Below are 72,089 nucleotides of genomic sequence, written 5' to 3'. Positions count from 1 at the left end.
TGGCATAGTGGGGCCAAGGCAGAATGGTGCGGATGGCTTGGCATAGTGGGGCCAAGGGTTTGGAAGGCTTGGCATGGTAAGGCCAAGGGTTTGGCATGCCATTGGCGCATGGTGCGGCCAGCATGGCTAGGGCCAAGGGTTTGGCATGCCATTGGCACATGGTGCGGCCACCATGGCTGGCATGCCTTGGCGCGAAGATGTGGCTGGCATGGTTTGCCATTGGCACAGTGGTGCGGCTGGCATGGTTGGCATGCCTTGGCGCGAAGATGTGGCTGGCATGGTTTGCCATTGGCACAGTGGTGCGGCTGGCATGGTTGGCATGCCTTGGCACTGAGATGTGGCTGGCATGATTTGCTATTGGCACAGTGGTGCGGCTGGCATGGTTGGCATGCCTTGGCGCGGAGATGTAGATGGCATGGTTTGTCATTGGCACAGTGGTGCGGCTGGCATGGTTTGTCATTGGCACAGTGGTGCGGCTGGCATGGTTTGTCATTGGCACAGTGGTGCGGCTGGCATGGTTGGCATGCCTTGGGGCGGTAACATGAGAATTAGGGTTTGGCATGGATGATGTTAGTCAATATTAAGGGTTTTTCCGTGGAACATGACCCATGTAAAAAAAGGTACCCCGGTAATTCTTACGTAGGCATGCTGACTGATTCAATAAATGTGCTAATGGTCATAGTGACGTCATGTCAGATGTGCAGTTTTACGATTTTAACCCTAAGCTAAAACCACCATCAACATTAAGCCCCTGCTTAGCTCGGAACAAGAGCATTGTTGCGAGGTAAGCATAAGATGGTGACAGGAAAGGACAAAATCGAAATGACAAGTCGTGAAAAGATGGTCAAGAAGACCCGGCTAACCTTTTTCGAGAGGTAAGGAGAGTTCGTGATTCTCGTGTTGGCGACCTTGCATAGATTCTACTTGTGGTGTTGCTGGATAGACCGTGAAGTGGTGAGATGTAGATTGTTGGCTTGGAATGGGAGACGCAGGTGTTGGTCGACTGGGAATGGGAGTCGCAGGCGTTGGTCGGTTTGGAATGGAGGAAACTGGCTTCGGTCCGCGAAATAGTGGAAATTGTCTTCGGTCCGCAGAATGGTGTAAACTGGTTTCGGAACTTCGTCTACCAAACGATGGTGATGACGCTGGAACTTCGGTTACCAAATGGTAGTGCTGACGCCTGGTAACTTTGTTTAAATTAGGGTTCGGCATGCGAAAACCCTAATTAGCGCCCCGTACTAGAATCGTTGTAAAATTCTCGTAAGAACTCGGATTTTGACGGTCTTCCCTTCCACCTGACCAGAAACGAATTTCCTATCTCCCTATGCGGGAATATTTAGGTTTTGAACTCGCTTAGGAGGTGAAAACGGCCCGACAGTGAAACTCATGAAGAATTTAGGAGGGATGTTGCGGGACCGTGGAATGATGTCGATTGGCTTCAATTGGAAGGATGACGACTGGCTTCAGTTCCGTGGAAAGATGGGAACTGGTTTTGGAACTTCGGCTACCGAAATGTGGTAATGACGCCTGGCAACTTTGTCGAAATCAGGGTTTGGAATGCTGAAACCCTAATTAGCTCCCCTTACTAAAATCGTTGTAGAATTCTCGTACGAACTCGGATTTTGACGGTCCGCCCCTCCATCTGGCCGGAAAAGAATTTTCATATCTCCCAACGAAGGAATATTTAGGTTTTGAGCTCGTTCAGGAGGTGAAAACGGCCCGACAGTGAAACTCATGAAGAATTCATGAGGGATGTTGCGGGACCGAGGTGATATAGTCGCGCCCAGTCATCTGTTCCCGTTCATGGATCAAGAAGGAGTCTTCATTCTGTTCAAATTCTAGAAACTCCGTCCACATGAAAAGAGGTATCGACCCTCTTTTGTTGCTCTTCTGGATCCGTGCTTTCGTCTGCAGTGTCTCTCCAGTGGATTCCAAAATTTACCAAAACTCCATTGCATTGTTGGGATGAATGGATGAAATATATGCTCGTCAACGATCATGTCAGGGCTAATCCTGGATATTATTGTTGCGTTGTCGGACATCCTTGACTTCAGGTTGTTCAGTGTCTGGATCCTTTGATCGCGATGATGATATGTTGTGGATGATTGTATGTTAGAAATCTTTTGAAGACACAATTTTAAATAAATGAGTTGGGAGACATTCTGTCGTTGTTGTGCTGCTATCAAGTCTTCAAGGACTTTGTTCCAAGAGACATCCTTCAAACCAGCTTCTGAATCTTGGACTATCGTATGGAATGGGACGCGGTGAACAGTCCCCAGTTATACTTCCGTTTGATCCGATGGTCATGGCCGAATATGTGAATGTATCTCTGTGGCGTGCTTTTGGAGTCTACGGTGCATATGTACGGCTTCATGTTGAGAAATTCTTGCGTAAAACTTCGACAGTGATGATGTTGAAATTAGAAATAACCTGGTTGAGGGGAGTGAAAGCGTCCCATGTTGGTAGTCCCCATGTGTAGCGTACTTTCATTGCATCGCCTTGAATCCACGTCAACGGGATTTGATGCAAGCTTATTGTACTCTTTTGGATGTGATGTCGGGATGCTCAGAATATCACATGGATGCAATATTCAGGGTAGCGAAGAGGTAGAAAATGGCAGAGTTATGTTGTTTATCGTGGCTCCCTCTGTTTCTTCAGGAAACTGTTTCAGCCGCATCTCTGCAGTTATCTCACGAATATTTGATGGTCGTCGGGATGGACTGCGATGATCAGTGCCCAGACGCGCTTTTCTTTAGTTTCTGAAGTTGTTTACTCTGGGAAGGCTTGGGATACGCCGCGGCCTCGTAGAGTGTCGAAGGCGTCTTCTATATAGAGAGGTGATGATATTCTTGCGCTGCATCCTTGAAGAGTAGATAACTTTGTTGTGGCTATGGCCTTTTGGTTGACTGCGTCTTCTGAGCTTTGACAGTGAAGGGATTCCGTGTATATCCTCAGTCCTCAAGTATGGTTTACATGTTTCCATCTTTGTAGTGATTGTTGCTGTGGTGAAGCTCTGGCTGGTATCAACAAATGAGCGGTAACAGTTCTTGGTAGCAGATTTAATCACAAGAGACTGCATTGTCGTGGTAACAAGGTAGGTTGGCTTGAATTGTATGGGCCTCCATGGAAGTAAAAGGATTGGCTGGATGCGTTAGCAAGAAAACTGTCCATGATCACGAGTTTTGGCGGGGTGGATTAAAGGGAGGCCATGACTACGAATAATGGTTGGTTGTGATCATGATCCTTGACATGGGGAGCGTGGATATGACCCTTTGCAGGAAGAAGCGGCGTTGAAGCAGCTTCGGCCCTTGGAGAGGATGTTGAAACTTAAAAATCCAAATGTTGAAGCTTCGGCTTCGGATCTTGGAGCAGCTTATGGAGAAAACGCTGAAGCGGAGCGGCTGCTGGAGCGAGCGTTGAAGCGGAGCAGCTGTCGGAGTGAACGTTGAAGCGGAGCGACTGCGTTAATCAGTGTGTTGTCAAACTGGACACCCTTCAAGCGAACAATGGTTAAGAGTCCCCAGTTCCATTTATCAATCGTGCTTTTCAGGAGAGGTTGGGGTTTGGGAACGGCTTCTCTGGTTAGAAACAGCTGCTTCCCTGATGCAGTGCGGTTGAGGGATGCAAATATGTCTTGACGCCGCGCCTTGGGTAAATACAAAATCTCACATAAGTATTTCATCATAGACTGCACGATTTTGTGGGTGAAGTCCCCGGAAATCATGCAGCTCCTGACAGGAAGAGAGTCTTTGTGAACTCAGGGGGGTTGCTGATCTTCTTTGCCACGATTTTGGATAAGTCATTCCTGATCTTTACGTGTGATGAAATTGGATTGCTGATTCTCTTCTACTGGGAATTCAAGAGAAACGCTAGAAGGATGCAAGCTGTTGGCGCTCGGAAGATGCAAGCTGTTAGTGCTGGATCGGCTTGGAATGGCCGCTGGCTTGGCGTGGACGCTGGCTTGGAAAGGCGCTAGCTTGGTACGGCGCTGACTTGGCGTGGCGCGGTAGCAATAAAGTGGGCAAGCATATTCCAGTTATGTACTACAGCGTTTCTCTTTCAATTTGTTTTCTTGTTTTTCTTGTGTTGGTGCAAACCTAGCCATAGGTATGCCTTCCATAATTCTTTAGAACTATTGTTCTTCTGAACTGGTGTAAACCCTGGCCGTGGGTATACCTTTCATAAACTTGTAGAAATACTTCATCATAAACAATTCATTTTCGAATATCACCGCAGTAACGTCGGCTACCTCTCGAATAGTGACGGGTAATCATTATTATACAAAGTAGGCACGTACCGGTAGGTGACTGTTTTTTTTTACAGGAAAACAAAGCGCCTGGTTTATGGTTTGATTTGAAGTGATATATAATTGTTATCTATGAGGGTTTTGGATTATTCTTTTGGAATGATGTTGTCTTGGTTACGATCGCAAGTGACACAAATATCCCAGGAAAACCATGGAACCATGAGTGTTGCGTGTCGGTAGATGACATGGGGTGAAACATAACATGGCTATCTGTTTTATCATTCCCGTGAAAACTTGAAATAGTAAGCCATGTATTTTGTCCAGGCAAGACTTACTCGGTTTTTCAGATCTCCTGATGAAAAAGGAATCTTCCGGGTGTAAGACCGAGTTTTGTGGGAAGCACCGTCGTGATTGTGGAAAGTCCCCAGTCATCTCTGAGTCATCTGATAATCGACTCGTCGATCCCTGGTCAGATCGTTCGCTTTTAACCTCTAGGCAGTCCCCAGTCATCCCTTGTCGTGTCAAGACTGATAATCGGGTCGTCTGGTAACTGAGTCGTCGATCCCTGAGCGGATCGCCTGATTCTACCGTCTTGATGTCTGTGTTGAAGCGTGAGATTGATGGTCGAAAATTGACATTGTAACCGAAAGATCAATCTCCCACTGTGGTCGCCAATTGTTTAAGGGTGAAAACGGTTTTTGCTGATTTTGGTAATTTCGGGTGTGTGGGTGAGAAACGAATTTAAACCCTAAACAATATACTGCAAGGGAGTACTTTAGATTCGAGAGATCAATCTGTACAAATCTGGCTTAAACCCAGAAATGGCCGTTCCATACTCGTTTCGGTCACAAAGTGAAGGAGAAGGGTTGGTTTTGGGGAGGGAAGCGAAGAAAGTGTTGAGACCAGAATAGTTGATTCTGCAAGAGTAATTGTTTTCTACGACTTGTATCAGAAAGTGGGAAGCTAACAGATGGAAAGCTAGCCAATGTTTTGAGTGTTGTATGCTCCTGACCTGAACTTGTTGTTCGGTGGTAATAGATAATGCCTATTTATACAAGTCGAAGTGAAACGTACTCTGGTCTCATTAACAAATGGAAAACGGGTGAGTAAATGGGAGGAGGTGGTAATCGGTAACTCCTGGAATTGATGTTCCAAAAAATAAAGCGTTTCACCATTACTCCCTGTATTTACTAACCTCCTCATCCTAATGATACTTTCTTATAACGGGCGTAGTGTACGCCGCACGCTGTAAACCGCCAGACCAATACCCAATGAGCATCCCCCAGTTTGTGACATGCGTTGATGTCTCGAGTGTTTTCATGGAAAACATGTAGCATGTTTTTGTCGTCTGGAAAGTCGAGCTTGGGAGGCTTGCCGGCACGGTGACCTTCGACGGTCGAGATTTTTCATCTTAAGAGGAAAGATAGCCGTTGATTATTGCAACCTTTCGTTTGGTACCCAGTGGCATGAAAGAATGCTCGGTATGGCTTTAATATGGCCTGGTTTAGGCGCGGCCAAAAGTTAGGGTTTTGGATTTTTTTAGGCGCGACTAAACTAGGGACAAAAGTTGTCATGCGTTAGCTGGTAACCTTGGACGGCTAAGATCTGCATCTTAGATGAAAAGGTGGTCGTTGATCGTTGCAGGCCTTCGTTTTTTCATCCGCATAGGGAAGGCCGGTATGGCGTGGCGCGGCAAGGTAGTTGGCATGTCATTGGCACATGTGGCATGGCATGCCTTGGCACGATTTGGCGTGGCCAAAACTAGGGTTTGGGGTCAAAGGTTACTGTGCGTTGTTTGGCAACCTTGGACGGCTAGGGTTTGCATCTAGGATTGAAGGGTGGTCGTTGATCGTCGCATGCCTTCGTTTTGGTAGCCGCATAGGGAAGGTCGGCATGGTATGGTGCAGAAAGGTGGTTGGCATGCCATTGGCACATGTGGCATGGCATGCCTTGGCGCGGTTTGGCGTGGCCAAAACTAGGGTTTTGGGCCAAAGGTTATCATGCGTTGTCTGGTGACCTTGGACGGCTAGGATTGGCATCTAGGATTGAAGGGTGGTCGTTGATCGCCGGAAGCCTTCGTTTTGGTAGCCGCATAGGGAAGGCCGGCATGGTATGGCGCGGCAAGGTGGTTGGCATGCCATTGGCACATGTGGCATGGCATGCCTTGGCGCGGTTTGGCGTGGCCAAAACTAGGGTTTCGGGCCAAAGGTTACCATGCGTTGTCTGGCAACCTTGGACGGCTAGGATTTGCATCTAAGATTGAAGGGTTGTCGGTGATCGTCGCACGCCTTCGTTTTGGTAGCCGCATAGAGAAGGTCGGCATGGTAGGGCCATAGAAAATGGCGCGGACGGCTTGGCGTAGTGGGGCCAAGGGTTTGGACGGCTTGGAATGGTTGGGCCAAGGAAGAATGGTGCGAACAGCTTAGCATACTTGGGACAAGGCAGAATGGTGCGGACGGCTTGGCATAGTGGGGCCAAGGCAGAATGGTGCGGATGGCTTGGCATAGTGGGGCTAAGGGTTTGGAAGGCTTGGCATGGTAGGACCAAGGGTTTGGCATGCCATTAGCGCATGGTGCGGCCAGCATGGTTGGCATGCCTTGGCGCGGTAAACGTGGCTGGCATGGTTTTCCATTGGCACAATGGTGCGGCTGGCATGGTTGGCATGCCTTGGCGCGAAGATGTGGCTGGCATGGTTTGTCATTGGCACAGTGGTGCGGCTGGCATGGTTGGCATGCCTTGGCGCGAAGATGTGGCTGGCATGGTTTGGCATTGGCACAGTGGTGCAGCTGGCATGGTTGGCATGCCTTGGCGCGGAGATGTGGTTGGCATGGTTTTCCATTGGCACAGTGGTGCGGCTGGCATGGTTGGCATGCCTTGGCGCGGATATGTGGCTGGCATGGTTTTCCATTGGCACAGTGGTGCGGCTGGCATGGTTGGCATGCCTTGGCGCGGTAGCATGAGAATTAGGGTTTGGCATGGATGATGTTAGTCAATATTAAGGGTTTTGCCGTGGAACATAACCCATGTAAAAAAAAGGTACCCCTGTAATTCTTACGTAGGCATGCTGACTGATTCAATAAATGTGCTTATGGTCATAGTGACCTCATGTCAGATGTGCAGTTTTACGATTTTAACCCTAAGCTAAAAACCACCATCAACAGTAGCAATCTGATTCTGTGGACAAAGTAGTATCTCCTATCTACGCATAGTCTATGTCTTCGAATAGTTCTAAATATGTCAAATGTCTTGGTCCTTCCTCAAAGGATATCTCCTTAGTTGATTCTTCCGAATCCCGAGAAAGAATCGAGACAGTTGACAGAATGTCAGAAGTAGAAAGCAAGGTCACCTGAAATAAAAAAAAGAGAATTGAGATGATTGACTTTCACAATCATGCTCAACTCTTGGATGAATTTGAAAAGTCTCTTTGTCGAGAACGTGAACTCTACAAAATTATTGAGTCTTTCTCTAACAATATTAAAAACCTCACTCAGGAAAATATGTTTCAACAAGAGAAGATTAGTATCCTTGAGAATACTGTTAAAGAAGGGACAATTATAGAAAAACGTTTAATTGAGACACATTCATCAAATCTTAACAACCTTCGTGTTGAAACAGAGAATATTGTTTCATCTCTTCACCTTTCCCAACAACAGTCGATCTCCTTAACTAAGGAAAACACTATAGTGAGAAATTTTTCTATATCACGGGCTGGTTCTCAATATGAGTTGCCTGTCATAAAGAAAAACTCATCAAAGGAAGCTCTTGCAGAAAATAAATGGCAGGCTTCCAAACGGGACATGGGTTTGAAACAGATGCCTTTCAACAATTCTCTTCCACGAAATTGTTCCTTCTGTGGGAAAAGGAATCATAGTGTGAAACATTATTTTGATAGAAAGAAAAAGATCTCCGATCTTCGAAGTCTTCTTCTATTTACCCTCAATCGAGTTAATCATCTGACGGCATCAACAATGGATTTCACTCCCACAGAAAACCAGAACTCTCATAAAAAGATTTTTAAGATCACTCATTTCAGAATCTTTACAGGGATCGTGTTTATTCTCATGGTGCAAACTACACCACAAAAACACAGTTTCCCAGTGTCTATGAGAACATGACTGGTAGATCTAAGTCTGGAAGGTGAAGACCTATCTCAGTAAATCCTCTAGAACCAATCTCTAGAGGTCCTAGACTTAGTTATCAAAAAGCTCCATTTAATGGACTCTAAAAAAGGGTTGTAAAAACTTGCTATGGAGTTGAAAACAGACAAAAAGAGGTAAGAAATACAAAAGTCAGACTGTCAAGTGTTATTCCCAAATCGTCTCTCAACACTCATGGTGAGATTATATCTCATCCTACTACCTAACTTTAGGTATTGTCATCCTTGTGTCTAACTTGAGAATTGCAAGTATGTCTATTTATGAGATGATCAAGTCTTAGGTCGATTACCATCTGTTCTAAGTCTGATGTCTGTTTTACAGGTTGAGATTTCTGCTTATTATTCTCTCTGTATCGAATGTATCTTTTTGCTCTATCTATTCTGGTTAGATATTGAGCCCAGTTTGAAAGAGACATTGTGAAAAACATTATGTATTTACTCTTGGGTCCTACTTGACCTTATGGTATCCGTTTCGAGCTCACGAACGTCCAAGTCTTCTTTAGGAAACTCTAAGGTTTTCACCTAATGGTGGCTCTCTCTTGATTGATAACACATATATATACTTCTAGTATGTGTTTATCCCCTTCCCAGAAAATTATTTTTATGGGAACCTCTGTTGAGCCTCAAGAAGAAGTGAACTCTGTGATGGAAGAAGACTTCAAAGGATGTGATTCAGCTCAAGATCTGATCCTGAAAAAGATGCTTGAAAGAAAAGAGTATAACTCTTGGATAGGAAAATCTGTTAAGGATTTAATTCTCGTTCAGAATGAAGTAAAGAACGAGCTTCCTAACCTTCAATTGCAGATAAACCAGCTTATTGATGGACAAGCAAAGATTCTTGATAATAAAAACATCCTGATCAGGAACTAGGAGAAAGTCATCCTTGATTGCGTCAAAGCCAGGCACCTTGCCTGGATCGTTCACCGAAAACTAATGTTCAACTCATGAACATGGTGTTTCTACGGTCAAGAAAATCAAGGATATCAGTGATACTTTTTATGATGGACCATTTCAAAGGTATGAAATCATCAAAGAAAATTGATTTTCTTCTTTTCTAGGAAACTTCTTAAGAGAATTTTTTTTCTTATTTTTGTTTAAGAAGGATAACTAGGGTTTTGGAATAGCCACTATTGTGAGTACACATAGTTATGTCCAATGTTTTCATCTTGCAATGTTTTTAGATTTATTTATTTAAATTATAAAGTGATTTGGAAGATGATGTTTGCAGTATTAATCTTTATGGTTTTATATATTGCAATATGTTATGGGATATGTGTGTTTGCGTCCGTGAACTATTATTGTCCCATACGATGTCAAAAGTTATCTCTTTCATATGTAGATATGCATGTATTGATACAAGATCGATGAACTTTTGACAAACAAAAGTTAAGCCTATTATGTCAATTCTTTGATGGAAGATAGGTTCAAATCTTTTGTTTACAAAGATTATGTCTATTATATGTTGTTATGCAAATAGTGATGAAGATAGAATGAATCTTTGTATATTCCGCAGTATTGATCTTCCCTGATCCATATTTTATGTATATACTATGCGGCTCCATAAGTTTTCTTATGTGAGCATTTCCAACTAAACAAATCATAGATTCGTTTGTGATTAATTTGGTTGTGTATTCCGATTAAATTAATCATGGGTTCTCTTGTGATTAGTTTAATTGAGAATTTTTGGATACATAATCATTTCCTTATGGTTTTTGGTGTCCAAAGAAAGCCTTCTTTTCTTGTAAAAGTAAGGTCACTCTTGTTGTTCTTTCGGGAATGACATCAAATGGGGGAGAGTTCTTTTGAACTTGCGCTTAATTTCCATATCTTTGTGGGGAGTGCTGTTGTGGAATATTTTAGGGGTTATCTTGTATCTTTATAAAATCCTTGATGAATGCATTTAGCTTCGGCTTTATGACTGCATCTAAACAAGTTGATATGTACTTTTCTTTGGTCTTGAAGCATCTCCGTGGAAATTACATTAGGATCCCATTTTCGTACCTTTGACAATTGTATTGACAAAAAGGGTGAGAATTAATATGTAGTTCACACTATAAATACATATGGTTTACGTGCTTTACGGATCATTATGTATGGGGGAGTGGTTTTCATGTTGAGATGAATGTATTGACTAAGGGGGAGTGATACATATCACCATAGTATTGTTGTCGAAGTTGTGATATAAGAACTTTGATATTGTGTAATAATACTATGACACTGTATAACAATGATCGAGAGCTTTTGTTCTCATTGTTATGGCTACGGATCTTCAACAACTATGATGCTGAATTGAACATCTATGGAATCATGGAAGTATTTGGAAAAGACGAAGTTTTCGAGTAATGTTGAAGCACCAAGGAGATCAAGCATGTGGACGATAAGCTACAAAGTTTTATTTATTTTGTAATCCATATGTATTGATAGTTTTGCCACTAAAATTGACAAAGGGGGAGATTGTTAGAGCATTGCTCGGTCGAACTCGCATGCGTTGCTATCTCAAGTATGTTTGTCAAGTTTAGTTGTCAAAACTATATGTCTTGATTTCTAGACTACTTATAGCTAAGTCTCGGTTTAGGACAGTTTAGTGTAGTTGAGCTCCAAACTCCATGGTGATCATCTTACGAAGACGAAGAACTACTCAAGGAACCAGTGGAACTTCATCCGACCAAAAGATATGTGGAGACTTGAACTTATATATCACTCAAAAGTCTATCTACTCTATCTCCTACTCTTTAGAAAAAGTCGTATAAGTATGGTAGTTTTCATAGATACACATTTGCTATTTCGACCCGAGTTTACTCGCCTATCTTTTTCTCGAAATATGTGTTGATAAGCTTTCTATTTAACCACTTTTCATCTTAACCCGTGACGAAAGTCATGATGACATTTCAATCTTGAAAATAGCTTTGATGACGATAGTTGTGAATAACGACTGTTATAAGCATATATAGTGTGTTCGCACATTAGTGTATAAATCCATGTGCCGGAAACCAAGTGTGTGCATATGTGTGCATACGGTATTGGTGAAGGAGACGGGTTGGGTACGCGTACCAGCGGAAGTTTTCTAACCGAAAATTTCTGCTAAGTTTGTAAGTTTGCAAACTGTTAAACCAGTCACCTTAGGTACGCGTACCCACGGAAGTTTTCGAACCGAAAATTTTTGCTGAGTTTCTAAACTCAAATCCGGTAGCTATGGTACACGTACCCGTACGCGTACCCAAGCTGGTTATATTTCTCAAATCGGAAGTTCATGAACTTAAACAATAAATCATTAAGGAATGCAATCTTTGCAAACCGTGGATATATTGTTCATGAATTGATTCAAGTGAATCAAACCGATTTTGTTTTAGTTGTGTCTATTCATAAAGACCTAAGCAGTTGAAAAACTCTTCAACTAGTTATTATGAGTCATTTGAAATAGTTATGTGAAGAAGATGAATATGGTTAATATGGAAGTTCTCATATGGCTAACCATTGGTTAACTATTTGTGAACCAACTAAGTGTACACGTTTAGTTACGGTTTCTCAAACCTAAATGAAATACATTTCATTTGTGTGTGACAAGCTAAGTTTTGGTCTAACGGTTGAAAGATATTAGCTTGGTTAAATCAGGTTTTTCATCTAACGGTGAATATTGAATGCTTTGTTACCAAGGTAACTTGGATTGCAAACCCTGATTTGAAAACTATATAAAGGAGACGTCTAGAAACTGGAAAAACTAATCCCCACACCTCCTGTGTGATACTAGTTGGTTTTGCTAGAGTCGATTCTCCTTTAACCTTAGGTTTCTTCTCGATACCCTGTAGGTTAACGACTGAAAGACTTCATTGGGATTGTGAAGCCAGACGAAACTACTTCTCTTGTAGTTGAGCGATCTGATCTTGTTATTTTCTATCGTACGAGTTAAATTGAATAATTGACTTGATATTATATCTCCGATAGGGCAAGATAAAAAGAAATCACAAACATCTTCGTCTCATCATTTGTGATTCCGCAATATCTAGTTTCGCTACCATACGATTTAGATTATTGTGAGGTGATTGATAATTCTAGGTTGTTCTTCGGGAATATAAGTCTGGCTTATCAATTGGTTTCTGTTCACCTTGATTTTATCAATAGATGAAACAAAACTCTTAGGTTTATCTATGGGAGACAGATTTATCTATCATCGTAGACTTTTCTGTCTGATACAGATTTGTTTATTAAAGTCTTCGACTTTGGGTCGTAGCAATTCTTGGTTGTGGGTGAGATCAGCTAAGGGAATCAAGTGTGTAGTATCCTTCTGGGATCAGAGACGTAAGGAGCGCAACTATACCTTGAATCAGTGTGATATTGATTAGGGTTCAACTACAGTCCAGACCGAAGTTAGTTTGTAGTAGGCTAGTGTCTGTAGCGTCTTAATACAGTGTGGTGTTCAATCTGGACTAGGTCCCGGGGTTTTCTGCATTTGCGGTTTCCTCGTTAACAAAATTTCTGGTGTCTGTGTTATTTCTATTCCGCATTATATTTTGTTATATAATTGAAATATCACGGGTTGTGCGTTAAGATCAATCAATTAGAATATCCGACCTTTTGTTGTTGATTTAAATTGATTGACACTTGGATATTGGTCTTTGGTACCATCCAAGTTTATCTCTCTAGTATTTGATAAAGACTCGCAGATTTCCATTTTCTTGAGTATGAATCAAATCGAGAGATTGAGATATTAACTCTTTGATATACTTTTATCTAGATTGAGTCTGAATGTCTAGTTGATTCTCTAGAAAATATATTGGAGTTAGTCCATACAGATTGCTAATCGAAATATTTGGTGAGGTTGTTAGACCCCCGCTTTTTCAAATCTTGAAGTCTAATTGCGTCCACCTTCTCAGTAGAGAAGTTTTCGTAATATGGCTTCAATCTATGGCCGTTGACCTTGGATGTTATCCTGGTTTTACTACTAGTAATTTCAGCTGTACCATGAGGAAAAACATTAGTAACAACAAAAGTTCCAATCAATCGGGACCTTAGCTTACCAGGAAATAAACGGAGACAAGAATTAAATAAAAGAAAATTTGTCCCACAACAAAGATCTTTCGAGAAATCATCTTGTCATGGAAAAGCTTAGTCTTTTCTTTGTATATACGGGCATTCTCGTAAGCATCGTTACGTATCTTCTCTAGCTCATTAATTTGAAGTTGTCTCTGTTTTCCTGCTTTGTCATACTCCTTGTTGCACATCTTTACCGCCCGTAATGCCTTATGCTCAAGTTCAACTGGGAGATTACAAGCTTTAACATAAACCAACCGATATGGAGACATACCAATCGGTGTCTTGTATGCTGTTCTATACGCCCAAAGTGCATCGTTTAGTCTATAACTACGATCCTTCCATGTAGTGTTAACGGTTTTCTCAGGGATGAACTTAATCTCACAATTTAAAATTCAGCTTTCCCACAAGTTTGTGGGTGATACGGCGTACCAATCTTGTGTGTAATGTTGTACTTCTTGAGGAGAGCATGGAAGGATTTCTTGAAGTGCGAGCCTCCATCATTGATAACCATTCTTGGTGTACCATGTATAGAGAAAATGTATTCCTTCACAAACTCACAAACAACTTGAGAATCATTAGTAGGGGTGGCTTTATCTTCCACCCATTTAGAAACATAATCCACAGCAAGAAGTATATAAAATTTTCCATTCGAATTAACAAAAGGACCCATAAAATCAATGCCCCACACATCAAAAATCTCGACAGTGAGAATAGGATTGAGTGGCATTTGATTTCGAGCACCTAGATTGCCCGTTCGTTGACATCTATCACAAGATTTGCAAAAAGCATATGCATCCTCAAATAGGTAGGCCAATAAAATCCATTCTCAAGGACTTTGAGAGCGGTACATTTTGCACCAAAGTGACCACCACAAGCATAAAAATGACAAAAAGACAAAATCGATTGAAACTCAGAGTTTGGTACGTACCTGCGGATAATCTGATCATCACCATATTTCCACAAGTAGGGCTCATCCCACACATACTGCTTGTCTATTTTCTTAAGCTTTAGCTTTTGAAAAGTAGACATTGTACTAGGTACTTTCCTTATAACCAAATAGTTCACTACATCATCATACCAAGGTGTTGAATCTTCAATTGAGAAAGTTGTTTGTCTGGAAAACGATCATGTAAGGGAAATTCTTCTTCGGAGACAACAAGTCTACTAAGATGATCAGCAACTATATTCTCAACACCTTTCTTATCTCTGATTTTCATATTAAATTCTTGTAGAAAAAGAATCCAACTTATGTGTCTTGGCTTAGCCTCCTTCTTTTTCAATAGGTATTGTAGTGCTGCATGATCATAATATACAATTACATTGGCACCCACCAAATAAGCTCTAAAGTTTTCCAATGCAAATATTATAGCCAACAACTCATTTTCGGTGGTTGAATAGTTGACCTGCGCTTCATTAAGGGTTCTTGATGCATAATAAATCACATGTGACCTCTTGTCTACTTTCTGACCCAAAACAGATTTGACTGCATAATCACTTGCATCACACATTAACTCGAATGGAAAACTCCAGTCAGGTGACTTAATAATTGTTGCAGTAGTCAACAATTCCTTCAATTTATCAAAGGCATCCTTGCTCTCCTGGTCAAAGTTAAAGGAAACCTCCTTTTGCAACAATTTGCACATCGGCATTGAGATTATGGAGAAATCTTTGATAAACCGCCTATAAAAACCTGCATGACCAAGAAACGAACGAATTTCCCTCACCGAAGTGGGGTATTGTAAGGTCCTAATCATGTCTATATTTGCCTTGTCTACTTCGAGCCCTTGAGAGGACACGCGTGGCCAAGTACAATTCCATGGTTTACCATAAAGTGACATTTCTCCCAGTTTAAAACAAGATTAGTGTTTATGCATCTTTTAAGCACAATTTCAAGATTGTTTAAACAATTATCAAATGCATCACCATAAACACTAAAATCGTCCATAAATACGTCAATGATGTTTTCCACATAATTAGAAAACATACTGACCACACATCTCTGAAAAGTGGCAGGCGCATTGCAAAGACCAAACGACATTCTTCTATATGCAAATGTACCTAAAGGACAAGTAAAAGTAGTCTTCTCTTGATCCTCCGGTGCAATAAAAATTTGATTGTAACCAGAATAGCCATCCAAAAAGCAATAATGTGAATGTCCATCTAACCTCTCTAACATATGATCAATGAAAGGCAAAGGAAGGTGATCCTTGCGGGTAGCCGAATTGAGCTTTCCGTAGTCTATGCACACTCGCCATCCTGTTTGAACTCTTGTAGGAACGAATTCATCATCTTGATTTCTAACAATAGTGACGCCTGATTTCTTAGGCAGCACTTGCACCGGAATAACCCATTTGTTGTCAGAAATTGGGTAAATCACCCCCACACTTAGCAATTTGAAGATCTCTTTCTTCACGACCTCCATCATTGGGGGGGTTAAGCCTACTCTGAGCATCACATATTGGATTCATATCATCTTCCATAAGGATTCTATGCATGCACATGGATGGACTAATTCTTTTTATGTTAGCAATTGTCCAACCAATAGCCGTTTTGTGCTCTTTCAGAACCCTGCGTAGGCGTTCTTCCTGTATTGCTGTGAGATTCTTTGCAATAATGACTGGAATCTATTTCTCATCACCCAAGTAAGTGTATTTTAAGTGATTAGGTAGAGGTTTCAGTTCTAATTTAGGTGCATGCACAACAGAAGGTAAAGGAACTTCATCCGTTACAGGTAAAGAGATATATGAAATATTACCCGTTCTAAATTCTTGTGATGTCGTTAAAGAACCACATGTCTCAACAAACTCCTTGGGAATATCAATTTCCAAGTTAGGCATGCCAAGTATAGATTCAAGTTCATCTTCGTTTACCAAATCAAATATCTGTTGTGCCAATAAACCAATAACATCAACAGAAAATGCGGAATGGATATCACTTGGATAACGCATAGCTTCAAAAATATTGAAGCGTATAACCTCTTTTCCAAACTCCATAGTGAGTGTCCCAGTATCACAATCAATCTTCGTCTTAGCATTATTCATAAATGGTCTCCCAAGAAGTAATAAAGTAGACGAACAATTGTTCCCATTCTGCATATCCACAACAAAGAAATCAACTGGAAAGATTAGTTCATTCACTTGTACCAACACTTCTTCCATGAGTCCCTTAGGATATATTTTATACTTATTATATAATTGAATGATAATTCCTGTCTCCTTTAAAGGTCCCAGATTCAAAGAATCATAGACATTAGCTGACATCACGCTTATGAAAGCTCACAAATCAAGCAAAGCACGCTCAAACTGTTTGTCACTAATAGTAATTGGCACTGTAAAACCACCAGGATCTTTATACTTTGCAGGCATCTTCTTTAGCAACATAGCTGAAGCACTTTCTACCACTTGAATGACCTCGTTAGCAATCAACCTCTCCTTCCTTGTGCACAAATCTTTCAGAACCTTGGCATACCTGGGTACCGTTATGATGGCCTCAATAAATGGAATGTTGATATGCACCTTGCTGAAAATATCCATAATCTCCTTGTCTAGAGCTTGCTTCTTTGAATTGGAAAAACGACTAGGAAAAGGAGGTGGTGCGGTAAAAGTAGGAACCATGTCCTTAGGTTGGCCGGTTGAAGTTGGATTTTTCTTTGGAATAGTTTCCACCTCTATTTCCTTTTCTGAGTCGTGACTAACCTTTTCTTGTTGTTTTGGCTCTTCTGTTTGCTTCTCACTCCTCAAAAGCACAGCATTTACATTCTCTCTTGGATTCACAAAAGTTTGTGATGGTAACTTTGTCGAATTTTGTGCTTTTAGTTTATTCATGTCTGTAGCAACTGTCCAATTTGAGTTTGCAAGTCCTTTATAGCCATATCTTGTTTTTTCATAATTGTATCTCGACGCTGAGCATTTGCATCTTGCTTTTGCATCATCATTTTCATCATCTCTTCTAAACTAGAACTCTGAGTCTGTTGTTGAGACTGAGGTGGAGGTTGTGGTCGGAACTGTGGTTGTTGAAAACCACTCTGTCGTCCATAAGGATTAGGAGCTACATCTTGCTGATTTCCATAGATGAAATTTGGGTGATCTTTCCAACCTGGATTATAAGTATTAGAGTAGGGATCATACCTTGGCCTCTGATTAGGAAATATAGCATTCACCTTCAGACTCTTCCTCATAAGTAGAATAATCATTGTCGCCATTCGTTGTACTACCTTCTCTATATTGTTCATTCGTTGCTCTGACTGTGCGGACTCTCCCATCTCGCTAACTCTTCTGACGTTAGAGTTATTTCTGGTGTAGAATTGTTGAGCATTGGCAGCCACACTCTCAATCAAACTGGTTTCCTGCGAGATTGTCTTCTCAAGAAGTGAACCACCAGCAACTGCATCAATCAAATTCCTCTGTTATGGAAGTAATCCTTCGTAGAAGTATTGAATAATAAGTGTTGAGGATATATTATGGTATGGGCAGATTTCCACCAACCTCTTATATCTCTCCCAATAATCATATAAAGACTCCCCAGACATATGTAGAATGACACCAATCTCCTTACGAACAGATGCCGCTTTGGAAGCAGGAAAATACTTCTCCAGAAATAACTTATTCATCTCATCCCATGTTGTAATACTCCCTGGGGGAAGATAATACAACCATTCTTCTGCTAAGTCTGTTAATGAGAACGGAAAGGCTTGTAGCATAGTCGTATCTATGTCTGTGGTTGCATGCCTCAGACTTGTCATCGTGTTCTGGAACTGTTGAAGGTGTCGATTTGGATTTTCACCTGGATGTCCCTTGAACTTTGGTAGATGAAAAAGTAGATTCGACTTCAGCTCCACTGGGTTAGTGATTGTAATGCACAGTGGTTGCGAATTTAAGCATGGATATGTCAACTCTCCTAAATTCCTCTCCGGAGGTGGAGGATCTCTCTCGTCGTCTATATTAACCATCTCTTCTATAGAAGGTTCTTGTTGCAAATTTGGACGTGCTTGTAGTACCGTTCCCTTGCGAGTTTGAATTCCACGCCTCGGATAATTCCAATCCTTCGATGCCATAGATTAAGTACATGAAAGAAAATTCTAAAAACTAAATCAAAAACTAAAAATAAAAAGAAATAACAATTAAAGCTACCGACTGCTCCCCGGCAGCAGCGCCAAAATTTGATGTGTGTCGTAGGTGCACAAATTAATTTACTTATCTTCTACTTTACTAATAAATAATATAGCAGTAAAGAAGATTCGTTCCCACAAAGTGCGGGGAGTTTTAGTTTTCAAAAAGTGTCACAATGGGGGTTTGTTTTAGATTTTTAAAGCTAAATAAATAATAAAGCAATGAAAAGTAATTAAGATTGCGAGCAATGTAGAGAAATATGATCAGGGAATCCTTCTTCGTTACTAAACAGTCATCAAAGTAGCATATTCATCTATTCTTTATCAATCACAGATTATCACCAACCGTAGAATAGCAGGTACGCTTAGTTATTCCCAAAATTCCTTATATCAATGGAAAACAGGTGCGCTTAGTCTCAAAATTCTATCTGTATGAACCACCTTAAGGGACGCTTACAGGATGTAATTCCATCGAATGCCTTAAGGTTTATGATCTTAGGTTTGATCCTAGTAGTTAAACTCAGTACGCTCGGTCCACTTACTAGGGTTTTTTTTACTTGCAATTTCTCCACATAATTCCTCAAGGTTTCGCAATTTCTACTTGTGTAAGAGTTATTCAACAACTACGGATATCCTAACTCATTACTAGCATTAGATTTACTAACAAATTGACTTAGTTGGCCACCTAAACAATTTATTAATCAATCGTAAAATTCTTATTGTAAAAACACACGATAATCATATGAATAATTATGAATAGATTTATATGCTAAATTGAATCATGAAATAGAACTAAGAATTCATCCCCAATAATTAAGAAGTTTAGATACTCATGGTACTAACAAAACACATGAGTTTCATATGATAAAATAGAAAAGAAATAGTTACGGTGATGAATCGCTCCAAAACCCTACCTTTTATTCTCTTGAGTTCTTTTCTCCAATGGCTTGATAAAAGATTATACGATTAATATGTAGAAACTCTCTTTTTATAGGTCTCAAAATTATATCTACTCCCGTGCACAAATCCCAGTCGAAGTGATTGCCAAAACTAACCAAGATTCCCAAAACAAGCTCAGGCCTAGTCTTGGTCGTGCAAAGAACTCTCTAAACAGAAATATGGGCATGTGGCAACACCAAAGTGTCCAGCCCATTTCTTGTCATTAACCAGTCGTTGGCCTGTCAGTTACAGGAAACTGACAGTACATCCTTCTTCTCTTTTCCCTGAGTTTTCTTACGGTGATAAAACCTCACCGTAGCTTCGCATGACTTTCACTACGGTGTAAATACCCAACCGTATGTTCAACTGTAAATTCGTACGGTGAGAACACTCAACCTTATGTCCCCCGGAGTTTGGCTACGATTAGAAACCCCTCTGTAACTGCTTCTGGGATATTCACCATAAGTTTCCCTTCGACTTCTTTTCCTTCTCTGTTGTTTCCTTTTCCAACTCCAACAGCGAAAACAAAACCAACTTACTCCTTATGATATTCGTCAACACCATCGCTCAACAAACTCTCAATTCTTCTCTGAGGTTTCTTAGCTTCATCCGCTTCACTGCCATTTACTTGGAACTCTTCCATTACTTCTCGACAGCATTATTGCCATGAATCACAGCTAAAAACATGAGCTACTTCTATGTCTGACTACCGGAACATGAACCACCATTCTCTCTCAACTGTCATCACCATGTTATTGTGATCAACAATGGAAGCAACCTCTCTTCATAGCCCCATCACCTGCCAATAGAAGTACCCCACTCTCTGTTTTCTTCTCAACTGCCAGCACTCCTCGGACATACACCAATCCGTGAAAAATAAAAGTCACGAGATTTCAATTCTCGACCAAAAAATTCCGTGGACACTCTCACCTCCATGAGAATATTTTTCCCCTGAATTCTCGGGAATTTACCTAAAAGTGTGACTGAAATGTGCATTTCTTCCAAAAGTGTGACCTATTTGAAAATTCTTCCAAAAGTGTGACCATGACCGGTCAACGGACATGTATGCCCTAGTCTTTTACGGAATTACCAGATTTTGTCCTCAAATGTGTACATATCGACAACATATGTGTACACATCGGGTAAGTATGTGTAGACACCCCTTCATGGATGTGTACATATAGACACACTGATACCCCACCATTTTTTTACTGATGTGTAGATATTATATGTAGACATCCAGAAGCTAGGCGTAATCATATGTTGGATAAGTATGCACATCCATGTTCCGAAGTCTAGACATCGGATACTATTCATGAAATATGTGGACATCATGCTATAAATATGTGGACATCAGCTATGAATATATGGACATCAAGTTATCCATGTGTAGACATCGGGCTATAAAGGGTACCTTGGGTATTAGGTAAAGTCAGTCACACTTTTGGAAGAATTTTCAAATCAGTCACACTTTTGGAAGAAATGCACATTTCAGTCACAGTTTTGTGTATTTCCTCCTGAATTCTTAGCTCCGACAAATACTTCCGCGTATACCAAGCTCTTCATGGGAATTCTTTCTCCCTGACTTCCTTTATTTGCTCAGTTCCGTAACTCCATCTTCTCTACATCTCTAACTATCACTCACCACTAACAGCAGTGATCCATCATTGCCTATCTTCTTTCTCAGTTGACGGTGAATAGCACCATGTTCTTCCATCACCTGAGGTCCTGAGCTCCATCATCACTATATTGTTTCCATCATGATCACTACCATCAACAGCTTCTTTCATTTACGCATCATCATCATCCATCATATTTTGATACTGACATTATACATCTTCACCTTCTTAATCTTCTCCATCGTCTCTGGCAGTCACATCGCAACCAGCAACCCATTTGAAATCCAGAAGCAAACATCCTCCATCTATCTTCAACCGAATTCCCACCTGGAAATTTAACCCAAAACCGTAACTCAAGTTTTCCTGTGAGTCGGAGAAGATGATGGCAGCCCGTTGTAGATTATATGGGTGCCCTTAGTGACCTTCCTTAGCCTGCCAGTTTTGGAAGACTGACAGTGCAATTCCTATTACATGGGTGCCTTGAGTAATTCAGGCGGGTGTCTTTAACAGTTCTCTACATTGATCGCGACTTTAGCTTGCTTCTATCACCCTTAACTTCCTCATACGACGTCGGAATGACTCCATTCTTTCGCCATTAGCTTCGTCTTTCCGTCTTCTTCGAAATGATAGCAAGAACTCTTGGATTCAGACAATCTCCCCTTGGTCTTTGGCCCTTCTGCACTTGTAGCTAACTTCTTTTATTGCACAAATATGTGCCAATTCACTTCTTTTGGATGATTCACCTAGAGAAACATAAATAAGACAAAACAAACGTAATACACAAATAATTTACAAGAAAATTGGACTTTAGCAACTACCTGGATTTAGTTGGTACAGGGCCGTTTTGAGTGGCTGGAGCTCTATAACAGCCGACGTGGCAACGGATACCCACTGTGGGTAAAGGCTTATTTGCTAAAGGTTTATACCAACTATTCTGTTGGAACAAATATCTTTCAACTTCAGTGAAGCGACTCAAGTTCTGGTTGGCACAATTTTTCAGTAATCTTTGGCTGTCGTCGGTATGAAATTTCAGCTGCTCAAGGATTCCAGCCACAGCATAATCAGTCGGTGAAGTTTCGTAATCACTTGATATGTCGCTGGTGAAGATTTATTGTCATCAAATGTTTAGTTGGTAGGTCCTGTAGACGACGAATATGTAATTGGTGTCTTTGACCAAGGGCTTAAGCTAGTACAAATTGAGTAGCTCAAGTGTTCCACCGTTACCAATTGAGCTGCTTAAGGTGTAGTATTATTCAGTAATAAAATAAAAAACCAAAACAACTCCATAATTTCTTTTATTCAGGTATTTGCTTTTATTCATTATTTTCAATCACTACAATTAGAACATATTTGAACAATGATAAATTACGAAGAACTTACACAAGTATTCAGCAAGTTAACCTTGCACCCGCACCTTATGGATATTTCAGAAATGGCCACCTAAATGAGAATGCAATTGATCTGCAGCAGCATCAATTTGACAATTTCAGCTTTTGAACCAGGGGACTTCAAGCATGAACTTTGACTTCAAGCATGAACTTTTTGTCCTTGTTCCTCTTCTTTAGACCTTCAACATCCATTTAATGACTGAATTTATGAGCCTGTAATCCGAAGTAATGAAGTATTATTACAACAGACGAAACAATTTTTTTAGTTTTCATAAAAATGCTTCTGAAAAATGCAAAATCACCAGGACCAAATGCTTACATTCCATGAAAAGATGAAGTTTAAAATTTAATGCAGGATTGCTGTGATTATTTAAACAACAGTGAAACCACAGTATTGCAAATATACTCAAAAATACAACAAAAGTATACTAGTAACAGAACAAACACGTGATGGATTTTGTCTTTTAAGACCAACCAAGTAATACAGATCAAGTAAAAGAAAATAGTCAGACGCCACACAAAACACGATTTAAGTAATATCGTATATACTATTATTATTAAGCAGGAGAACTCAGATATTTAAATTAGTACTAGGATCCTTGTTGTCCAGAATATGCAATTGTTCAACCTCAAATCTTAAGTCATGAGAATTTAGATAACAATAAAAACCTTAATAGCCGGCCATGAGTAGCAAACACATACCCAGGGGCACAAGCAAGCAGACAACAAAAAGCACTAGACACTTTTTAGAACAATGTCAAACTGGATTTTCATAGCATCCAAGTTATGCAAATCGAGTAAAAGAAAACACTTGGTGCTACACTGAACAAGATTAAGTAAATACCATATATACGTTTAAGTAAGCACTCTCGTTTACAAGATGAGTATTTTCAAAGATTGAACCTATGTGCATATACCTATGTCCATGCATCATTAAAATTGATGCACGCCCAACATTGCACCAGTGGTTAACCTTCCAGGTGACAATTAATGAATTACAAATTCAGGACCAAATCTAATGTAATTTCACCCAAATACTGAAAATGTAACAAAATTCCAAGGAGTTAATTACCAGTATATTAGAGAAGTGAGTACCGTCTTCATCTCAGATTTCTTGGCTTTATTGCACACTTGTCTTTTCAATCCTTGACGAGTTCTTCGTTGGAGCCGCCACAAATCACAGATTTACGTGTTTCTCTCTAATTCCTTCAAATCTAAACTACCTGAAAAGGAAACAACAATGACAAATGAGTCGGTCTATTTGCCCCTTCCATTAACATACAGAAAAGGAAATACACATGATCTCAAGCAGTTTCCCGTAGGTGGAGCAACACGTTTATCCAAACCAACACCAACTGAACAAGAAGTGGATACATGAAATAATCAAACAAACAGAAAGTAAGTAGTAAGAAAACCTATCCTGCACCTTACCAAGCAGGTGAAAGGACCAAAGAGGTAACTACATTTCAAATGACATCCAAGAATTCCTCATCTAATACAATGTGAGTCAAGATCCATATTCTTCCCCTCTTTGTTCATCATCTTGGAAAGTTGGTAATGGATAGCAAAAAAGATATTGACAGTTTCAGAGAACGGGGAAACCATCTGCAACTGTGAAGTGATAATCACTTCACACCCTTAAGGAAAATTTTCTTTTCATCTTCATTTCCTGTGTGTGCAAAACCTGAAAACCATGGACACTATTAGATATAAGTATATAACTCTCAAACATCCCTCAGTGAACAAGTCAAAAGACAAAAACCGAAACCAAGATGCAACTCCCCAAAGCAACTCTCAAAAGTCATAACAATCTAAAATCTCTTGATTTTGTAGTCGAGCCTCAATGACCAATGCCTAGGCTACAACTGGGTCCTCCAACAGAGATGCACTGCAACACAAGCATCTCTTTCTTTAATCAGCAGCTCTAACAAGTTAATGAACTAAACAAGACAAAACCCACGTCTTCAAAATCATCAAACAACGATCAAAACACAGAAAAGTCCACCACTGACATTTGTTTTTTAAGAAGTAACATGTATGCCGAAATCTAACTGGCATCAAGCTCCTACTTTTAGAAGAGTAAGGGTATCAAAGAGAAAAGAACTACTGCACATAACATTGCAAAGTAGGTATGATAACGAGTATCAATTGAAAAACGTCAAACACAAAATTCGACAGAAACTCTTTCTGTATGTGGAACAGTTATGCCCATTAGGAGAACTGATTGTTTGCCAAAAACCAGAAGGAATTCAACTTTAATGTTACCATATTTTATTAAACCTTCACTTTATTTGCAAAACACTGAAGTCAAATCCCAATCAACTGTGTTGCAATTTATATTAGTACTAGCTAAAATTAAACCTGATTTTAACAATCATAAGAACAAATGAAAGAATGAGATGATGAAACCACCCTTCAAGATCAAACATCTCAACATGTTTCTTCCAGGAGAACAAATAACTCTTCATAAGGATAAGTGCAACACTAAGAACTAGACCATTAAGACTCCTGAACATACTTAAACTTCCCAAAGTTCAAAAATAAAAAACCGTCTACACAAGAACAGATATGAGTAATGAGGCAGGAAGACAAGGTTTGAAATAAACCTGATCAGTTCTCTTAAGGATCCAGTTAGGGGTCGATGGGTCTGTTGTGTCTCATCCTTTTAAAGAGCTTCTTATTGATCATAAATGACTTACGGAAAGGCTGCAAAACGTAAAACCAAATGAAAAATCAAATAAGTAACTGAAGCAGAATCCAAACAGACAGATAGTTATAGAGAGAAGCAAAGGGAAGAGTAAAGAGATGTAATCACCATTATCGCTTCTAGTTCAAAAGCCGGAACAACATATTGTGCTGAGAGAAACCATTTGTGCTTTGATCCAGTGGTTCTGCCATTAATCCAATGCAAGCATTCAGACACTAGTATATTTTCAAATCATAAGCAACATAGATTTCATAATTATAAAAGGTACCTTACATGTTGAAGCATCATTGGCGCAAAGCATCCTGTTTCAAAAAAAGCAAACAGCTTAGTATAAAATTCAATACATACTTGTTAAATGGAAAGAGATTGTGAAGATTGATAATGATGACAATGATTTATAGTAGTAGCCATGGACAAAATATCCACTTTAAGCAAGCAGCAAGAAATCATTTTAGACTTTTAGTACAGAGACGACTATCAAACAAGAGTGAAATACAAGCATACATAGACACTTACAAATCATAGGTTGCACAAGGAATATCTCTAATGGTAGAAACTTTGCTGGATGAAAACAAAACTTGTTTCCTGCTAAATATGAAGTTGCAACTTCCATCATTACATGAACAAGCATCACTTGTTGACTACTCAGTACACAGATTCTTAATGAGAGGTTGTCCAATTTCGCAAAATATAGCCTGTAAGCAAGCAGAAACAAAAATTCAAAATTAGGATCTTATAACTGAGGAATTTAATGTGAATAAAAAATTAACAAAAATATATAAAAAGATAAATCTAACCTCGTTAAAGAGAGAAGGATAAGGCTTAGTCCTATGGGCCAGATATCTAGCTGCTAGATTGGCCATCCACGTCAGTATGGGCAACCTCCTAAGTTTTATGGGAGGGCTAATCTAACAGCGGGACCACCATATAACGCCGAACGGTTCGGCGCTATCTCAGCCGTTAGATCAGAAAATTTTCTCCCAGCGCTGAACAGTTCAGCGTTTAGACCACTTTTTGAGCGCTGAACGGTTCAGCGTTTCAATCTCGCTGATACTTGGACTGCGAGCACCTGGTAAGAGAGAGAACTATCAACTATCACTGTTAGGCTAACCCCTATGGGCTAGATTGGAGTGCTAGATTGGCCAAAAAGTGTTGCAAATCAAAAAATAAGTGTTGGAAAAAAGTTAACAGTGATAGTTGATAGTTCTCTCTCCTACCAGGTGCTCGCAGTCCAACTATCAACGAGATTGAAACGTTGAACCGTTCGGCGCTCAAAAAGTGGTCTAAACGCTGAACCGTTCAGCGCTGGGAGAAAATTTTCTGATCTAATGGCTGAGATTTAAAGTGTCGAACGGTTCGGCGTTATATGGTGGTCCCGCTGCTAATCTAGCTGCTAGATTAGCCATCCCATAGGACTTAGGAGGTTGCCCATGCTGACGTGGATGGCCAATCTAGCAGCTAGATATCTAGCCCATAGGACTAAGCCTTAACTTTTTTCCAACACTTATTTTTTGATTTGCAACACTTTTTGGCCAATCTAGCACTCCAATCTATCCCATAGGGATTAGCCTAAGGATGTATATTGGTTGCATGTCATCGATCCGTATGACAAGGTTTCAACAAAGATCCGACGTTCCACAAAGCTGAGATCTTTAATTGGTCGATCAGGATCTAATGGGAGGTAACTAATAGTTCTTCTGGTATATGACTTAGAACAAGTCTATATTGACTTGAGTCTTTCCCGAAAATTCCACCGACAGACACAAATTGGGTATATGGCTTAGAACAAATCTATATTGACTGGAAGTCTTCCCAAAAATTCCACCGAAGAAAAAAGAAAAAAAAAACACAAATTGGGTTCTTATTTTTGTTCGCACCTATCTCGATGCTGAATACGCTGAGTATCATCCATTCGATTCCTTTTCGGGATAAACCGAAGTGAAGATTTGGGCGTGTCTAGCATCACTGTATTGCTTTTATGTGAATTTATTTTCACTCGCTGCTTGAACATTTTTACCTAGCACCATATCACATCAACTATTTTAAGATCAAAACATAATTCATTCAATCTCGTTAATATGAGTAAGTTTTATTTAACGTAAGTTTTGGCAAATATTATCACAACCAATCATATGCTAATTAAATATCTGGTTGTGGTGTTGTTATATCAAAAATACTTGAGCTGCCCATGAGAAAAATATTTTTCGATTTTATGACTTATTAAAATAAAAAGTGGATTAATAATTAATTTTATAAAGTATCTAAATCCTCACTCTCCTAAATTCTCTCCATAACCGTTTTTTTCCAAAAAAAACTATATAAACCAAATTTTTTTGGTTTTCCCTATTTCACATCCCATTTTTCCTATTTCCAATCTCTTTCACAAGTTTTTAAATCAATTTACTTTTTAATTATGGTTTTTCCTATGCACCATCCATAAAAGTCAAAATGACTTTGATCATGACTGTTACCATATATATTTGTCTTTTTTTTCATTGATCCCTCTTTTTCATCGTAGAAAACCAAAAACTATAAACCCTAAGTTTAGATTTCAATAAATTATCATTGTACATCTATTTCTTTATATTTTTTGTCATTTAATTTACAAGATATAAATGAGTTAATCGATGATTAATCGATAAACCATTATCACATCTGGTTTTCCCCAAAAGCACATCGTTCAAAGATACTACAACTACAACTAGTACAGTGTGAATCATTAGCGTGATATATGCTTGCCTCCCACTAATTCCAAGCAATATGATGGGCAAGTCCAATCGTCAACCATTTTTAATATCTACCCTACATCACACACCAAACTTTCCGGTGATGAATTATATATGGAGATGGAGCATACGAGATATAGGTTGGTGGCGGAGATGAAGATGGAAACTTGAACTGTTACCTAGGTTTTTATTTATTTTCGGTGGTAGGATGATTTTATTGTTGGGTGCAAATAAAAAGTCAAGAAATAGTATTTAGGACATATGAAATTTGATTTGGATGGTCCTTAGGATTATTGGGGATAGGAATTATGGAGGATGGGAAATAGGGAAACCCGTTTTTTTTTTCTTTTCAATCTTCGATCTTCATCAGACCTAGACTCACTAGGATTTAGTCTGATACTATATCATATTTTCCTAGTAAATTTGGGTTTGCAATTGTATAATTAACTTTTCTTGCTTTCAATGAAAATCACTTTGTGATTTAGGTTTTAGAATTTACTTTTCAGTTTGTGTTCTTTTGTATACAATGGTTATTTTATGCCTTGCGATAATTTCAATTCTGATCACCATTAGTGCATTCTATTATATATAGCCTTTGGGCTCTTATATTAAAATCTGGTGAGAGATTCAAGCATATATTTGAAGACGATCAATTCTGAAGTGACGATGATTAACCTCTACAGAAAGAAGATTAATGGTTATCAAAATGGGTCGTGATTTCAATGATTAGTGGAAACTAATTCTACGACTAATTTTATCTTACCAAAGAAGAAGTCTTTAAATGGTTGAAGAATAATGAAAATACCATTACTCATATTAGTCTTTCCATTTTTCTTGGTTTCGTGTAGATCAAATAATTCACATTGTAGATTGGTTGTATCAGCGTGCAATGTATTATGATGAAACAAAAGGGTATATTTATCTACCATTTCTGTCATGTAATAATCCAAACCTCAATTTGAATGAGGTAATCTAATAAATAAATTTAGGGGTTTTCCAAAGTCCTTGTTTCCACTAAAAAATTGGAATAATAATCAATTTTATAACCTTAAAAGGTATATGAGGGTTGGTCTACAACCCACTAATTTGGGCTGATGAGGAACCAGAGTGAAGTTGTGGTAGAATTATGGGATTATTAAAAGAAGTGAGAAGAAAATTAAACAAAATATATTCGGCGAATCAAACAAATAACATTAGATTTCGCTCAATTTAAACGCCATATATTCATGATGTTACCCCAAGTTTTCTTGTACTGAAAATCCCCATTTTTATATAAGTCAGTGGGTGTCTTAAGGTATGTAGCTGGACATTATTGCATTTGAATTTGGACTAAGAACGAATGCTATAATTTTTTCCAAACTCGTTAGCTCGAGTATCATCTCTAATTTTCTATAAACAAACGTTTCGACCAAAAAAATTCTACAGACATTTCTATAAGTAATCTTGCATCCTTTTATGTAATTTAACACTAAACCAATACAACATCATATAGTAAGTTCCTATAATACCAAGAAAAATGAATCCTCCCTATTGTAATGATTTTTTAAAGGGCCTGTAATAACAAGAAAAATGTAGGGTTATTTTGCTTTTGGTACTCAGGTTTTGTCCAACTTTTGAGTTTGGTCTAACATTTATCCAGTTTGGCGTTTGGCACTTGGAAAAGACGTTGACTTCGGTTGACCGTGTTAAATGGTTAATTACTAAAATAAATGTAACTTTACTAGCAATGACCTAACGAGTCCTTAACCTTAGATGCCGATCCAATGGTTGAACTTAGATCTCCCCTTACCTAAAGATCTGTGGCTAAGATATATTTTTTCTTTAGATATTTTGAACCGGAATGAATTGACCCATCTACTACCTTTCCTCTCGTCTTCCTCTACCAGACTACCTTCTCGAATCGGCACCATCGAGAAAACACAAATCAAAACCCTGACTGATGCAATCCCATTGTTTCTCTGCCATCTTCAACCTAATTTATTACCGTGTCACAACAACAGCAACCAAACCATATATCAAACCCCACTTCTTCTCTCGATCTGATTCTAACTCAACGACAACAACAGCTCAATCGCATCAGCAACAATCTTTCTTCCTTGTTAAATTCTCGATTCATACCTCTATGACATCAAGAACATCTCTAATTTATTCACTGTTGATCTTAACAGAAGCTTCATCATCTCTTTCCTAATTTCCGTCAACAACACTCCCATATTCAATCAGATCGAACCCCAAATTCCACTCTGCTGCCAAACCAAATCTTCTTCATGTTCTCTGATAGAATCATCTTCAAACCCTAGTTCGTCACTATCTGAGCACATCATTAGCTTTATCTCTTCTCTACATCTGTCGGATTTTAGCAGTGATAGCCGCTGCTTTCCTCTCTCAACTTTTGTGTCTCAATTTCAGACAATTATTGAAATGGAATGATGAAATGAACTCTCGATTCTAGGGATAGCGTAGCTTGGGGTTGGATACAAGAAGGTATTTCAGGGGATGATTTAGTAAAAACATGAAGTTATAGAAAGGGAAAAACACGAAAAGTAAAATTCGTTCTTTGTCGCCCAAATGTTGTTTGAAGAAAGGCCAGTACGGGAGACATCGGAGCTAATGTCACTGTTGGATTAGTTCTATTTTGGCCTTGGATAAAAAAATGTTAGGTGTGTGCCACTCATGTGCTAACATCACTGTTAACTTCGTTAAGTAATTAGTTTTTTTTTTTTAATAATTACTTAACGGAAGTCAAGATTTAACATGGTCAATCGAAGTCAACGTCATTTCCAAGTACCAAACACCAAGCTGGAAAAATGTTAGACCAAACTCAAAAGTTGGACAAAACCTGAATACCAAAAACAAAATAACCCGAAAATGTATCCTCTGCATTGTAATGAATATTTTTCCTCTCGTTTTCATTAAAATTTACCTAGTATTCTTCTATAGTAGTTCCGTTTTCGACGATGCTTACAATTAATTTAATGGAAATATCTCAACCAATTAGGAGGATCATAATAATAAGTTCACATGCACTATCTAATAGAAATGTTCTAAGAAACCCAAACCAAAAATGTGAAACTAGTCTTAATAAACTACTAATAGAAGCTATTAGCCATGTACACACTTTTACAGTTGGTAAAGGTGTCCACAGACAGACTGTTCTGGTGGCTCACTGCCCTTGCTGGGAGTATATAGCTTCCAGTATACTTTTTGGTTGCCAAACAATAGTGGCTGAATGATACTAGCAACGACAACAATTTGATGGTTGGTATACATGTCAACCAATAGATTTCTATGGTGGCTAATACTTTTGGCTGGAAGTATATAACGCCTAGTGTACCTTTTAGTTGCCAAATCATGATGGCTGAAAACTAATAGCTACGTCTATGATGTTTTAGTAGTTACAACATTGTTGTTAAAGGATTCCACCCACTGCTAGTTGCTGAGAATGGATGGCTATAGGTTTCTGCCAACCTGTACTGCTTTTGGTTGTCAGGAATACCCGTTAAAGGATTGTACCCGCTAGAGTTGGTATAAAAATGGTCGCTAAAGCCAAGTTTTCTTGTAGGATCCAACTATAATCGGTTTATCTTTGTGATAGATTGGATTGATTAGTTAAGTAGATCGGCATCACAATTCTTTGTGATTCAAAGTATTGATTACATAGTCTTAACAGTTACTTTGGTAGTTGTTGAAAAGATAGATCTAAGGACCTGACAAAGGAGTTTATTGGGATAAACGGAAGAGCATTTTGTCAAACTCATATCACGTTGTTTGAAAAGAGTTGTTACCGAACATATTTGTTGTTCCTTTACTGTTTGGAATACGAACTAAAGGAATTGTTCCAAGTGCATGACTTATTGCAAGTTGGAGGCGCAGGGATACTGAGGGAACTAGGTGAACTATAGGTTTAGCTGCTTGGTCTCAACTATAAGAAGTTGGTTTGATTTTGTATAGCGGCTTAATTATGAGAGTATTCAATTCTGGATTAGGTCCCGGGGTTTTTCTGCATTTGCGGTTTCCTCGTTAACAAAATCTTGCTGTGTCTTTTACTTTTCTATTTCCGAAATTATAATTTGTTTTATTATAATTAGAAGTAAAATACACAAATGTTAATTCATATTTACTTGATAGCAATCCTATTGTGTTTGGTTAAGTCTGAACCTATTATCAAGTAAACATACTTCGTTGTTGTACTGTCTCGATCTTGTATCCATAGTCAATCACACAAGTTATCTTGTTGTCGTATTGTCTCGATCTCGTATCCATAGACGATCACACGAAGTGTGAACCGATTAGTTGTATTGTCTCGACTCAGTCCACAGACAATCACTTTCGGAAAAAGGACTTATAAGGGTAAAAGTTTTAGATTGAGGTATATTTGGGTACCCTCGTCTTTTCACAAGTTCAAAAAGAACTCTCCCCCATAAAATGTCATTCCCGAAAGAACAACAAAGACGACCTTGCTTTTACAAGAAAAGAAGGATTTCTTTGGACATAACCAAATCACATGAAAATATGAATTTATATCCAAAAATCTCAATTGAATCAACCACAAAAATGATCAACTCAATTGGCCATGCTCGACATAAGAGAACTTACGGAGAAACACAGTATATGCACAAAAATGTGGATCAGAGATCGACCAATACTGTGGAATACACAAGGATTCATTCTATTTTCCATCACTATTTGCATAGTGACATACAATAGACATAATCCTTGTAAACAAAAGTTTTATCCTTTCTTCCATCAAATAATGACATAAAAGGCTTTAACTTTTGTAAGTCAAAAGTTCATTCTATCTTTTATCAATACTTTCATGCCGACATGATAGAGATAACTTTTGAACAAGTATGGGACAGTCACAGGTTCACGGGCGTAAACAACATACCCCATAACAATTTTGTAATTTATAAAATCATAAAGATTAAAATTGCAAAAATCATCTTTGTTAGAGCATTGCTCGGTCGAACTCGCATGCGTTGCTATCTCAAGCATGTTTTCCAATGTTAGTGATCAAAACTATAAGTCTTGATTTCAAGCCTATTTATAGATGTCTCGGACTAGGACATAGATAGTGTAGTTGACCTTAGATCTCTCGACGTTCATCTCTTGAAGACGAAGAACTACTAAGGGGAGCTTGTGGAAGTTCTTCGAAAAAAGGTATGAGGAGACTTCAACTCATCTATCACTTGGAAAGTCTATTTTTACTATCTCCTATATTGAGACATAATTCGTGTTACGATATAGTTTTCTTTATACACATTTGAGATTTCGAGCTGAGTATATCTCGCTTACATATTTCTCGAAATATGTGTTGGTAAGCTTTCGCTTCGACCAAGTTCATCTTATATCATGAAAAAATTTCCGAGTAACATCTTACATGGTTTGTGCGATACAATCATTTGATGTAGGCTTGGAATGTTTCGATAATCATTATTTCAATATCTTGAAAATTGCTTTGATGCTAATAGTGTGTGAAAACGGCTATTCTCATTATAGAAGAATGTTTCAATGATTGAAATAAAGAGTTGATGATGTAACCATATTTGGATATAAGCATATATAATGTGTTCGCACATTAGTGTGTAAATCCATAAACCGGAAGCCAAGAGTATGCATATGTGTGTATACGAAATTGGTGAAGGAAACAAGAAAAGTATGCATAACCGTACGCATACTGGCGGAAGTTTTCGAACCGAAAATATATGCTGAGTTTGGGAATTAAAAACTCCTAAACTAGTCACCTTAAGTATGCGTAGCCATACGCATACTCGCGGAAGTTTTCGAACCAAAAATTTCTACTGAGTTTGGAAACTTAACAAACTCAAAATCCGGTTGCTTAAGTACGCATACCCATACACATACTTAAGCTGGTTACTTTGTTAACTCGGTCAGTTCATGGACTTAAACATTTAAATCATAAGGAACGCAATCTTTGCAACGTGGCTATAATGTCCATGCTTGATTCAATTGAATCAAACCGATTTGGTTTCAATTGTGTTTTCTAAACAATTGAACAACTCTTTAACTAGTTTCATTTGAGTCATTTGAACTAGTTATGGTTAAGATGAATAAGGTTGATATGAGAGTAATCATATGGCTAACCTCGGTTAACTATTTGTGAACCAACCTGGTGTACACGTTTAGGTACGGTTACACAAACCTAAATGAGGGTACATTTCATTTGTGTGTAACAATCTAAGTTCGATCTAACAGTTGAAAGATATTATCTTGGTTGAATCAGGTTTTTCATCTAACGGTGGTTATTGAATGCTTTGTTACCAAGGGAACTTGGATTGCAAACCCTGATTTGAAAAATATATAAAGGAGAACTCTAGAAACTAGGAAAACTAATCCCTACACCTTCTGTGTGTTACTAGTTGCATAACTAGAGTCGATTCTCCTTTAACCTTAGATTTCTTCTCGAGACCCTGTAAGTTAACGACTTGAAGACTTCATTGGGATTGTGAAGCCAGACCCAAGTATTATCTTTGTAGTTACGTGATCTGATCTTGCTGTTTATATCGTGTTGAGTGCAATTGAAATAATTGGCTCGAGATTTTATATCTCCGATAGGCAAGATAGAAAAGTAATCACAAACAAACTTCGTCTCATCGTTTGTGATTCGACAATAACTTGTTTCGCTAGTCGATTAAGTTTACTGTGAGGTGATTGATAATACTAGGTTGTTCTTCAGGAATATAAGACCGGTTTATCAATTGGTTCATGTTCACCTTGATTTATCAAAAGACGGAACAAAAACTCTTGGGTATTTCTGTGGGAGACTGATTTATTCAATCTTATAGACTTTTCTGTGTGAGACAGATTTGTCTATCAAGTCTTCGACTTTGGGTCGTAGCAACTCTTAGTTGTGGGTGAGATCAGCTAAGGGAATCAAGTGCGTAGTATCCTGCTGGGATCAGAGATATAAGGAGCGCAATTGTACCTTGAATCAGTGTGAGATTGAGGCAAACCCAAGATTTTTGGCATAATCCGAACTTTTGGAAGACATATAATATGCGTTTATCTTAAGAGATACTTCTCATGTCCTCAGAACACAGATTGCTACAAACACAGATTTATGAAGTCTTTAACGTGTTTGCCTGCTCTGATACCAATTGAAAATGCGGGGGTCTAACAACCACACCCAACAATTCGTTTGACAATCTGGGGGGACTTACTCCAATACACTTTCTAGAGAATCAAATAGATAGTCAGACTCAATCTAGAATAAAGTATACCAAAGAGTTTAATATCTCTAACTCTTAATTCAATCCGCAATCAACAAATAGAAATCTGCGAGCCTGATTGAATATAAGAGGAAGTACTTGAACGGTACCAAAGACCAATGTCCAAGTGTCAATCAATGTAAATCAACAACCCAAGGTTGGATATTCTAATTGATTGATCTTAACGCACAACCTGTGATATTTCAATTATATAACAAAATATAATGCGGAAAAGAAATAACACAGACACCAAATTTTTGTTAACGAGGAAACCGCAAATGCAGAAAAACCTCGGGACCTAGTCCAGATTGAACACCTCACTGTATTAAGACGCTACAGACACTAGCCTACTACCAATTAACTTCGGAATGGACTGTAGTTCAACCCTGTTGGAAAACGATTAATAAAAAAATAATTTTTTAAAGTTTTAATAAAAAATTATAATTTATTGTTTTCTTTTGTGAATGAAACTTTTTAGTCCCACATTGTGGAGTTTCCAATTTTTAGAACTCTTAAGAAACGCTATATAATATTTTCCCTTAGGGGTCCCTCTAAAATATAGAGCAACCCCTTTCCCACAGATTTTACAAAAGTAGTGAATTTCTTTATATAATGGAATAAAACAATTTAAGAAGTGGAAACTCCACAATGTGGGACTAATAAGTTTATATAGTTTCTTAAAACTACTAAAAATTGGAAACTCCACAATGTGGGACTAAAAAGTTTCATTCACAAAAGAAAACAATAAATTATAATTTTTTATTAAAACTTTAAAAAATTATTTTTTTATTAATCATTTTCCAACAATCCCCCACATGTAATTCGCGATAACAACCACGAGTGATATCTCCAAGATTGCTGCCAAGCTCGTGCCGTTTTTTCCAATTTGGCCCTGGACATATCCTGTTTCTCAGAATGCTCTAGAGAATCAAAGCTCATATTCTCATAGGAAGCGGCCCACTTCCTCATTCAGATAGGTAAGTTTCCATAAAGAGTGTTACTGCTACACCCCACTTCAATCTTAAATTGAAACTATATAACTCATTAAGACTTCTTAAAAGTCATCCTTCACATGCAGTCACACTATCACGTCTACACCATAGGGAAGGGACAGAGAATAAAATTCTCTGATAGTGTTTACCTTTACCCACCACAAATTAGTTGTCTCATTCGAAACCTTGATCTTGGGATCTCCAGTCAGCAAGGTTGAGTATCCTTCATGGCAAGTTTAATTTATGAGCTTAAGCCCCTTCCCCCTCGATGCATTTTTCTAACTATCTCTTGGGATAAACCTTTCGTCAAAGATTGCGCGATATTCTCCTCGGACTTTATCCAATCAATGGAAATAACGCCGATTGAGATTAGTTATTTTCAGCTTTAGCTATTATATCTTGGCTAACACAATGTATAGATATAGCTGGCACAGGCCTATGCCAGAGAGGAATGTCTTCTAAAAAACATCTTAGGCACTCGGCCCCCTCTCGTGCTTTATCTAACTCAATACTCTCAGATTCCATAATGAATTGAGCAATATATGTTTGTTTGTAAATCTTCCAAAAACAAACTCTAATGCTAGTGTGAAACATATCCACTCGTAGACTTAGACTCCTCTGAGTCAACTATCCAGTTTACATCACAAAGTCCCTCAAGGACAGCAAGATACCTTTGATAAATCAAATAAAAGGTAATAGAGTATTTTAGGTACCATAATACTCTACTCAGTGCATCTGAATGCTATTGCTCTGGACTATAATTATATATACTTAACTTACTCACAATATAGGCAATGTCTGGACTCTTACAGTTCATTAAATTCATCAGACATCCTATAACTCTTGAGTATTCAAGTTAAGATACTCCATTACCCTTTTTTATTGAGTCTACAAGATTAATCGTACGGAGTACAAGAAGGCTTACAATCACATTGATTGTATCACTTAAGCACAAATTCAAAATAATGAGAATGACTAAGACTACATATGTTAGATTATTTTCTAATCCTCTTCCCTAAGATTACATCAACAGGACCTAAGTCTTTCAAGTCAACGTTATCATTCAGCGCATGTTTTTAGTGGAATTAATCACATCTATGTTTGTATCAAGTATAAGCATATCATCAACATACAAGCATACAATCACACAGGCATCCTTAACAAGTTACTTGTAAATATACTTGTCAGATTCATTAACTTAAATCCACTACACATTATCACATGATCAAATTTTCCATGTCACTGTTTACGTGTTTATTTTATAAACCATACAAAATTTTGTTCAACTTACAAACTTTGTTATCATAACCTTTCACTAAAAAGTCCTCAGGTTGGTCTATGTAAATTTCTTTATCTAATTCACGATTTTAGAAAAGCTGTCTTAACATCCATCTGATGTCTCTCTAATTTGTTTATGACATCAATAACAATTAGCATCTCAACGTAAGTAAATCTCGTCACATGTGAATAAGAATCAAGAAAATATACACCTTCTTTTAGTTTATAGCCTTTAGCTACCAACTTAGCCTAATATTTTTCTACAGTTCCATATACCTAATGTTTCCTCTTAAAGACTCATTTACATCTCATGGTCTTACTCTCTGGAGGTAAACTGTAAACCTCCCAAGTCAGGTTCCGACGGACTGAGTCCATTTCACTAAATGAAGCTTCTTACCAGAATGGGGTTTCAGTAGATATCAAGTCTTCTTTACAAGTCCAGGGCTTAGACTACGCTAGGCATGTTATGAAGTCGGCTTCATAAGAAGTCTCAAGTCTAATTGTTTTACTTCTCTTAGGCTCAACCTTAACTTCATCTTCCTTTAAGATAAGTTCTGACTATTTGAAAATAAATCTAGGGGATCAACAACACATCTCTAATGAGGTACAGGTTCAAGACTAAACATGTTCAAAGAACTCAGCATCCCTAGATTATGTAATAGTATTCACAACAAAGTCAGAAAAATCACACCAGAAGTATGAAAAATCAGAACGCACAACCAAAAATCTATATGTAGAAGTATACTCAGCATACCTTATATGAAGACACAATCACCATTTTTGGTTTCTATCTAGTTCTTCTAGGAAGAGGAATGATAATCTTAGTCAAACACCCCCACACTTTGACATATTCATAACAAGGTCATCTACCTATCCATAAATCATATGGAGTTTTATCTGATCCTTAAGGATACTCTATTCAGGATATACTAGTTAACATGACTGCCTCCCCCCACAAGGCCGCAGGTAATCCTGAACTAATCAACATGACAATTATCATCTTCTTAAGGATACAGTTGTTATGTTCAAGGATTCTAATTAGTTTTGAACTTCAAGTTTATACATCTTAAGGCTTCTAAGGCATCATCCTTATCCCTAAGCAAGTATACAAGACAGTACCTCGTACAATCATCTACGGAAGTTATAAACCATCTTTTACCATAGTGATTTTAGGTTGAACTCATGTCATCTAGGCCTAACTGAATTAATTCTAAAGGCTTAGAATTACTCTAAACATTTGTGCTAAAAGGTTTTAAAGCAAATTTGATTCTTCACAGATTTCACTTTTGTGTTCAAAGTCCAAACTAAATTTGGGTACGCAGCCTATGCTATCCATTTAAGCATTGACTTATAAGTTTACGGTTACAATCTTACCACATAAAACAATCAATCACATAAAGAAAGCACAAGAATCAACTATGTTCACATCATCAGTTTTTTCCGTTAAGCTTATATAGACCCAAAGCCCTATAACTCTTGCTTAAAAAATAACTGCCTTGTTACAACAAGTTTTCCAGAAAAAAATTAAGATCTTAAATATTTTTCCATCTACAATAGAACAAGATACAAGATTCTTGCATATGCTTGGAACATGAAAACTTCATTTAATGTAGAGTATTACAAATATGAGCTTCTGCTCGACCTTTTCCTTTTATGCAACCTCTATCGCAGATGAGTTACTCAAAAAGAGTTTCTCGACATCCCCTATCCTCTGATAGGAGGTGAACAGGTCTCTGTTTCAACAAACATTCTTGGTGGCTCCAGAGTCCACCTTCTGGTCTCTCACATTGGTTGTTAAAAAAAAAAAAAACTTCCTACATCATGTCAATGAACTCGTTCTAATTTGTTTCAACTAAATTAGCATTAACTTTCTACTTATTAAGGTTTTATGTTGTCTACACTTTACTACCGTATGGCCCGGAATTTTACAAACATAACAATCACCCTTAATTAAAGTAACGCCGGATTCAGTTTTAAGAAACATACCTTTCTTATGAAGACTACGGTTAGAGTTGTGTTTGATATTCCCGCCTTTGTCAGCTTTGGAAGACTTGTGTTCATCCACATGCGCCTGGTAGCCATGTTCCTTTTCAATTTCATATTACAATCTTCGTTTATACTCTGACCACGGACACGGTAATTTCCCAATCACCTAATACACCACATCTCACAAACCTTAGTTCCGAAACGGAAGATAAAATATGAGTTTTGAAGATAATATCTAGATTTACAAACTTCGTTTGAACCACCATATAAAAAAACTCATGATTACCCCATAAAAAATACTTTAGTTAACAACAAAATTTTGCCCGTCAGAATTTTTTCAGGAACATTTGTCTGTTTTGTAAAATATCAAAAAAATACTTTTACAACTCCAAAAATTCTGAAATTTTACGTGGGTAACTATCAGGATGTCTAATACGTTTTTTCAAAAGGGTTAATCTAAATTCCTTCTAGGTTAAGAGATAATCTCAAAACTCTACAGCTGACCAAAAAATTGTTTTTGTTTTTCACTCCACAATTAACATCCATGATTCACAAACCAACCAACCATTTTCGATTATTACAAATTCTACTGTCTTAAGATTGTTGGGTGCAATAATCAAAATAAATAAAAAATCAAATAAGCAAAAGTTATTGATACTTAGCTCCTTTATAATGGAATTGATCGACGAAACGAACGAGCTTCTCATATCTCCACAACAGCAACAAGGCAAAACTTTGGAAAAATAGAGTGAGTCACGTGTTCAACACGTTTCCCTTAAGATATTAGCGCCCGGCTACACTCAAGAGTGATGCTATAGACCTCACAGGACGGATATCTCCAGGATAAAACACCCTACTACACCTACTACTAGCATATGTAGTAGATGCTCAACTTGAGCTTGGCAACTCCGAAGAAACCGTTAAGGAAAATCGCGAACTCTTAAGAAATGCTATATAATATTTTCCCTTAGGGGTCCCTCTAAAATATAGAGCAACCCCTTTCCCATAGATTTTACAAAAGTAGTGAATTTCTTTATATAATGGAATAAAACAATTTAAGAAGTGGAAACTCCACAATGTGGGACTAATAAGTTTATATAGTTTCTTAAAACTACTAAAAATTGGAAACTCCACAATGTGGGACTAAAAAGTTTCATTCACAAAAGAAAATAATAAATTATAATTTTTTATTAAAACTTTAAAAAATTATTTTTTATTAATCGTTTTCCAACAGGGTTCAACTACAGTCCAGTCCGAAGTTAATTGGTAGTAGGCTAGTGTCTGTAGCGTCTTAATACAGTGAGGTGTTCAATCTGGAATAGGTCCCGAGGTTTTTATGCATTTGCGGTTTCCTCGGTGTCTGTGTTATTTCTTTTCCGCACTATATTTTGTTATATAATTGAAATATCACAGTTTGTGCGTTAAGATCAATCAATTAGAATATCCAACCTTGGGTTGTTGATTTACATTGATTGACACTTGGACATTGGTCTTTGGTACCGTTCAAGTACTTCCTCTTATATTCAATCAGGCTCGCAGATTTCTATTTGTTGATTGCGGATTGAATTAAGAGTTAGAGATATTAAACTCTTTGGTATACTTTATTCTAGATTGAGTCTGACTATCTATTTGATTCTCTAGAAATCGTATTGGAGTAAGTCCCCCCAGATTGTCAAACGAATTGTTGGGTGTGGTTGTTAGACCCCCGCATTTTCAATTGGTATCAGAGCAGGCAAACACGTTAAAGACTTCATAAATCTGTGTTTGTAGCAATCTGTGTTCTGAGGACCTGAGAAGTATCTCTTAAGATAAACGCATATTATATGTCTTCCAAAAGTTCGGATTATGCCATTTTGACGATTGGATTCATCTCGTTCAAGTTGAACCTCAAGAACGGTCTCTTGGAATTTCGCCAAAGCCTTAACACCTTGATCAGAGATACAATATTTATCATCTATAAGTTTGATAATCTTGGTTCTTAATTTAATGATCTTCTCTTTAGAATTGAGATAAAAACGTTTAAATTGGTTGGCTAAATCTAAACTAGATCTATGATCAATCTCTAAGAGGCGAAATTTGGATTTAAGTTCATTCAAAGACAGAGATGAAATTTTATCATTAGAGAAACTATTCAAAGATTTATTAAGATGTTCAAGAAGAGTGTCATTATCTAGGGCATCGGGAAATGAACGAAGAAGAGTGGCTTCATCAGAAAGACCATCAATGTCTGCAAAAAGGATTAATCAAATAAGATAAGACAATAGGATGAATGAATGAAATGAAAGGAGAAAAATTGCATACCATAGAGCTGATCATTAGCTTTTTGAAGAGTATAAATTTTGTTCCTTTGCGAAGAAGTGTCGGTTTCCAGTTGTTTGTTCTTCTCGCGAAGAACTTTAACTTCAGCTTCTAATTGTTCGTTCTTCTCACGAAGACCCTTAGCTTCAGTTTCCAGTCCTTCATTCTACGTACGAAATTGAAGATTCTTCTTTTCAAGAATTTCGCGTCTCCTCTCCAAATCTGAGGCAACAACGAAAGAAGCTTTTCCATCCTGCGAAGAAAATACAAAAAATAATTAAAATAAAAAGAAATTTTGAGTCACAATAATGAAGAAGTAAAAAGATGAAGGCATACCAAACTATTGAGAGAATTTAGGAAGCTAGGAGTCACTGATCTGGAGACCCCACGAAGAGAACTATCACCATCCAACAAAGGAGTATCGCAAATAGTTGCGAGAGCTTTGCATGTACTGGTGAGGCAATTATCTTCCATCCCTTACCAAGAATCAGAGAAGATACCAGATAACTGTGCCATAGAGGATTCAGGTGGAGAATCTTTATTCGCAGCAGAGTCGTCATCATCATCTTTGTTGTCTTCATCATCTTCAGAACCATCAGGGAAATGAACATCTGAAGAAGGAGGAGAATTCCCTCTCTTTCTTTTCTTTGAAGAGGATGCAGATGATTTTCCTTTGCGAAGAATATCTTTACCCTTATCACCAGCCGTCGCAGCTTTGGTGGGTTCTTCTACTTCAGCAATAACCTTCACACACAAATGAAGATAAGAAATAGAGGCAACAATATATTATTTAAAATCATAAAAGAATATTTCTTACCTCATCTGTGTATGAGCGAAGAGCTAGCAAGGTATTGGCTTTCCCAGTCCTGCGGTAGCTATCTTTGAGTTTCTGGATCTGTAGAATGTCGCAAGAATCAGCGAACAAAAGAGTAAAGATAAATAAAGAAACATAAAGTGGGCGAAATTGGAAGAAATATACCTCTTTCACTTTATCAGGCCAAGAGAATACCCAGGGTCGATAAGCGGTGAGATTCGCAGGAATGACATTAGAACCAGCAATATAGGGTCCTTTCAGCATCAAGGGGAAGACGCACCATTTATCATCTTTGGATTGGCGAGGGGTTTTATTTATTCCAGAATTCCAATCAATGTCGTGCATGGGCATTTTATCTTCAGCAATAACATCCTTCCTTTTCAAGCGAACACCCCAGCGAGTATTCTCCTTCTTCATAGATATTAGTTCATAATTTTCGAAGAAATTCGTTACTGTGTATTTCTCAGCGACTATCTCCAAGTATGCGAATTTAGGATCCCTAAGCTCTTTAGGATAAAGATATCCGTTTCCAGCACCGCGATTAGCAAACTCCAATATCATACGGATGCAGTCCCCACTTAATTGGAAGATAGCTCGCGAAAAATTCGAATGAGCAAGAATTTCATAAAATAGAGGAATGTCAGGGTTATAAAGAGGAATAGGGAGACCTGCGAGAATTTGACCCAGCGAGACTATGATTGTCTGATCATTAAAGTGATGATCAGAGAAAAGTTTAATGGAAATAATTGATTTGGCACTTTCACCAGGAATGGTAGAAAGTGTAAAACCTCTCTCGGCAAGATATTTTTGAACTTCCTTCAAGGTTTTCTCATGCTTTTGACCGCTTGGAGGCATATTTGAATACAGAGTATGGGAATGCATGAAGAATTAAGAAGATTGAAGAAAGAAGATAGAAGAAAAATTACAGTAGAGGAATTTACGGAGAAAATGATGAAGTTGCAGAGGAGATAAAAAGAGAGTAGAAAGAGAGAAAAGGAGAGTAAGAAAGAGTATATATAGAGGAAATTTTTTCGAGAAGATAACCACAATTAAGGCAAAAAGACGTGAATGGTTGAGAAGCAGCGGTTACAGAAGACGTGTCAAGAAACAAATGGAAGAAAAGATACGTGTAATAAATGCAGGATACGAAGAGATGGATAACTGCGGCATTTCTCATATCATTCTCTTCTTCGCAGAGACGACATGAGAAGAGGCAAGATGTAGGATCAGAATCTCGCAGCTGCAACACTTCAGCGAAATTATTAACAACATAACACAACAATGTCGCAAAACAATTTCAGAAACGACATCAGCTAAATCATGAGAAAAATATGATGGACTTGCGAAAATGAGGAAGTGTGCGAGATTAATATTTGTAAGGTTGCGAGAATGTCTCAAGCCATATCCGAAAATAAAGGACAGATTAGCTGTCATCCACTATGTAATTCCCTATAAATAGCCATTCAGTTGTAAAGGAAAGAGGAGAGATCTTTTGAGAGAGAGGAATAAAAAACAATTAGGAGAGAGAAAATAAAGAGTGGTTGTTGTTCTTAATCCCTTTATCTTTTCTTGTAAGATTGTTCAAAGATTCATCAATAAAATTAAGATTATTAATCCAAAAATGAGTTGAATGTTAATGAAATCTTGTGAGGGGTGTAGTGTAGGATTTCCTGCAACTACAGTTCCTTCTGTGGGAAAAAGAATCACTATGCTCTTCATTGTTTTATCAGAAGGAAACATATTTCTAATCTTCATAATTTGCTTATTTCTACTGTCAATGGAGTAAACCGTCCGACAACATCTACAGTGAGTTTCTTACCTACAGAAAACCAGAAATCTTATAAAAATGATCTCTCTTCAAGAAATCATCACAGGTTGCATATTCCTCATTACGGTATAAACTCTTGTGCCACTAATGAAGACTTCCCTGTGTTTATAAGAACAAGTCTGGTAAGTCTAGATCAAGAAAATGGAAATCCTACAAATTCCCTTTTCTGGGACCTATTTCTAGAGGTCCTAGACTCAGTCCTCAGAATAATCCTTCGGATGGACTTTTGAAAGGGTTTATGACTAATTCCTATGGAATACGTTTTAATCGATGGAAAGAAGGGAATATATAAGTAAAACGGTCACACAACCAGTACAACCCTTCTCCCATGTTTGATAGTGAGATCACTTTTCACTCCTTTACCTAACTTTAGGTAACCTCATCCTTGAATCTATCTTGAGAGGTACAAGGATGATGACTATGGGAGTCTCAAGATTTTTTGTACATCTTTGTGTGTTGTTTTCTTTTTTCAATCAATCAAATTTATGCAAGTCTGTCTCATGACTCAGGCTCTAATTTTAAGGATTATTGAGCAATATTGACAAACTTTGTATTTTTCCTCTTACTGGATGTAGTATAAATCCATTATTCTCTTGTGAACGGTCTGTCAACGTCCGTGTCCTACTCCTGTGAGTTCATAGGGTTTCCTTAATGAGAAGTGTCTTCTCTTAATACATATACATCTTATATTGTATTAATCCATCCCTAACAAAAATTTTATGGAGAACTCTGCAAAATCTCAGGAGATTGTGCATCTTGATATGGAGGAAGACACTCAAGGATGTGATTCGATTCAAGAGATGGTTCTGAAGAAGATGCTTGCAAGGAAGGAACACAACTCATGGATGGGTGAATCCGTCAAAGATTTAATTCGTTTTCAGAACGATTCAAAGGTCGAGTTTGAAAATCTTCAACTGCAAATAAACCAACTCTTAGATGGTCAGGCCAAAATCCTTGCCAATCAAAATATTCTGATACGGAATCATAAAAATCTCATCATGGACTGTGTCAAAGCTAGACAACTTTCTCGGGTTATTGATCGAAAAGTTTGTGTGCTAACTCACGAACATGGTGTGTCTACGGTCAAGAGAATAAAGGAAATCAGTGATACCTTCTTTGATGGATTCATTGAAAGGTATGAAGTTCTCAATGAACTTTGATTGTCTAATAAATCTTCTTTGTTATGTTTTTAGAAGAATAACTAGTGTTTGGAACATCCATTATTGTGAGTACACATAGCTATGTCCAACGTTTTTCATCTTCATGTTTTTAGATTTATTTATTTAAATTCTAAGGTTTTTGGAAGATGATTTTTTGCAATTTTTAATCTTTATGATTTTATATATTGCAAATTGTTATGGGATATGTTGTTTACGTCCGTGAACCTGTGACTGTACCATACTTGTACAAAGTTATCTTTATTATGTCGATATGAATGTATTGATGGAAGATAGAATGAACTTTTGGCATTACAAAAGTTAAAGCCTTTTATGTCACATTTTGATGGAAGAAAGGATAAAACTTTTGTTTACAAGGATGAAGCCTGTTGTATGTCATTGTGCAAATAGTGATGGAAAATAGGATGAATACTTGTATATTCCGCAGTATTTGGTCGATCTATGATCCACATTTTTGTGCATATACTGTGATTGTTCCATAAGGTTTCTTATGTTGAGCACAACCGACTGGGTTGATCATTATCTTATGATTAACTTAGTTGTTGCTCCGTAAGGTTCCCTATGTCGAGCATAATCAACTAAATTAATCATTCTCTTTTGGTTATTTTAGTTGTTGTTCCGTAAGTTCTCTTATGTCGAGCATGACCAATTGAATTAATCACTTTTTGGTTAATTTGGTTGTGTATTTCAATTAAATTAATCATGGGATTTCGTGTGATTAATTTGGTTGTATTTTTCGATTGAACTAACCATGATTTCTCTTGTGGTTATTTCAATTGAATATTTTTGGATTCAAATTCATGTTTTTCATGTGATTTGTTTGTCCAAAAGAAATCCTTCTTTTCTTGTGAAAGTAAGGTCGCCTTTGTTGTTCCTTCTGGAATGACGTTTTATGGGGGAGAGTTCATTTTGAACTTGTGCTAAGTTGCCAAATCTTTGTGGGGAGTGCGGCTGTGAATTTTTAGGGGTTATCTTGTATCGTTATTAACTCCTTGATGAATGCATTTAGCTTCGGCTTTATGATTGCATCTAAATTTATTGGTATGTTAATACACCTTTTGGTCATGAAGTATCTCCGTGGAAATTTCATTAGGATCCCACTAATTTTCGTACGTTCGCCAATTTTTTTGACAAAAAGGGGGAAAATTAATGTGTAGTTCACACTACAAATACATATGGTTTACGGATCATTATGTAAGGGTAAGTGGTTCTCATGTTGAGATATATATTGACTAAGGGGGAGTGATACATATCACCATAGTATTGTTGTCAAAGTTGTGATACAATTGAACTCTGATGTTGTGTAATAATACTATGACACTGTATAACAATGATTGAGAGCATTTTGTTTTCTCATTGTTATAGTTACGGATCTTCAACAACTGTGATACTGAACTTACAACCTTTAGGATCATGGAGTACTTGGAAGTGACGAAGATTTCGAGTCGCGTTGAAGATTGCAAGGAGATCAAGCATGTGGATGAGAAGCTACATTTTTTTTTATCTTTTTTGTAATCCATATGTATTGATAGTTTTGTCAATAAAATTGACAAAGGGGGAGATTGTTAGAGCATTGCTCAGTCGAACTCGCATGCGTTGCTATCTCAAGCATGTTTGTCAATGTTAGTGATCAAAACTATAAGTCTTGATTTCTAGCGTATTTATAGATGTCTCGGACTAGGATATAGATAGTGTAGTTGAGCTTAGATCTCTCGACGTTCATCTCTTGAAGACGAAGAACTACTAAGGGGAGCTTGTAGAACTTCTTCGACAAAAGGTATATGGAGACTTGAACTCATCTATCACTTGGAAAGTCTATTTCTACTATCTCCTATATTGAGACATAATTCGTGTTATGATATAGTTTTCTCTATACACATTTGAGATTTCCAGCTGAGTATATCTCGCTCACATATTTCTCTAAATATGTGTTGGTAAGCTTTCGCTTCGACCAAGTTCATCTTATATCATGAGAAAATTTCCGAGTAACATCTTACATGGTTTGTGTGATACAATCATTTGATGTAGGCTTGGAATGTTTCGATAATGATTATTTCAATATCTTGAAAATTTCTTTGATGCTAATAGTGTGTGAAAACGGCTATTGTCATTATAAAAAAATATTTCAATGATTTAAATAAAGAGTTGATGATGTAACCATTTTTGGATATAAGCATATATAGTGTGTTCGCACATTAGTGTATAAATCCATAAACCGGAAGCCAAGAGTATGCATATGTGTGTATACGAAATTGGTGAAGGAGACAAGATAAGTATGCGTACCCGGACTCATACTGGCGGAAGTTTTCGAACCGAAAATATCTGCTGAGTTTGGGAATTACAAACTCCTAAACTAGTCACCTTAATTATGCGTACCCGTACGCATACTGGCGGAAGTTTTCGAACCGAAAATTTATGTTGAGTTTGGAAACTTAACAAACTCAAAATCCGGTTGCTTAAGTACGCATACCCGTACGCATACTTAAGCTGGTTACTTTGTTAAATCGGTCAGTTCATGGACTTATACATTTAAATCATAAGGAATGCAATCTTTGCAAACCGTGGCTATAATGTCCATGCTTGATTCAAGTGAATCAAACCGATTTGATTTCAGTTGTGTTTTCTAAACAATTGAACAACTCTTTAACTAGTTTCATTTGAATCATTTGAACTAGTTATGGTTAAGATGAATAAGGTTGATATGAGAGTAATCATATGGCTAACCTCGGTTAACTATTTGTGAACCAACCTGGTGTACATGTTTAGGTACGGTTAAATAAACCTAAATGAGGGTACATTTCATTTGTATGTAACAAGCTAAGTTCGATCTAACGGTTGAAAGATATTAGCTTGGTTTTTCATCTAACGGTGATTATTGAATGCTTTGTTACCAAGGTAACTTGGATTGCTGATAGGGGCATATAATACATCAATTGAATGTCAATTTCTTATCCTATTCTTAGCTATTTCTCTTGTATTTTTCGTATATTATGCTTTGTTTGCCTTTTGTAGGTATTTTGGAGTCATCGGAATAAAAGAAGAAGGAAAAGGTATAAAAGGAGCAAAACTGAATTTCATAGGCAAGTGTTATTTGGAGCCCAGCCAAGGATAAGGGGCAACCAGCTGAGTGATACACTAAGGACAGACTACAGATTGTTAAGGGGGCACTTCCTCCTTTATAACTACTGAAATCCAGGTCCAGTGCACCAAGTTCAATTTTCTCCTCACTGAGACTGAGCCGAGAAGATGCTTCTGCACCAAGTTCTCACGCAGGCAAGCCATGGGATCAAGGATCGTATTCGATTGGTTAGGGAAGAATTTCGGAACTGAAAACAACACGGAACAGGTGGTCTTTTTGGTAAAAAGTTAAGTTTTGTTTATGGCCGGAAGTACAGAGATCAAGAAGAGCTGGCTGCCATTAGCTTTCGCTGATGAATGAAGGAGATTGAAGTGATTCTCCAGAGCTACATTGGATCAGGAATGTTGGGTTATGATTGTATTCGAATTTGATTCTAGTTCTGAAAAGCTTTAATTGTGTTTTGCTGCCAAAGAAAGCAGCCATGAAGCTGCCACTTCTGCCATTGACGGTGATGGTTGGAGGAGGAATTAAACAGGTTAATTATGATTTAAATGAATGTGGGTTGTGTTTGAATTATGTGCAGGGAAGGAGTTGTGCAATATCCAATACACGGAAGGCATATAACCATCACCAGTTTGCAGGTCGTATACATACTGTTTGACAGAATGCCCAAACGACTAGTTCTTCACAGCTCAACTTCAGTCACCGAGAATTCTCACTGCCGACAACCAATGATTCATGGTGTTGAGTTTAAAAGGAGTTGTGAAGATCAGGAGGAGAGTACACTGACTCTGGTTATGAATTCATGGTCCATGTGATTTACAATGGGTTAAGGGCTGTCATACAAGGGAGTACAAGCGCAGGTCCTATTGTCGTTGCACCAGGTCCGATGGTTTGGTTGCAGTGGCTAGGACACGATTTAGAAGATTAAGAAGAACACGCAGAATGGGGTACCAATTATTTCAGTTTTGAGGTGAAGTTTGAGCGAGAAGACAGCTGAAAAGTTGAGTTACTGCCGTTGATACTTCATGATCAATGGATATGATTTGGTGAAGTATTTTACATCTGCTGGGATTAGGAAAGTAGGGTTGTTACCCAATTCGCAATTGCAGGGGACTGAGAGTTATAAAAGGCTTACAAAGTCAACAAAAAACATCATCACATACCCCCTTCACCACTGCCGCAACCCTAGTTTCAGCGAGCTTTGCTCGCTGAACAACCACCACCACATCATTCATATCCACCTCCAACAGAGAGGAGCTTTGCTCCTCTCCTACTGCATACATCGTTGTTGATGGTGGATTTTAGTTCAGGGCTAAAATTGTAAAACCAAATTTATGCGCTGACATCTTGCAAAGGATAAAGCCACTGATAAGTAATGAATACTCATTCACTTTACTAATTCACCTAGAATGGAGCATGTGGCAACAATCCCAGTATTCTGTGAATTAAATAAACAAAAGTCTTCCAGGTTGGAGCATGTAGCAACAATCCCATATACCCTGTGAATTTACAGCATTATTAATTAATGCATGACTAGACTTATATTTCCTGTGATGTTCCCGCAAAACTCTCATTATTAGTGCGGCATGACGACTGAGTGTTGCTCTCAGCAGAGTAACACGAATCTCCAAGTGTTAATAGTGAGGCATGCACGAAATACCCGTACAGGCCACATCTCTCGGTGTGTTATACTAGACCGATTGAGCATATTTGAATCTGGACTGACAGTCTCAGAAACAATCACGACCACGCAAGTTGGCCGCATGATTTAACCAGCCTAGACGATCCTCAGCAGGAGCAGGCTACCATCTTAATGACCACCAGCGGGCCTGTTTATTCCCTGGTCGGTCGAATACATACCACGCCTCCCAAGCAACCACCGAACACCATCCTAGAGTAGGATGGTTGGGATGGTATGGAGCAGCTTGGAAAACATGTACGCACAAGACTGCCAATGTCGGTCTCAAACAGATCGCGGCCGTCCAACTTCACCGGCATGGTTGGACAACATAGATCGTCCCATGGTCGGTTGGACAAGCGTTGTCCTGCACAACGGAGGGCCCCCTTCACGCCTGCATAATCGACCACCTCACGACCTAGCCCGGGAGAAGCAAATTCTTGCCCAAAGTTCGGCCGGCGTGATGCTTTAAGGGTCGCAGGAAATTCCACTAAAGGTCTTAAATTGATCACGACCATCCAACCTCACCAGCATGTTTGGATGGCTTAGATCAGACCCATAGCCGTCAAGCAGGTATTGGCATGTTCACCATCGGCCCAATGTGTGCCCCACATGGTCGGCCTCCCCAAAAGAGGAGCGTAGCTTTCCAATTCGTCCAACCAAAGTAGCGTGGACATCAAACCCTAATTAGGGTTTGCGGCATATCACATGTGTCGCAAATCAGTCGCGACCATCCATCTTCGCAGGCATAGATGGAGGGTGTCGCAAAGGGTCCCAAGCATGTCAACACAATCGTCGTGGGCCCGTCTACATGCGTGACCAATCGGCCAAGGTCGACCATGGCTAGATGCCTCGATTCGTGCGCCCAAACTAGGCATGGTCGCGCGGTTCCAATTGCAAACCGATCTCGACCACTCAATTTTTCCGGAAAAATCGAGTGGCTTAGATCACATCTCCATGGGACAGTGAGGTACGAACGTGTACACCGGAAAGTCGTCTACACGTGTGCCCGGTCGGTCTTGCCAAAAACATCTCTCATGCATGGATTCGACCAAGCTGAAAGAAGGTATTTGCGCACCTCCTAAACCCTAATCTGACGGTCGCAGATGTGGGTCGCAAGTCATCTCGTCCGTCCAACTTCGCCAGCTTGGACGGACAACCTAAGACAGAAGTTAGGCAACCAGTGAGGCATCACCATGATCACCGTCCACCACTCTTCCACATGGGGTGATCGGCCAAATCAGGGCTTTCCTGTATAGCCTCCAAACGATCACTCGAACATGGATGGACGTGATGCTATTTTAAGACGCTTAAATTCGTGACTTACTCCGTTAAGCCTTAAAACAGCGATGTTTCATACATGCTGAATATATTTGATGCATTACCTGCATAGAATACACAGGATATTTCATAAATATCGACTTCCTAAATAACTTAGTTATTTAATCTAGCATCACATGCTACTTTCTGTGGGTCCCACATCCACACATTCGAGACATCAAGCATGTCACAAACTGGGGGATACATACTGGGGTATTGGTCTGGCGGTTTACAGCGTGCAGCGTGCAACGCGCCATCACAAGAACGTGTCAGGAATACATGGACGGTTAGTGATGATGGGAGAAGTGGGAAAGACTGGTCGTGTGACACTAACACACAACTCCACTACTCCATCACTCCACTTCCTCCACTTCCCATGAGAGACGTGGGTTAGGCTCAATGACTTGTATAAATAGGTTCTCCTCCCTATTTCCAAAGAACAAGACGAAACAGAAATCAAGTGTGGATACAACGTATTCCAACACCAGAACTGATAGCTTACATTCTGCAAGCCAGTTCAGCTTTCTGATACAAGTCATACATAGCCAACACCTTCACAATCTCAACACCTTCTTCGCTTCCCTCCCTAAGATCAACCCCATCTCTTTCACTTTGTGACCGAAGCAATTCTGGAACGGCCATTTCTTGGTTTAGGCCAGAATTGTACAGATTGATTTATCGAATCAAAAGCACTCCCGTGCAGTGCATTTGTTTAGGGTTTAGATTCATTTCTCATCCACACACCCCAAATTACCAAAATCGGCAGAAAGAGTTTTCACCCATAAACAATCGCCATCCATCCTGCATATACCATTACCACAAGCACTTCATAGATCACCTGCACTTACATATCCACCTGCATCTCACTTTGCATCCCCAATACCATCTGCATCTCTATCCACCAGCACTCCACCTGTTCACAGCAACTCCAGCAGCACTGGTTCAGTCCATATTCATCTCTAGATCAGCAACATCCTACCACCAGACCGCAGTTCACACTACGAGCTGTTGTTCCATCCATCTCCTGCATCCCACCATGCCACAACAACGAGGCATCTTACTACAGTCAACAACATCAGCAACAGTTTTACATCGCCATTACCATTCCATTTATGATCCAGTTGACTAGATCGCTCCACTGACGTTCCTCTTCAGCCACGACAATCCATCTTCACATCCAAAAATCCACCTGCTGTTTGGTTTGCTTGTTTAGTATTGTTTTGCTTTGTTTTTCCATGAACTCCAGTAGCTAATTGCACCTTGATTATGGAAAATTTTTACGTCCGAACTTGAATTCACAATTGATATTTAAACTGCCTGTCTTCTTGCAATTATATTGTTATTGCTCATTCTCTACTATGCTAAAAGTGTTTATGAATTTATTTCTCAATTGTTTAAGTTGTAAATTGAATGGTTGTTTGATGATTCTATTGCTAGTTTTGGTTTTCTTCAACCCATAATTGTCTAGAGAATACAAACACAAGTAGCGATATATGGGTATTGACGAAGGGACTTTGTTAAATATCCATATGTAGAAATTGACACTAGTAGGTAATTCATGCTTTTGATTTTATCACTAGGAGAGACCTTATCTCATAAAACTTAAAGCATTTGTTTAAGTTACACCTAGAGAGCGTACTTCTAGGAAACTTGGCAAGTAGAATCCGGTAGTCGAGCGCTTCCGTATCCGGTGAGCTTAGGAGATAATAACGGAATAGTTGAGCGTACAAATTATTCTAGGGTTGTTAGTAGCAAGATACTTTGCAGAAACATAGCTATATTGATAAGATTCATGTTTCATGGCTTAGAAAGAGTCCTTGATCATTCATCCTCATATTTGCATTATTCTTATTCAGAAATTTAATTGGCAACTTAGACTCAACTCTCCCTTAGGAACGAACCTGCTTGTCATTGTACTACTAGTTAGTGTAAGAGAAGTGAGGAATTTATTTTTGCGAGTTCGACACCTCGTCAATTGCAAACCCTGACTTGAAAACTATATAAAGGAGAACTCTAGCAATTGGGAAAACTAATCCCCACACCTTTTGTGTGTTACTAGTTGCATAACTAGAGTCGATTCTTCTTTAACCTTAGGTTTCTTCTCGAGACCCTGTAGGTTAACGACTTGAATAATTCATTGGGATTGTGAAGCCAGACCCAACTATTATCTTTGTAGTTGCGTGATCTGATCTTGTTGTTTCTATCGTGTTGAGTGCAATTGAAGTAATTGGCTCGATATTTTATATCTCCGATAGGCAACATAGAAAAGTAATCACAAACAAACTTCGTCTCATCGTTTGTGATTCCACAACAACTTGTTTCGCTAGTCGATTAAGTTTATTGTGAGGTGATTGATAATACTAGGCTGTTCTTCGGGAATATAAGACCGATTTATCAATTGGTTCCTGTTCACCTTGATTTATTAAAAGACATAAAAAAAAAACTCTTGGGTATTTCTGTGGGAGACAGATTTATTCAATCATATAGACTTTTCTGTGTGAGACAGATTTGTCTATCAAGTCTTCGACTTTGGGTCGTAGCAACTCTTAGTCGTGGGAGAGAACAACTAAGGGAATCAAGTGCGTAGTACCCTGCTGGGATCAGAGACGTAAGGAGCGCAACTGTACCTTGAATCAGTGTTATATTGATTAGGGTTCAACTATAATCCAGTCCGAAGTTAATTGGTAGTAGGATAGTGTTTTAGCAGCTTAATACAGTGTGGTGTTCAATCTGAACTAGGTCCCGGGGGTTTTCTGCATTTGCAGTTTCCTCGTTAACAAAATTTTGATGTCTGTGTTATTTCTTTTCCGCATTATATTTTGTTATATAATTGAAATATCACAGGTTATGCGTTAAGATCAATCAATTAGAATATCCAACCTTGGGTTGTTGATTTACATTGATTGACACTTGAACATTGGTCTTTGGTACCATTCAAGTACTTCCTCTTATATTCAATCAGTACTCTTTGATATACTTTATTCTAGATTGAGTCTGACTGTCTAGTTGATTCTCTAGAAAGTGTATTGGAGTAAGTCCTCTCAGATTTCCAAACGAATTATTGGGTGTGGTTCTTAGACCCCCGCATTTTCAATCTTCCAAAAACTTACAATTTAAATAAATAAATTTAAAAACATGAAGATGAAAACGTTGGACATAACTATGTGTACTCACAATAATGGCTATTCCAAATCCTAGTTATTCTTCTAAAAACACAAGAAATAAATTCTCATAAGAAAATTTACTAGACATTGTGACCTCTGAAGAATTCTTTATCGTCCCCGAACTCCTTGTCGTCAACAACCATAGGTACATAGGGTTCGTGGAGAAAGGAGTCAATTCCAAAAAACCTTCTAGGCTGATAATGTCGAACCAGGGCCTTTTGAATTTCAAGAGTTCTCATAAAAACAACCTTTATTTGTTGAATATCCTTCCTTGTTTCCTTCAACTCTTCAAGAACACCAGAAAACTTCTGAGAATTTGAAGGAACAGCTCTTGGCTTCCTCACATTCCTTCTTTTTCTTTTCAAAGTTGGAGGTAACAGAGATCTCTCTTTTTCCTTCATGATTGATGGCTTAACAATCATATTAACATCTTTTCCATCAGAACACATGATGCTTGGAGTATCCATACGTGTATGGGTTTGTGAGAGGAAATCACAATTTAAACTCAACAGGAAATCTTAAGATGAAAAGAGTTTCAGAGAAGCAAAAGGAATGCAGGGTTACGAAACCTTTAACCACACAGGTTCACGCACGCACAATCACAACCCTAAAAAGAGTAAAATTTTCGAGAATAACCCTCTTTTATTGATCAACCAGGGAAGTCCCTTCCAATTTCACATGGAAAATCTAAGAAAACAAAAACATTTTTTTTTCTTAAAGCCTGAGGTGTGCAAAATCTTGTCTCTTTTAATCAGGCACATGAGACAAGATGCACCAAAAACAACACAATCAAGTTGTGCTGTGGTGAACAACAATATGTCCACCATAACCTTTTTGAAAGAAATTCATAGACCCCTGTGTATCGAATTGTTTAGACCATACTTTTTTTTTCTAGTGGTCTTGACCTATCTTTGGAAACCAACTTCTTTGAAAGGGATAAAATCTTACATACCTCAGTGGTTTTTTGAACAAGTTTAAGCTTGTTTGCTAGGCGATTTGCTCTTCATTGAAGTTTATTGACATATCTCATATTGTGTTTGTACTTGAAACACTTTGAAAGTTCATGACCTTTGAGTGAAAAATAAGAGCATGTCAATGGATAAGATTATTCAGACGCCCGAGATGTGCAAGCTGCTAGATACAAAGTGGAACCTGAAAAATCAGACAGAGAGTTTCCAACAGAAAGATTAATTTTTTCTTCCAGATTGGTTGAGTCTTTTTCGGGAAGAATATCGAGATTGATGTATGTATTGCTACAATTATCAAAATCAATATCTTCACTAAGAAATGCAACACTCGATCTTTCATCTTCATTAGAATCATAGTGATCAGACATTTCATCAAGAGTTGCAGCAAGAACTTTGTTCCAAGTGTATTTTCTACGGTTTGGACACTCATTTGCAAAATGACCAAAACCTTTACACTTAAAGCATTGTGGCACATCCTCGTTATCAGCCTCGTCGACATCCCTGTTTTTAGGAGGAATGTGATTGTGAGGTTTAACTGGTGACCTAGGTTTGTCTCTGGTAAACCGTTTACTTCTCTTTACAAGATATCTCTAAACTGTCTTGTGATCAAAGAGACTGACTTGTCAAGATCTTCATCTGATGAATCAGCCTCAGAAAGATCATCCTCAGAGACATAAACACTTTTACTTTTGTCAAGTAATTTAGTGTTCTTTTGTGCTTTGAAAGCAACATCCTTTCCGTTTTTGGATGTATGCTCATGATCAAAGATCTTTAGCTTTCCAACCAACGTATTTCTGGAGAGAGCATCAAGGTTATTTCCTTCAACAATGGCATGCTTCTTAGAATCGCATCTAGATGGCAGCGATCTGAGAATTTACATCACAATATCCTTTTCAAGAATAGTCTTACTCGATTCAAATGATGCATTAACAATTTCAGACACTTTGTGATTAAACTCATCAAATGAATCTTCATCTGCCATACGAAGGTTTTCCCAATAGGAATTTTGAAGCCTAGCTTCCTTTTCACTGGTATCCCTTCGAATATGGTTTCTAAGATATCCCAAGCATCTTTAGACCGAGTGAACGTAGTCACATGATGCTGAAGATATGGGGTAATAGAATTTATGATAGAATTCAAATCGTCAGAGTTTTTCTTTGCAACAAGTATCTCAGCAGCGTCATATGCACCATTATCCTTAGGAACTGTCGCATTCCCTATTGCCACAACGGGAGCATCATAGCCATTAACTACATAAACCCATGATTGAAAATCACGCGCTTGAAGAAAGGCACGCATAGCAATTTTCCAACACAAGTAATTTGAGTCATCGAAGACTGGTGGTACGTTTATAGAGATATCACCTCTGTCCATATCAGATCGCTACAAACACAAACTTATGAGGTCTTTAATGTGTTTGTCTGCTCTGATACCAATTGAAAATGAGGGTGTCTAACAACCACACCCAACAATTCGTCTGGAAATCTGAGAGGACTTACTCCAATACACTTTCTAGAGAATCAACTAGACAGTCAAACTCAATCTAGAGTAAAGTAAATCAAAGAGATTAATATCTCTAACTCTTAATTCAATCCGCAATCGACAAATAGAAATCTGCGAGCCCGATTGATATAAGATGAGTTACTTGAAAGGTACCAAAGACCAATGTTCAAGTGTCAATCAATGTAAATCAACAACCAAAGATTGGATATTCTAATTGATTGATCTTAACGCATAACCTGTGATATTCTAATTATATAACAAAATATAATGTGGAAAAGAAATAACACAGACACCAGAATTTTGTTAACGAGGAAACCGCAAATGCATAAAAACCCCAGGACGTAGACCAGATTGAACACCACAATGTATTAAGCCGCTACATACTCTAGCCTACTACCAATTAACTTCGGACTGGACTATAGTTGAAACCTAATCAATCTCACAGTGATTTAAGGTACAGTTGCATTCCTTACGTCTCTGATCCCAGCAGGATGCTACGCACTTGATTCCCTTAGTTGATCTCACCCACAACAAAGAGTTGCTACGACCCAAATTTGAAGACCTGATAAACAAATTTGTCTCACAGAGAAAAGTCTATAGATTGAATAAATCTGTCTCCCACAGAAGTACCCAAGAGTTTTTGTTCCGTCTTTTGATAAATTAAGGTGAATAAGAACCAATTGATAAACCGGACTTATATTCTCAAAGAACAACCTAGTATTATCAATCACCTCATAATAATCTTAATCGATTAGCGAAACAAGATTATGGAATCACAAACGATGAGACGAAGATGTTTGTAATTACTTTTATCTTGCATATCGGAGAAATTAATTTCGGGTCAATTTTCTCAATTGTACTCAATATGATAAAATCGGGCAAGATCAGAACACACAACTACAAAGAAAATAGTTGGGTCTGGCTTCACAATCCCAATGAAGTCTTTGAAGTCATTAACCTACAAGGTCTCGATAGAAACCTAATTTTAAAGGAGAGACGACTCTAGTTATGCAACTAGTAACACACATGAGGTGTGGGGATTAGGTTTCCCAGTTGCTAGAGTTCTCCTTTATATAGTTTTCAAATCAGGGTTTGCAATCCAAGTTACCTTAGTAACAAAGCATTCAATATTCACCGTTAGATCGAACTTAGCTTGTTACACACAAATGAAATGTACCCTCATTTAGGTTTATGTAACCATACCTAAATATGTACACCATGTTGGTTCACAAATAGTTAACCGAGGTTAGCCATATGATTACTCTCATATCAACCTTATTCATCTTAACCATAACTAGTTCAAATAACTCAAATGAAACTAGTTAAAGAGTTGTTCAATTGCTATATTCTCATAGAATTATACAAGAACAAAATTGAAGCAAAATCGGTTTGATTCACTCGAATCAATCATGAACATTATAGCCACGATTTGCAAAGATTGCATTCCTTATTATATAAATGTTTATGTTCATGTTTAAAACCAATTTTAGAAATTTAACCTTCAAGTATGCAAACGGGTATGCATACTTGAAATACCCGGACAAAGATTGAGTTACGCCAGTATGTAAACAGGTACGCGAACTTCAAATACCAGCAGAAATTCTCGGACATGAACTTGTACGCCAGTACGCAAACGGGTACGCATACTTAGGTTCCCGGATTTCTCAAACCAACAGGTATGCAAATGGATGTGCATACTATGGTTCCCGGACATGGATTACATATGTGCAAGAGTGCACAACATGACATATCCAATAATGGTTAAGTGTTCTAAACTCTTATTTCAATCATTGAAACTTTCTTAGATGATGACAATAACTGTTTTCACACACTATTAGCGTCAAAGCAATTTTCAAGTTATTGAAATAATCATAACGAAATATTCCAAGGAAACATCAAATGATATCACACAAACCATGTAAGATGTTACTCGGCCATTTTCACATGATATAAGATGAACTTGGTCGAAGCGAAAGCTTGCCAACACATATTTCGAGAAATATGTAAGTGAGATAAACTCAGCTTGAAATCTCAAATGTGTATATAGAAAACTTTATCGTAATACGACATATGTCTCAATATAGGAGATAGAGTAGAAATAGACTTTCCAAATGATAGATGAGTTTAAGTCTCCACATACCTTTGTCGATGAAGTTACACAAGCTCCCCTTAGTAGTTCTTTGTCTTCAAATGATGAACGCCGTGAAAACTAAGCTTAACTACAAATCTATGTCCTAGTCCGAGACATCTATAAATAGGCTAGAAATCAAGACTTATAGTTTTGATCACTAAGACTGAAAAACATGCTTGAGACAGCAACGCATGCGAGTTCGACCGAGCAGTGCTCTAACAATTACAATGGATCATATTCTCGTCTCTTCTTTAGGAGTCAGATAGTCAAGGAGAATTCACTGTTAAGAGCATGAGAATTGTAGATACCCACATCGAGTCATTACAATTTGGATTAACTAGAAATGTGGTAGCACCGAGTCAATATATGAGTTAGATGAAGGAGCAAACATGATTTTTTTTGACAATAGTCAAACCTATGATTTCAAAAGGTTACGTAACCGACTGAACATATGACACATCTTTTTGGAGCGAATATCAACACTTAAAGATGATAATTGTAATCCTCAAAGTACGAAAGAGACAAATGCAAATATCGTACAAATGCAAGAGACAATCATCTAATGCATTAATCAACAGAGAGGAAGATAAGAATGAGCTAAATTTCTTTACTGGAACTCAAGCTTAGATGCCCAAAAGATATGAATACAGGGGCAAAGATACTATCTTGGATTATAGATGAACTAGAACAACACCAATAGCTTGCCGAAAGTTCTGGATCGTTCGGGTATGAAAAGGTTTGGCGAGAATATCATCCAGTTGTCGTTTAATAGGCACAAACTCAATTTTTATAATATCATTCTCAAAGAGATCTCTAATAAAATGATATCTTATGTATATGTGCTTTGTTCTTGAGTGCTCGAGGGGATTCTCAATAATTAGAATCGAACTTGAGTCATCACAAAATATTTTCATAGCTCTAGTATGTATTCCATAATCTGTAAGCATTTGTCTCATACATAAGAGTTGAGTACAACACGAACCTGCAACAATGTATTCGGCTTCACATGTTAACAAGTATTAATGTGAGTTTTGTTTCTTGTTATACCAAGCAACAAGATTTATACCCACATGAAAGAATCATCATGATGTACTGTTTCTGTCTTCCATACATCTTGCCTAAGCTGCATCACATTAAGAAGTAAGTTCAATGTTAGTATCAAAGGTGTAAGATAAACTATAACCAATAATGTGTGTAACATATCGTATGATTATTTTTGCTGCCGTGAGATGAGATTCCCTGGGATCTGCTTGAAATCTTACACAACAACTGACACTGAAAAGAATGCCAGGCCTTGTTGTTGTTAGATATAACAGGCTTCCAATAATAAATATGTAGAGTTACTGATCTACTTTGACACCATTCTCGTATCTTTGTAGTTTCCCAGTTGCGCCCATGGGAGTGAGCTTTAGAGTGGATTTTTCAAGATCAAACTTATTAAAAAGTTCCTCGTTATATTTATCTTGAGAAATTAATACAAATTCCATCCTTATATTATTGAATTTGCAAGCTCAAGAGGTATTTTAATTCACCAACATTTCTCATTTCAAATTCCTTCGCCAAAGAGGTTTGGAATTCTTCTGAGAATTTCCTGGATGTTGATCCATAAATGATATCATCTACATTGATCTGAGCTACTAAGACATCCTTTCACTCAATTTGATAAAAAGTGTTTTATCAGCTCCACATCTAGCAAAGCCTTTTTTAAGAAGAAAAGTTGTTAACTTTTCAAACTATGCTCGTGGGTCTTGTTTTAATCCATATAATGCTTTATTGAGTTAAAGAAATAATCTAGATTTTCCATATTTTCAAATCCTTTAGGTTGGGAAACATAGACCTCTTCCTTCAGACACCTATTTATAAATACGAATTTCACGTCCATTTGATATAGACTAATCTTGAGAAAACAAGCATGATATAATAGCAAACGCATGGACTCAAGACGTACAACATGAGCGAAGGATTCATGGAAATCTATTTCTTCAATCTGTGAATAGCCTTGAGCGACAATTCTTGTTTTATTTCGAACCAGCATTCCAAATTCAGACTTGTTCTTGAATATCCATTTGGTACCTACAATATTTTCATTGGAAGGATAAGGGACAAGATTCCAAAATTTTTATCGCGTGAATTGATTTAACTTATCATCCATATATTGACCCAAGAAGGATAATTCAGAGCTTCATCAATATTCTTGGGCTCAAATTGAGACAAACTTCATGCAAAGCGGCATATATATTTTGGAGCTGACCTCGTATCTTAGCTGTAGAGTATGTTACCCCAATGATATTTTTGGTATCATGATCCTTACGGACTAATAAATTTCGAGCAGGGGTATGTTCGATTGGAACACCCATGTCAGGGATTTCCTCCTTGTCACTAATCACATCAAGTTCAGTAACAGTTAGAACAACTTCTGATGTTGGTGCTTCTTTGACTTTCTCAGTCTTCTCCATGGGATGCAACTCATCTAGAGAGTCATCACGATGAAAATTGTTCAAATCACCAATGATAACATTTTCTTATTCCATCATGATATTGGTTTTGAAATTATATACTCGAAAACCATGTGAAAAGACGAGGGTATCCAAACACACCACAATCTTTCGAATATCAACCTATAAGTCTGATACCAAGTATGATCGTCTATGGACTAAGTCGAGACAATACAACAACTATGGTATACACTTTGTGTGATCGTCTATGGATACAAGATCGAGACAGTACAACAACAAAGTGTTCACTTGATAATAGGTACAGTATAAAACCGAAACACTATATGATCAATATCAAGTGACTTGTACTGACATATGTGTGTAATTTACTTAATTATAATAAAAATTATAATACGGAAATAAAGTAAATGACACAATAAGATTTTGTTAACGAGGAAACCGCAAATGTAGAAAAACCCCGGGACCTAGTTCAATTTTGAATACTCTTAGAATTAAGCTTCTATACAAAATCTAACACTAACTTTGTATAGTTGAGACCAAGTAGACTACCCCTAGCTACTTAGTTTCCTCAGTATTCACGCGCCTTCGACTTCTAGAGTCACGCACGTGAATCACCAATACTTTTGATCGTATTCCAAACAGTAAAAAATAAATCTGTTTGGTAACCACTTTCTTCAATCTTGGTCAAAAAATATTATGAGTTGTTGACAAAGGCTCTTCTGTTTAATCTAATAAACTCTTTTGTATGGTTATATAAATTTAAACTTTGATTACCGAAATAACCAAACTTTAGACTTGCAATCAATCAATATAGATCTCAAAGAGAAACTATAAGGTGATACCGATCTCACGCAATTAGCCAATCAAGTCTATCAAAGATAAACACGATTCTAGTTTGATCCCATCCGATCAAGGTTTGTGCACACAATTCACAAGATACGAAAACTAATAAGAAAAACTTCGTCTTCTTCAGATCTTCGTTTGTCTTCAATAATAACCTGCATAACACCACTTGAATCCTCTTGTGATCAACCATACACAGAACGGAGTCTGTTAACAATGGATTATCAAAAGATGTCTTAGATCCGAAAATGGTTCTAAAGATCCCGTCAATACTTTGGTCTAGTTTGGGTGAGCCTTATATCAGAAGAGAAGGTTCTCAAGAATAAACAAACTAGGTGCAATCAAAGTTTCAACAACCGTTAGTCAATCAAATCAATAATCAAAAACTACAATAACAATACAATTATCTAGTATCCCACCAACGATATTCGTAGAGCTTCCTGATCCCACAAAAGTCTTTAAACGAGCGGTCGTAAGAGATTTCGCCTAATTAGGGTACTTTCCTCTCCAAATAGACGGCTCCACCAGAAACAACAAGAATGAAGTTTGCCTGGATTTTAGGATGGTTTGCAAGAAATGCAAACTCAAGTATTTATAGACCAAGGTTGTTTGAACAATAAGGAAATTTCAAAACCGAAAATATTCTAATTAAAGGACCTAATTTCGGATTTCATATTTCCAATTAATTACCAAACCATATTTCTGAAAACTCTCTTAGAAAACTTTTATTATTAGTATAGCACATTAACTAATAATATTTTCCTGAGGATATGCTTTAATTACTGGTAATTAAAACATATATTATGAAAATCATAATTAAATGCTTTTCAATTTTTCGGTCCTGGGATCACCTTGAGTATCAAGGAATATCTTTGAACAATTAATGATAAGAGTTATGTACATGTTCAAATATGTCGACATCTAAAAGTTTCTCAGCGAACCCTAATTCCAAGCTTCACACAAAACATAAAGAGATACATGAATATTGGAAACTCGGTTTTGCTCCTTGGGATCGGTTGTACCAAACTCACAATGTAAGTTGTGATCGGTTATACCATGCTTACCAAACCAGGTTGTGACCGGTTACACCTTGCTTCCCAGAGGTAGCTTGTGATCGGTTACACCTGACTTCCTGACTTAGTTTGTGATCGGTTACACCTTGGTTCCCACAGAAACTTGTGACCGATTACAACTAACTTCCCAAATTAGCTTGTGATCTGTTACACCTTGCTTTCAAAAGGTCGCTTATGACCAATTACAACTTACTTTCCAATGTAGCTTGTGATCTGTTACACCATGCTTCAAAAAATAGCTTGTGATCGATTATAACATGCTACATAGTGTAGGCTATGACCGGTTATATCTAAAAACTCAACAAGTTAAGATAACTTCTACCTTGTCATCTTATATTGGTCATTCAAAAGATATTCAACTAAGAACCCGACCAATCATGATTTCCTTTTGATTATGAAACAAGTTCATATATGACTTCCTTTAAGCAAATGTTATAAAACATTGTTTCCTAGGATAAAATCATACATATATCTTACACATAATCAAGAGACTAAATGCAAAGATTATGTTGATGCCGTATTTACGAAGTTCCAAAAAATAAGCGTTTATACTTTGTAATCCAATAAGTTCCTTGACACTTTGATCATAATGATATGACCAAGTCTAACCACTATAGTATTATTTATATACAGCTTCGCATGTTATGTTTTTACTTTTTGGGAATTTACGATTAGGCCCCACCCATGGGTTACCCATAATATCAAGCCCTTAATTAAAAGAAGTTTAAATCTAGGCCCTGGAATATTAAAAGATTTTGATACCCTTAGGCATATTGTCTAGCCCATAATTAAATAAAATTTAAACTTAATCCCAAAATCATTAAAATATAGTGTGATGATGATTCCACCACCTCCGACCACCACAACCACCGCCAACAACCACCTCCGACCAACCACCTCCGACCAACACCGCCACTGACAACTGCCACCGCCACCAAGCACCACCAACCTCCACCACCGCCGATCACCGCCAACATATGGATGTGTACACAGAAGTTACACATCCATATGGCACGTGTAATGCAAAATTACACTTATATATAGATGTGTACTCAGTAGTTACACATGTGTATGGCATGTGTACACAGAAGTTACACATACATATGGCATGTGTATCTACAAGTTACACATCCATCTACATGTGTAACTTTTTATTACACATGTTATATGCATGTGTGTCTACAAGTTACTCATCAGTTATACATCAAAACTACACATACAGAAAATATATGTATTATTTTAATTTTCATTTACAATAATTTGTTTGTTTATCAATTATAGTAATTGGTTGTTATTGAACACAGTAAACGATTTAAAACACTAGATATGTAAAACGAAATCCTCGAAATAAGCCATTATATCCTATAATATAAATATTCCTTTCCCATCTTGTCTTCCTCGATACTCCAAATCTACAGCAAAGAATACATTCATGGGATCAAGTTGAATGAACAAAAAGAAATAAAAAAGTTGTAGAACAATTGCAAGACGAATTACAAAGATTACAGAAAGGCACTTGATAACTTATCTTAACATGTGTAACTCCTGGTTACACATGCATCTTACTAGTGTAATTAGGAGTTACGCATGTATTTGATTAGTGTAACTAGAAGTTACACATGTATATCAGATACATACACATACATGTTTTTGGCTAAATCAAAAGCAAAATATCAAATACGTACAATATGAAAAGATGAATAAAGTCAAATTGGCCAAGTATGTTTGTGTTGTTTTGGTGTTACCTTGGTTGGTAATTTATTACATTTGAAAGAGCATGAAGGCCAAGTTTATTAGTGATCTCGGCATCATTTATTGCATTTGGAAAATCCTGTTTGTCAGCAACTGTTAGCAAACACTAAAAGAACAACATATCTCAATTCATATTGCATGTCACAACCATGAGCAAAACACCGTTAAAAATCATCCATGCAAACACTGAACACTACTGGTAATCTTTCTTGGCTCAAGATTCTACCTCATTCAACATCCTATACAGTTCATCTCCAGCTTCAACCACACAAGTTCATCTCTAGATTCGACCACACAATCACAATCGTTGATGTCAACCACGGAGATAAGACCTTGGATGTTTTGGAAGTAATGTCTCCACAATGGTCGGGTTTGAATTTTGCAAAAAGGAACAAAAACAAATTAAGAAACTATTTGATGTACATCCCTATATACATGTGTAATCAGCAATTACACATCTGAAATGCAATTAACCTATTATATGGGAGATATACATCCCTAAATACATGTGTAATCAACAATTACACATCCAAAATGCAAGTGTAACATGCTAAAAGCAATTGTGTAACTAGCAGATACACATCCTAAGAAGCATGTGTAACTAGTAGATACACATGCTTATGGCAACACAATTGTAACATATATATTACAACTAAGAATCGATTATTTCTAAAATAAAAGAGGTCCCAAACTCGGACACTTTTGATGATCCATGAACATATATTCTACGCCAAGTGTTGGACTTAAAGCATTTCATTAATAGCTAGTATTTGGGGATAGGAAAGTACCTGCAAATTCTTTTGTTTGTTCAGCTACAATAGTCATAGTATGCGCCGCCTCTCGTTGTTCAAGATTCTCACCGACACAAGCCTTGATAAAGTGCATATGCAACTTTCTCTCCAACGAACTGCATAACCATATTTCAAAAGCATTCAATCAATGCTACAGAACTATATAAAAATAAGATAAACCAAAGCAAAATATATTTTGGCACAAGAGCTATACATAAAAGTAGCAATTCAGCTTCTGTGCAAGCAAATCTATATTACTTGCCTTTTGAAATGTATAACTTAGGAGAAGAATCATCTATCGATGGTAGATATACATCCCTAAATACATGTGTAATCAGCAAATACACATCAAAGATGCAAGTGTAACCAGCAAATACACATCCAAAAAGCATGTGTAACTAGCAAATACACATGATAGAAAGCATGTGTAACTAGTAGATACACATGCTTATACAAGTACAATTTCATCAAAGATGGGTTCCTATCAACACAAGGTTCCAGACTTTTCCTATAATTCTATAGCAATTACCATATAATGACATAAAGAGTTACATATGATTCACAGTTACACATGCATCATCCTAATATAACTGAGATTTACCGGTACTCACAGAATGTTGAGAATTGAGAAGACAATCAAAGTTCCTAGAGTTCAGCTTTTACCTCCCATAGTTGTACTGCAGTAACTGGAACCTAACACCTTGTGTTCCTATTTTCTTTACCAATTTAACACGAAAAGTTACCTGAAAAACAAAATTTAGATCAAAAAATCTCAGCTGAAGTATGAGAACTTAAACCTAAACCTGAACAACTAAGAGTTACACATATAAAACCTAACCTGAAGTATGAAAACCAAACCATATGAATAAATGACTGAAAGAAATCAGAACAATAAGATTATGAAAATAGATGTGTACTCATTGGTTACATTATAGATCGGAGAGCTTAAAACTCATATTAATTTGTGTATTATATAGTGCTCATTATAGATCGGAGAGATTAAAACTCATATTAATTTGTGTATTATATTGTGCTCATCATAAAATGGATCATTTCTGTATTATATTGTGCTCATTATAGATCGGAGAGCTTCAAAAATCATATTATCATCGTAACCTACTAATTTATACTCTATTTCATTTCTCATTTAGCCAAACTTCTTGTGCGTCATACATACGATATGAGGATATGTGTTATTGACATGATAAACCCAAGTCTAAGCACAAGTTGGACTTCAAATCCTCCACGAAAGATGCAATTTTTGACTACTCTTTTTTGCATTACGTTTTTTGTCATCTTTTGGAAACTATTTGCATTAAGGTTTTATTTCTCCGCATTTGGACCGTGGAGGTTTAGGATAGAATTATAGTTGCTCTTCGCTTAACTAGGCATTGACTTGGATTCCAATTCCAACTACTGGGTATTGGAGTAGCGAAAAAAAATATCAATTCCCACATGGGAGTGAACGCTCCTAACGCTAAGGTTCCGTAGACAGTTGACTTGTTTGAGTCAAAGTCGTCTTCTTGTTTCTACACTTGTAGTAGTAGGGATCTATCGATACTTATCAAAGTAAAACCAAAACCTACATGTGTATGCCGCAATTACACATATATATTGCAAGCTTTCTTCCAAAAAGAATCCAAAGGTTTATTAAACAGTATGCGGCTTAAAAAAACAAGTGATAAAACACACATACATATTCTACATTTGAAAAGTTAGTGATTGATAAGAAACACAAGCTACAGGTTTTTGTAGCAATGAGTTCCATGGCTTTGCTTAAAGCGGAGTGTGGCAGGACACTCTTAATGGACTCACCTATGTGGATGTTGGAAGTGGGGCCGCTTCCTATGAGAATTTGAGCTTTTTCTCTAGAGACATTCATTAAGTCCGGGATTTAGCCCACGGCCAAAACGGGCACAACGGCAAGAGCTTGGCAGCTTTCTTTTTCTTTGAGACATCAAAGTGTGGTTGTTATTTCTGAATTGCACTCACTGTTGACGGTTCAAGACATTGTGTTCACCGTAACAACAAGCAGTTCCGGTAACCTCTCACTAAGTTAAGGTTCAATCTCTGGGACACCTTATCCTAATATTGATGTATTATGTTTTCTCGTATTTCGTCGATATGTTTTATCTTTCATGTGGGGGATTGTTAGAAAAAACGCTTTAAAAAATACCAATTTTTTACATGGACTATGTTTTGATCCCTAGACCTATTGCCCATTAATTGTTTTTTCATTTGAATAGATAAAACAATAGTCCCACATTGACTAAAATCTAAAGAGTTTTAGACTTAAATACCATAGAATTGGATATAAGGGCATGGCCCTTGGGTCATTAGACTTTTGTGCTTTGAGGGAAGGCCTAGACTAGGGCAAGGTTGCCTTTCCCGTACGCGCGGTGCTTCGCACAGAAGCACGCACGCCGTCGCCGTCCGTCCGGTCGGTCGGGTCGGGCCGGGATCGGGTCCGGGTGTGGGTGTGGGTGTGGGTTCATTAGATCCTATCTTTTTGCTGAAATTTTTGGTACGTGTTTTCCACACAAGTAGAAGAATCTCTTCTTTGTCTGCACGTGTTTTGTCCTGACTTCTTTGTCTGAACGTGCTTGTCTTGGCTTCTTTGTCTGTACGTGTTTTGTCCTGGCTCCCTTGTCTGTACGTATTTGGCTTGGCAGCAACACACTGCTCCATGCACTATCTTTAACCCAACATTACCAGTATTTCTGTCATACGCATGGGTTTTCTTTGACTGTCATACGCATGGGTTTTCTTTCTTGTTTGTAACTACACAAACACTATATAAGAGAGTAGTTGTAATCTCAGAAAACACACACCACAGAGAAACATCTCTTCTACTCTTCCTCTGTTTTTCTGTAAACATCTCTTCCACTGTTTTTAAGTTCTGCCAAGCTCTAAGGGTACCCTCATTGTATGCTACATTGAGGGGTAATAACTGTAGTTGTATCTTGGAGGTGACTCGCCAACTGCTGTAGCATCTCAGAGGAGTGGCAGGCGATATTTCCTTTAGGACAGCGTAGTTTACGTGCCTCTACATTTTCTGTGCAGCAACATCAGCAACATTATTTTGATCTAAGTATCTTCTTCTCAGTTACATTATTAGTAATTTCTCCAACAATCTAAAGGCAATATCCTCCTTACTATATTTTGTAACAACATGGGAAAGAGTACTGTAGACAAACCCCCAAAGTTTAGTGGCAAAGACTTTAAACGATGGCAGTCCAAAATGCTATTCTTCTTAAAAGACCAAAGGCTAGATGAAGTTGCCTTAGAAAGACCCTCAAGAAGGCTTCATGACCGTAGTTATGAAGATAGACTGGATAGGTGGACTAGGAAGAATTACATGTGCAAAAACCATATTCTTAACTGTCTGGATGACTCCTTGTACGACTTTTATAATGCAAAAGAGAATTTTACTGCTTTTGATTTATGGGAAGCCTTAGAAGAAAAATATCTTGCTGAGGCAGCTGGAAGCAAGAAGTTCTTGGTGGCTAGGTTCCTGGAATATAAGATGACTGATGAAAAGCCTGTTGTAGAACAATTCGTCGAACTCCAGCTACTCATCAACGAAATTCTTGCTGAAGGCATGCATATTGATGAATCTCTACAAGTATCTGCAGTGATTGAAAAGCTACCACCCTCATGGAACGAGTACAAGAGGAGGCTGCGACACAAGAATCGTGAAATCACCATGGTGGAGCTAGGGAAAAAGATCCAGGTGGAGGAACTTCTGTGCTGCAAGGAAAAGAGCCTGATGCTGAGCAAATACATGTCAAACAAAGCTCATGTCCTGGACGATAACACTGCGTCAAAGAAAAAGCACGGAGAATACAACAAAAATGGTAAACGTAACAAACAACGTAACTCCAAAGGTAACCATCTTAAGCCAAAGGGTGGTGTCTCCAAAAACACCATCAAAGGCGACTGCTATAACTATGGGAAAACTGGTCATATGGCCAAGGACTGTAGGGCACCTAAAAAGACCAAAAATGATCCTAAACAGAAAAATAAGGAAAACGTAGTAGATGATTCTGGATATTTTACTGGCATGGTGTCTGAAGTCAACCTTGTCTCTAATGTGACCAATGTGAGAGACTGGTGGCTTGATTCTGGAGCCACTAGGCATGTCTGTAAGTTCAGAAATGCTTTCTCCTCCTATAACAAAGTAGGAGACGATGAGAAATTGTTTATGGGAAACTCTTCTACCTCTAAAGTGGTAGGAAAAGGCAAGGTTGAATTGAAGCTCACTTCAGGAAAAACTCTCGCATTGAATGACGTGTATCACGTCCCGGACATATGCAAGAATCTTATCTCAGAAACCATCTTACTTGGGAAAGGTTTTAAATTTGTAGCTGAGTCTAACAAAGTTGTAATCTCTAAAGGTGGTGACTTCGTAGGAAAAGGATATGTCACTGATAACATGATTAAGCTTAGTGTACTTTCTTTGAACTTGAATGATAATGCATCTTCTTCTGCTTATGTTTGTGACTCCTCACATGTTTGGCATGATAGACTAGGACATGTTAATTTCAAATCTATTGAAAGACTTGCTAAATTAGGCTGCATTCCTAAAATAAACTTTGACAGAGGTCATAAATGTGAAATTTGTGTTGAATCTAAATATGCTAGAAAAAAAAAAAGGTTGAACGTAGAAAAGAAAACTCAGATTTGGGAGATTTGAAATCAACACCAACTAGAGGGGTAAAAAATGGTACATCACTTTTATAGATGATCACTCAAGATACTGTCAGGTTTATCTTCTTAGAAGTAAAGATGAAGCCTTAGACGCTTTCAAATTATATAAACTTGAAGTAGAAAACCAAAGAGGTGTTACTATTAAAACTCTTAGGTCGGACCGAGGCGGTGAGTATGTGATACCTATAGGAGAATTCTGCAAACTTAATGGCATCATTCATGAAACTACTGCACCTTCTTCACCTGAGTCGAATGGAGTAGCTGAAAGGAAAAACCGAACACTCATAGATATGGTGAACGCTATGTTAGCTAGTTCAGGGCTACCTTCGAACCTGTGGGGGGAAGCAATTCTCTCGCTTGCTATATCTTGAACCGAGTTCCATTTAAGAAATCCGACAAAACTCCATATGAGTTATGGAAAGGAAGACAACCGTCCTATGCATACTTTAAAGTGTGGGGGTGTTTGGCCAAGGTGGCCACTCCTCGTTCCAAGAAAACCAAATAGGACCTAAAACTGTAGATTGTGTTTTCCTAGGATATCCTGAGCACACTAGTGCTTATAGGTTCATGGTAATTGGTGAGAACACCATAATGGAATCCAGAGATGCAGTGTTTTTCGAACACATTTTCCCTTTAGGGTCTGGACCTCATAAAAGGGTCCGCGATGATCTCTCAGATGTTCCTTCGACTAGTCAACCCCCGTCTCTAGATGCTGAAACCGAACCTAGAAGAAGTAAGAGGGTCAGAACCGAGAAAGGTTTGGTCCAGATTTTGTGACTCTTACGGTAGAGTCTGAACCCCAAACCTATAAGGAAGCTATGACTTCTCCGGAAGCTCCCTTCTGGGAAGAAGCTTCAAATAATGAGTGGGATTCCATTCAACAAAATGAAACTTGGGAGCTTGTAGACTTACCTCCTGGTAGTAAAACCATAGGTTGCAAGTGGGTCTTCAAAAGGAAACTTAGAACAGATGGAACTATAGAAAAACACAAAGCTAGGTTGGTAGCTAAGGGGTACAGACAACAGGAAGGATTAGATTTCTTTGATACCTATTCACCGGTCACTAGAATCACTTCTATCCGGATGCTGATTGCTAT

The sequence above is a fragment of the Papaver somniferum genome, chromosome 7 (assembly GCF_003573695.1).
Source record: "Papaver somniferum cultivar HN1 chromosome 7, ASM357369v1, whole genome shotgun sequence".
Taxonomy (NCBI): domain Eukaryota; kingdom Viridiplantae; phylum Streptophyta; class Magnoliopsida; order Ranunculales; family Papaveraceae; genus Papaver; species Papaver somniferum.
This window is presented reverse-complemented; position numbering follows the sequence as displayed.